The sequence below is a fragment of the Neopelma chrysocephalum genome, unplaced genomic scaffold (genome assembly GCF_003984885.1).
Source record: "Neopelma chrysocephalum unplaced genomic scaffold, ASM398488v2 Primary Assembly neopelma1_26, whole genome shotgun sequence".
In the NCBI taxonomy this organism is placed as follows: domain Eukaryota; kingdom Metazoa; phylum Chordata; class Aves; order Passeriformes; family Pipridae; genus Neopelma; species Neopelma chrysocephalum.
The window spans coordinates 17,738,162-17,795,529 of NW_020897695.1; the positions used below are offsets into that span (position 1 = coordinate 17,738,162).

Consider the following 57,368-nt stretch of genomic DNA (forward strand, 5'->3'; position numbering starts at 1 on the left):
TTGTACAAAAACAACATTGGAGCTTTCCTTTCAGCAACATTTCCCCCTAGTCAAGGGGATACTGTCCTGTATTTAATACAGAGCCATAGTTTGAATTAATTGTTTGCATTGCTCTTGCTTCCACCTGTGTTTGTCTTGCATCACCAACAAAATCTCCTTGAACACAGTATGACTGAACTGAGGTGGCTCAGCATACTGAAAACACCTCTACTCAGTATAAAATACATTACATACCTGTATCACAATACATGAGGCAAACATTCAGTGAAAGGTCAGGTAGCTTTCTGTTACTTGGGTGTGTGGGGGGTGTGTGTGTGTGTATGTGTGTGTGCGATGATGCACTTACAGAGCTAAGAACCAGCTGCATGTGTTACCATTCACAGCATCAGATGCAGGCAGCTCATAAACAGCACAGAAATATGTGCATTTTCCTGTAAGAGCACTTCATCAAATCTTGGTCAATGTAATTACTGTTACACCTTTTTTCCGTGCATGCAAGTCTATTTCTTTTTCATGGTGCTCTGGTGTTAGACAATATACCTCACTTGCCACTGTACATGTTTTGCCCCATGATTACTTACACCTCCTCTGGTCAGGTCAGTCCCCAGGTAGTGGGTCCTGTGACAAGTGCATCAAGTCAAATGGCAACCACACGCCTGCTTGCACAACAGGCACAGAGTCTACAGCAGGAGTAAGTTCTGCTGGCTGATCATCTGATTATTAAATTCAGTTCTACAGAGAAGCATATAGCAAATGGGGAAAAAAGAGGTCAGAAGAGATTTGTGAAACAGGTCAGAAGGCTGCATTTCTTTCAGAGAATTTGGCCCATAAGTATCATTAAGATATTAATGGGAGAAAACATTTTAAAACATAGTTGATCTTAAAATGGCTAGTTACAAAACAGTGTCATTAACTGTTTGTTAAAAGCTAAGGCAACCCCCCTGGTTTTTTACAATAACGTAACAAGAGGTCAACTCTTAAAAAAGTGTAGGGTTTGTGCTGATTTCTGTGTAATTGTTGCTGTGAATAACAGTTGAATGTTATTACAGATTTACTGTTTTAGGCTGTACTTACATTTCCACGTATGTAAACATTTTGTAAAATCTTATCAAACTCACATGAATCAAAATGCAGAATTTTAAGCACATAACAAGCCGAGATATCAGGAAAAGTACAGATTAGCATTAGGAATTGAATGAGCAATGTATGGAAGGCACTTTTAAAATAAATAAAATATATTGAAAGAAAAAAACCCACAAAGAAACAAAGACCATGCTCCTAAATGTTCTGCTGGATGAGATATTATTTGCAGTGTTACAGGCTTTGATTGTAGGGGTAGGGATAACCAAGATAAGGTGTGCATCCTCCTTCCCTCCCCACCACGGAACAACAGAACTCAAATACAAGCAGACTGAACCTCTTGAGGCTGTGTGACTAACACATGGAGTCCACCAGTCCGCGCCACGGAGGAGACCCACCCAAAAGCTGCACACAGCTTTGTTACACTGCGATTCTGAAGCACAAAGGAAAGCGACGCTGCGATCAGCAAGTCACCAGCTTATCTACAAGAATTCCAGATGCAGCTACCGGTATTCCTACTCCGGGCTACTGATGGTGGGGGCGGCCTAGCTGTGCTTCTCCTTAACAAAACCAGGTGGGACAAGGGGAAAACTGGTCAGCATCTGTGGTTATTTCAGGCTAAGGTAGTTCCCCGACTGGTCTTCCCCCAGCCGGATGGAAGAAATACCATACAATTCTGACCGTGAGGAAATCATTAAAATAATGCATAAAGAATAAACTGTGCTTTGGAAATACCACCTTATTTGAGATGTCAAAAATCTCTAGAAGAAATCACTCCGCTATTAATTTTGCTTTGTAGCAAAATTTTATTGGTACTTTTTTATTTTTTTCTGGATTCAAATGCTTTTCTTTTAAAAGGTGAAAACAGGCACACAAGTACACCCCCACAGAAACAATCATGGTTAGGAACATCCTGTGATGTTGTCAAACAATTATTTTTGTGTCTAATTGATGTTGGTGATCTAGCACTGAAAAATCCTTATTCTGCTATTTTAGTCATACATACAATATGAACATACATGCTACATTAATGTGCTGGGAACATGGAAAAAGCTCTTCCACAGTGTATTAACTACAACAAAAAAAGGCAAAAGCTTTCAACAGTTCCAGAAGGGTCTAAAACTGATACATTTTTCCTGACCCTCACTTTATTTCCTTGTCATATAACATGTACATATTTCTTCAACAGTAGCTACTTTTCTCAAAAGCACTGTTACATGCTGCCATCAGAATTCACTCCTTTCACAATGACTCCTCAAAATACCAGATTTGGTAATTCTTTCAAGAATTATTGCACTATTTTTGCCTAAAAAGCTGATCTGAATGTCTCTGCATAACACAGATCCTTCTTTAATCACAAAGTAGTAGTTCTTTAATCACAAAAATACAGCAGAAACAGAAAACCATTTGAGTGGCTTACTCTGTGAAAACAGAAAGTCTGTACAGAGCTTGTTGCAGCGTTAAACCCCTGTGTAGAGAATCAAACAACTGCTAAAATTCTCCTGCATGTTTGAGACAGCCTGAACTATGGATCAGAAAATCAGTGCCGAATGGAGTTCCTTGCCAAGAAGTTCATCAAACAGAGCCTTGGTGGAAAGGTTGTTTTGCTACAGTGCAAAGGAGAAAGAGTAACTCCATTCAAAATGTGTTCAGTTTTCCAGTAAGCATCAGTTTCAGGTGTAACCAATGAATAATTTTCTGTGCAAGAGAGAAAAACAACGTGATCTGTGCTGAGGTCTAGTTCACAGGGTAGGTTCTACAGCATAGGTATTTCCACCTTATGTCTGACTGTACATGTTACAGAAAGTTACCCAATGCTTATTCAACAATGGTTATTTTTACTTGCCGACTAAGACCAGATACCATGAAGTGCAACTTGAAGGATCAAAATAAATTAAAAAATCTAAGTCGTGAAGGGACTGGGTAGCCATTTTGGTGGTGGCAGCCATCTTGGGGCAGAATAGATTCAAAATAGCTGAATTTCCAGAAATTACTAATATTCTGCAAATGTGATATTTCTAAGATAATCTTTCCAACTGTCAGTCACTCCACTAGAATATGAGGAAGGGCATAGCTATCTACCACACTACAACATGTAACCATAACAGGAAACCATTTCTACTGCACATTTTTTGCTCATAACTCACAAATGTCCAGAGATTTAAAAAATAAAATAAGCTACTCGTAGAAACCCCTTTTCAAAGCCATGATGTAAATCAAGAACATACAGTGTAGGAATGCCCACTCTTGAGATCTCACTGCAAGTTTAATACCTGATGAAGTTTGGAAATTTTAAGTACTTACATACAGAGACACAGAGACTATAAAAGCACACAAGCACATCACCTTTGAGTAGAAGAACACTGAGCCTTATTTGACATGTAAGCCAACTGCTTGATTTGGGAATGAGGTTGTGTTTGTGATTTATTTCCCCCACGAGAGACTTTTACCACTCAGGACCTCATTACTGGCCACTGCTCATTTTTGGAGCTTTGACCCTGAAGACGTACTAAGGTATTCACAAGGAAGAGGGGAGCTGATACCTGGTAAGGAAGGATGACGGAAGTGGACTGAAGAAGCAAGGCTTTTAGTGCACCTCGGAAGCAGCACTCGATGTGGGACGCACAGGAAAGGAATCTGGTCACAAGGGAAGGGCAAAGTACCCATTAGAAAACTTATTTTGGCAATTTTACTTTCCACTGCTGAAGGTGAAGAAAGGCTGGAGTGACCAGAAAGCGGGATGACAGTAGAGCAAATGTGCACGAATCCTCAAGGTTTAAATACAACCTCGGAAACGAGACTGATGAGTACGGCTCACGGATTAGAAACGGGGGGAAACGATAGCAGCCTTAGAGGCTGGAGACAGCACGTAGCAAGCAACAGGATCCGAACCTGATGTGGAGCGGGCACATCGCTGCTGCTGCTGGTGCTGCGATTTATGACCACCACCCACGACAGGAGGAAACCGCGCTGGGCGCGGAGCGGCGAGGTAGAGGAAGCGGCGGGGACAGCCGCGATGCACCAGCGCGGGGCTGGTGCCGGTAAAGTTTGGGCAAGCAAAGGTCACAGGCACGACACGAGGCGGCACTGCTGGAAAGTGACTCAGCCGGCCGAGACATCCGCCGGGGCTTCCCGACGGGGCGGTGAGAGGGAGCGCGGGCTGTCTCCAGCTTCGGAGGCTGCCATCGTTTCCCCTAGTTTCTGATCCGTGAGCCGCGCTCACCGATTCGGCGCATCAGCCAACGGCATCCTGTGGGAATGCGGGTGCGTCTGTGATTTATTCCCACCAGTAGAGACTTTTACCACTGGGGACCTCATCACCGCGGAGCTTTGCCCCTGAAGATGTACTGAGGCATCCACAAGGAAGAGGGGAGCTGATACTCGGTAAGGAAGGATGCCGGGAATTGTGGAAGCAAGGATGCGGCGATTGCTCCAGTGCACCCCGGAAGCATCACTCTGTGTGGGACACGCAGGAAAGGGATCTGGTCACAAGGGAAGGGCGAAGCACCCATGAGGAAAACTTATACTGCCCATTTCATTTTTCACCGCTGAAGATGGAGAGAGGCTGGAGTGAGCTCCAGCGGCTGAGCTCCCGTGCCGGGGGAGCAACAGGCGGAGTTGCGGGGACGGACCGACGGCCGGCCCGGAGGCTCGGGGCGTTCCCGCCCCCCGGGACCGTTACGGCCGTTGCGCCTCTCCCGCTCTCGGGCCGATTCAAATTCGGCAGCGGCGCCGAGCGGGAGCGGTAGCGCGGCCCCTCCCGGTGCCCGCCAATCCTCTCGCCTCCCTCTCTCCCCTTCTCCACGTGAGGCGGCCGGAGAGTTTCAAGCCTCCCCGTCGCGGCGCGACCCCGAGCCCGGCCCCGCCGTGCGGAGCAGGAGGGAGGCCGGGGCATGAGGGGGCGCGAGGGACGGGGGCGGGAGCGCGGGGAGCGCAAGCCCCCTGTCCCCCCGCGCGGGCAGCGCGAGAACAAAGAGTTCTCCCCACCCCTCCCTGCCCCCCCCGCACGTGGGAGCCAGGCTCCGCCCCTCGCCCCGCCTTCTGCTGCGCCCGATTGGCCCGGCGGGACCCCGGCCGCGTCCACCCGTCCAATGGGGGCGGCGCTCGACGCTCGCCAATGAGCGCGATGGCGATTGGGCCGGCGCGTTTGGCGCTCGGTCCGGGAGGGTGAATCCGGCGGCCGGCGGGAGGGGAGGGAGCGGGTGAGCGGGAGCGCCGGGCGGAGCTGGCGGCGCCACCAGCACCGGCGGGAGCGGCACCGGCGGCGCGGAGCCGGGGCAGCGGGGGGGCGGGTGAGTGAGAGAGCGACACCTCGCGGGCTCGAGGCGGCGGCGGCGGCGCCGGGAGCGGCTATTTATACCCGGGTCCTTTGTCATGGGGGAGGGGAGCAGGGGAAGGGGCGGCAGCGAGGGAGAAGGGGAGGGAGGGATGGGGGCGACGGTGGCTCCTGAGAAGCAGCCGCCCCCCGTCCCCTTCCGTCGAGGCGCCGGCGGGAAGACACGCGCGCTCCTGGCCGGTGACAGCTGGAGGGGGGAGACATGGAGTCTGGAGTGCCCTTTGTCTAAGTTGGCTCCGTCCAGCCCGGCTGGCGGCTCCCATCCCCGCCCGGCGGGGCGCAGCCCCAAGCCGGGGGCGAGCTCGCCACCGCTCCTTCAAAGGGCAGGGGGCGGCTGTCGAGAGGCAGAGCGAGGAGAGGGGAGACCCGGCGCTTCGCTTCCCCTTCTCCCTGCTCCTGCCGGCGGCACGCGGCGGCTCCGGCGGCGGCTCGGCGCGGGCAGACGGGAGGCGTGTGTGTGAGCGGGGGAAACCCGTGTCCTGCGGCGGGGAGCGCGGCGCTGAGCTTGCCCCGCTCCTCCCGGGAGGCTGGGACGGGTCCGCCCGGGTCCCGGAAGCCGGGGCGGTCCGGGCGGGCAGGCTGGGAGCGCCCCGGGCCGCCCGCTCGCACCTCGGGACACCGGGGCTGGACGGGGGACTCCCGGCCCTGGCTTTGGAGGGCTCCGGGTTCAGGGAGCGAGTTCAAGAGGGGCGAGGGGGTAAGTCAGTCTGGCGGCGGCTCCGGCGAACTTCCCAGTCGTGAAGGGCACCGTGCGATCCCGATCTTCCAGAGCGCCGCAAAAAAGTTCATAAGGAACTGGAAATTCTGGTGTTTCGGATCTAATGTGATCCGGAGCACTCTCTAAAAGTAGGGTGTCTGGGGAGGTGAGAAGGAGGGCACTGACTGGGCAGAGCAGTCCCTGAGCAACAAATGTGAGGTTGAATAAAGAAATAGGTGTGTTGTGGCATCATGCACGTGTATTTGACATTATCAGGTATTCATGGTGATTCGTAAATTGTTACTAACAGACAAAAGAAAAGGAGTGCGTGCGTAGATGCGGCAGGAATGGGATAATAAGCTAGTACATTACTCAAGATACTTATTTCTAACTTACAAAAGCACTACGCTGATTTTATTGGAACAAGAGAAAAGTTTTTTTTGTTTTTTTTAAAGCTGGAAGTAAAGATTCTCAGTCTCGCTGATAAACATTTAACAATTTGAAGAATGTAATTTAATTATTGCAGGATAAGAGTGTCTTTGCTGAAATCTAGCAACTGTAGTTTCAGCTATTGTGAGTTTGGTTCTTACTAATACAAATTTCAGTGAAGAGTTTTTACCAGCAGATTTAGCGTAATCTTCACTTCTAAACTGGGATTTTTCTCATAGATATGTTAATCTTTTTTCAGGGGTTGGCACATTCAGATTCTTAATGTGACATAAAAATTTAAGGGTCGTTCTTTGTTTGTCCCCAGTGTCTATATCAAATTGAGAGTCGGGGGAATGTTTATTTGTGGTAACAATAAAGCATCTTCAGAAGGGTGAGTATTACTTGTACGTAGTGTGCTATAACTAGTCTCACTATAGACTATTAAAATGTGAATATTTAAGAGCTACAAAGTCTTTCAGAAAATGTGTTTTCAGTGTTTTAGGACTCAAAAGTTTTGTGTGACATAGTGAGTGTTTTTGAGAGGTAGTACTTTATCAAGTACTGTCTATTACATAAAAAAGTTACGTTTCATGTTGTGTAGTTTCCTTTACAAAACACACAAAAAAGAAAAGAGCAAAAATATTTTTTTCCTTCCTCTATCTCCATGAGAAATGAAAGTAACAACTAAAGTTAAACAACCTGTGGAGAAATCTGTGTCAGTAAAATGTTCCATGAGATGGCAACTGCTATTTTTGTTTGGAACTTTGGAAGGATTCAAGATATTAACTTAGGAGGAAAATTGGGAAAAGGTGTAATTTTTTTTCCAGGTTTTTTTTTTTTAATATGTAATTTCACCTTGAAAAGTGACAGACACTGAAAATCCGCACCGTCAAAAAGTCATAAAGTGTTTCTGCTCAGTTTAAAATGAGCTAAAGCAGTGGTGTGTAAACTTAGGCCAGAGACTTGAAATTCAAGCTCAATTCCCCCCCCCCCCGCTGTTTTTTTTTCCTTTCTTGCTAGAGTTGCCAACAAGCTGAAATATGGTGATTTCTTTGAAGATATACTTTTAAATTGTTTTTTGTTCCATAGCATTGCAACATTCATAGGTGAAATGTACATATTCCCACACTACTTCTTACCTACAAAGAAACTTCAGCTTAGAGAGAAGGGAGTTTTTGTAGTGCATTATTGAATGCATGAGCTGTATTATATATAGAGAGAGTGCAAGCTAATGGCCACTTTCTGTAAAGCAGCTTATGTCAGAATAAGCTACGTCTAGAATCTAGTGCAGTCCAACAGTGTTCCCAGGAAAGTTGGTGCACTCTAAAATTCCTCTCACAGTTTGTCAGAAAAAAGTGTTTTGTCACCATTCACAAGATGATTCGACTCCTTTAGGTGTATAGATCATGCATGCCTTTTAGTAAGTTCACAGCTGTAATGTTAAAACTGAAAACCAGTTTTAGATAACGGTACTGTATTCATGTGATTGAACAGTGAGAGTTATTTTTAAAAATGGCTGTAATACTGACAGAAGGCACACTTAATAAATGTCTGATTTACGTTGTGTTAGAGCAAAAGTGCTGTGGAAAACTTTAGTGTTGGCTGTAATCTGAAAGTTCTGTAATTCTACAGTTAGTGCTTTTAGATGCATCTTTGCTGACTTGTGGAGAAGTATCTGTGAAGCTTAAGGGGGAATAACATTTTTCCCAGTAAGGATGCTGAAAATCTTGTGAACAGAATCTGGCTTTTGCTAAGCAAGGAAGTTCACTGAGTCGAGTAGGTAATTTTTGCAGTATTACTTATTTACGCAAAATTCAACTTATCAGATTTTTTAAAAAGTGGAGGAAATGGACTGCATACTGTAAATACAACCCTTAATGATTTGATGTTTGAATAATACTTACATTAGGAAACAAGACCACTGATAACAGAAGCTGTAGGACAGTAACAGGAGATTTATTTTAATGTTAAAGCTGCTACCAACCTTCTGTTCATGCTGTCAGCGAGGTCCATGGAGAGCAATGCTGGGCTTGTTGAAATTATATCTGATTTAAGACAGCATCTGTAAATGTATCTATCTATAAGAGTATCTATACATTTAACATCTCAGTATATGATGTGTACGACTGCTCTAGAGTGGATAAGTCAATCTTTAAATGGACGAGTTGCTCAAGCACTGACATAATTTAAGTAATAATTTCAGATAAGGAGCTATGTCTGCGAGGAGGAAGGCTGAGGCAAACTCAAATCTTGTATAAACTGTATCCAAATCAGTAAAATCTTATATAAAATATGCGCAAAAGAGAGAGGGGGTGTTTCACAGGGGAATGATGAAAACATTGATTACAAGTTAGTAGAGTGCTTGGATTTTCTTTTTAGCTCTAAATAAATGTGCAAGAGTTTTGTTGAGCTAAAGATTAAAAGGAAAACAATATACAGAATTATTAAGTAGGTATTATATCTGTTCTCATGGAGATCACTTAAAGACTTTAGGATGATACTGTGTATGTCTAATTATGGCTGAGGTGAAACTAAGAATGAAATTTGTTGAAAGAGGGAGTAGGTTCTGTGGAGCTCCAAGCAAGAAACAATGAAGTTTTCTAAAACATGCTGCTTTCTGTAACTGATAATAGTAGACAGTTTAATTGTCAGTCTTTTTCTAGTTGTACACCTAGATTTCCACTAAGATGGGTCAGACTGTGGACTTGAGGTCTGGAAGCTCAGTGAAAGTGATAAAACTACATCCAGTGTAATTGTCAGAATATGTATTCTGAATTAAAAAGGTAAAGTAACACTTGTAAACTTGGGTAGAGGGAACTCTTAAGGAGAAGAGTGAAAAGTATAATTTGCATTTAATATTAACAAATTAATCTTCTTTTAAAAATAGTAAAAAAAGAAAGGAATTCTTAAATATTTAATGAATTATTTAGCCACAGGCTTGTAAATTGGTTGTAATTTAAAAAATACTGAGAGAGAAGAGGATGTCTGTTAATGTTTCTTCTGTGTCCAGAAAAAATTGTAAACAAACAAAACCCACTCCCAAATTAATGTGGGTCACACTCTTATTTTAGGAATCTTTTGGCTGAAGTCTGGATTATAGGATTTTTCATTTATTGTGCCTCTGTTCTGTTTGTGAAAACCTACTGTTGTCTTGAAATGATTTAAAATGCATACTGTGCTTCCTATCTAGTGGTAAAATCAGTAGTACTTTTAAGGTGAGAAGGCCATTTGGAAATTTAGATAGATACTGCGCGTGATCTGAATGCTGTGGATAAAAATAACAGTGTAATGATGTGAGTGGATCAGCAGTGTTGTCATTTGCTTGAAAATGTGATGTACTTCCAAAGCTTCTAATTGGGATATATATGATTTCATTAAAAAATGAGGTAAAACTGACGCCTTACTGTGTGCAAATAAAGAATTCCTTGATACACAATTACAGAATACTCCAGAATTTGCTATTAGTTTTCTTTTTTTTTGTATGTGCATATGGTGCCTGCTTAAATAATGTTGTGTATGTAATTATGCAAGCAAAGTAGTACAAATTGCAATTCCACATCCTAGGCTTTCTGAGCTAGGAAGTAAAAATAAATCTTTACAGGAAGGTATGATTTCTTTATACTTTTAAATTGTCTTTTAATCTAGAACCAGGCCTATTTCCCTTGTCAGTTTTTTATTGTATCTGGCTCTTTTCCATTCTGCCTTTTACATGGTTAGTTCAGTTTTTCCTGCCATGCGTTCTCTTTTCACAGCCTGCATATTCAGTTTAAATCCCAAAGCCATCAGATGTAATTTAAAGGAACAAAGTATTTGAAAGGAAGGAAACTCAAACCTTACTGCTCATATATAATTTTAATTTTTTTTAATGTGAGCTTGTTTCCTTTCCATGTTTCTTGGTGTGAGTGGATCTGGCAAGCTTCATATTTTTGGTGTGTAGTTGTCTGATTTCGTTTCTTACTAATAAGATAAAAAATTCTAGAATTGGAACTCATTTTGCTGCTTCAGTCAGAAATCGTAGGGATATATGTTATAGATCCTAAATTTACCTGTGAAACTGTACCGTGGCAAATGGATTAAAGTTGTTATTATCATCTCTTTTTCATTGATACAGTTTATAATCGGGACATCATAAATTTTGTCCTCTGTGATAACTTCTTCCTGTTGTATATTCATTATTTGTACCATGTTTCAAGTGAGTATTTATTGCTAATGTGATTAGTGCAAGTTAAATCCACTAACTATTGGGAGAAGAGATTGACATATGTTGTTTCATTCTTAAAGCAGTTTAACCATTACTGGTGTTCAGTACATGGTTGCTTTGAAACTGGGAGACATAATCAAGCCTAAGACCTAACTATTTGCAGTTCTCTTCCCCAGCCTAAGGGAGATGTTTTCTTTTTCACTGGAAGGTGGTAGTATTTTCAGTTTGTTTTTTTTTTGTTTTGGCTTTTTTGTTTGTTTGTTTTCTAAGATAAACTGTTTCTTGTTAGTTTTCTCCACTAAATCAAGCTTCTGGAAAAGTAGTATCTATTTTTTTTCCCTTTATAAGCAACATCTAATGTACTGGTGGATTAATCCACATATACCTTAGAAAATAGGGATGCCATTCATTAGACCTAGTTATTCTGTGGACTTTAAAATGAGAGTTTTGTAAATAACTCTTATGGTTGCTTTCATCATTTGAAGCTCATTTTGGAGGTTTTCAGGCAACTGGCAAATACCAGTTCAGCTTCAAAGTTTGCCAGACTGTTCTGCAGTAAATTCTGCATACGTGGAAGGGTAATGTCTGAATTTCAAAGTTTAGGCTATTTGTCTGTACAGGGAAAGAGTATGGAATAACTATTTAACTGCTGAATTGTTGTGTGTCAAGGTTTTTCCTGTATAGAGTGTGTGTTGCTTTTACATGCATGGTTTGAACTGAAGAACCTGTGGCTATTTTAGTTTTTAGAGTATAAAAGGAGTGTCCACAAAACAAGTTCAGGAGGAATAGTCAGTGCACTTCAAATTCACATCCTAAATTATTTTGCCTGTGGAGACATGTCTTAAGTGTTCCCAGCAAGTGTTACTTTTTCTGCCAGATTTATCCAGGATATCAAAAAGCTAAATTTTTAAGAGATGGAGGTGTTAGGCAACAGAGGTTGATTGGAATTTGCGTGGGAGTCATCTAGCTCCTCTGGGTGTCTGTGAATGGGTGTGAAGAGAGAAATTTGGAGGTACGCATTTGAATAATTCAAAGATGAAGTTGAAGTTTTATGCATAAAACTTTACTTTCTCTAGACAAATAACCAGGCTTGATCTGATGTGATAAATGTGGCATGGTGTTAATGGTGACTTATAAAAAGTACAGTAAAAATTGGGCTTGAAACTTCTTGTTGCTGTTCTGCTGTTTAGAGTTTTAAAATGTTTTATTTGGTTTTTGAGCCAAATAGTCTTACTCATGCATGCAAATATAGTTAAAAATATTTATACATGCAGATATCCAAGTGAAAAGTAAATAGTTGCATTACCTGCTGCACATCAATCTGCTGATATTGCCCAAACTGAAGTGAGATGACAGTCGCTTTCAGTTAGTGCCAGTTTTGATTTAGTCTTTATAACAAAATACTTGGTTATGGTCTCCCTGTTCTCTGTTCCCCCTGCCCCCACCCCAAGTGGACAAGTACTTGAACTTCTTATTTTTATTTCCAAACCAGTATTTTTCTAAAAGTATCAAATGTTGAAATGTGCTGGAAGAAAGTGGTAATATAGGGAATTTAGTAACTTTTTTTTGTGAAATGGGTCACTCTTACTCCTTACATGGTATTCAGTAATGATTTCATGTCTGTTTTTGTTTCTCTAAATCCTGAAGTAGGGATACAGAGAAAGATTTTTTTATTTTTATTTTTTTTTTTTTTAAGGGAAGAGTAGCTTTGCAAGTTGCAGGCTTGCATATGCAGACTAATGGAACACTCCAGTAAGGATTTATCTTTTTGTTTTAAAAACTGTCTGAAAACAAATGATACTATATTACTTTTTCTGTTCTACAGTTGTATTTGTTTAAGGAAATGTATTGGAAATCTAATTATTTGTATTGAAACCTTATTTTCTTATTAACAGACGTAACTCTTTAATTTTTCTCTACTGAAGAGAATGAAACTGAGAAGCACCCATACAACTATTTCTTGATATGTAAATGTTCTAAATGAAGGACTCCCACAAAATGAGATAATGTGAAAATAAATCCAAAGGCAGTGTACAATTAAGAGAAAAGAAGTCATCAAACTCATGACTTCCTTTTTTATGTCTCATAGAAAATCAGAAATAAGCTTGATTTCTGGAACAGTTCTGTTGTTGGATCTTGTTCAGGTACTTCATATTTAATCAAGTTATATTTTGTGCCAAAAACTTTAAAAATGATGGGGGGGTTTGTCAGGACCAATTTTTTTTATTATTTAAATTTCCTGAAGCAGGTTGATTAAAATTATTTTAGATAATAAGAAACGCATACAATTTTGACTGTGTTGTTTGAGGTACTTCTGGAAGATCAAGAGTTACCTATAAACTCTGAGTTGCAAAGATTTAACATGCTGGCAGATAGGGTAAGGGATATTGAATACTGGCAGTTGCTTTGCTTTTATAGTTTTCTAACCCAGAAAAATAAAATATTCTCATTTAAAACCAGCAAGAAGATAAATTAAGATTTCTCATCTTTTTCCCAGAGGGAAAAGGGAGTGAAGCACCATTTCTTTCTCTTTAGTATCCACGAGCTGCTTGACTCCTCATTCTTCCCTTTCTTTCCTGCTTGTCCTTGGGAGTTTTTAATATCTGCCTGGTCAGTATATAATAGTGGTAGAAACTCCTGAGAAGAATTTTAAAGCCACATAGTGTTAAACTACCTATGTGAATGAACTATTAGGGGAGAAAACAAGACATAAAATACCATGGGAGACAAACTAATATTTATATTTAAAAACATCAAACGGAGAACATGGTTGAAGAAAATGTGAATTCTGTGAGCCCGAAAGCTGACATGTTTGCTTCCTGTCTTGTGTATCAGTAACTGAACTGCTCTGACTTACTATGTGAGGTGAGCATTTCAAATAATAAGTGGTATGAACTGAGCACATCCAGAAATTGATCTGCAGACGTAGGCATTTAGTGCTGTCACAAGGAGCTGAAAATTGAAAGCCTAAGGCCATAGTTCACTGTGTCCTTAGGTGGGGCCAGAGTGGCTGGATGCTCACTTTTCTCCAGTCAAAAGCAGCAAGATACTTTCAGCCAGAGGACTTCCTTGCTTCTGTCAATGTCTGGCTGCAGAAATTCTCATGCTCTCGGGAGGGAAATGATAGCACAGGTGCAGGGACAAGTGGCAAGTAAAAGTGCTTCTTTTTGTAGCAATGCCAGCATAAAGTAGGGGTGAGGCTTGAAAGTCAGAGCCATCTGGTCCTCCATGCAGTTTTTGTCTGGTATATATGGGCAGTAATGAGAAACTGTGTTTGAAGAGATTAATTTATCTGTTAAAAACAGACTGGAAAAAATAATGGATGAAAGAAAGTGCATGTTGTGATCAATGCAAGCCAAAGTCAGGGTTAAATATGGGAAGGGGAAACGGGGACTCCTAACAAATCTGGACCAAGGGTTAGAATTCCTAATATCTAAGATAGGAGCATTTCCTAGCAACATTGAGGGATACAATGCAGGATTGTAGATGCTTTAAAGAACCGTATGTAATTATGTTACATACTGGAGCAGAGAACAGTGTCAATGAGTCTGCCAAATGTGGTTAGCTGCAATGGCATTGCTTGGGTAGGGACTGCTGTCTGTGTACACATCAGTGTCTGCAGCCCTAAATGGTGTTTCTCCCTGGTAATTTTTTTCTTTTTAATGACTTCCCTGATTTTTAATTATTTTTGTTTTTCATAAAATATGTGCTCATACTGAAGCTTTTCATAATGCCAGAGCACTTGTAGTCCTTCATGAAACTGTTGCAGAAAATACATGTAACTTAGTGACCTGTAAGCCATGTCACATTTGATTAATGTTTGCCATTTGCATCAGAAGTTACTGTAGGGGATGCAGAAGGATGCACGTTATCCTTCCTATGCTTGTTATCATAGGAAAGCTAAAAATCAACCATTGAGAGAGTTCTGTTACATTGCTTAGCTCAGATCCAAGGTATTGCCTGTGTTATAATAATTTAATAAGTACTCGAGTGGTAACTAGTTTTATTTTGGCGAATAATACTGCAAATAAAAATATAGTTATTACAGTTAATAAGTTAGTTTCATAGTAGTACTACTACAAATAAGTAGTTTCATTGGATTAAGTATGTCATGAACCAGTACTCTTAGTTCACTGTTAGCTACTCATACACAGTGTAAGAGAAAAGGGTGTGCGTAGACATTTTATGTTAGATCAAGGTAGCATGTGATGACCAGGTGTGAGCTTGCCACAAAATGGGGATTTATTTTTTCTCTTAAACCTGTTCTGAAATAAGCTGAAATTCTTACTCAGAAGATGCAGAAGAGCATCTCAGTAATCTTGAGTATTTTGAAGTATCAATTGGGAGCTATTAACTTAAGGAGCTGCTGGGCTAGTAACAATGTCCACAAAACATTGTTTGGGAAGAAATAATTGAGAAGGCACATCTTTCAAGTTTCAGGGACGAAAGTCATAGAGTAGGTGCATATTGTGAACATGTGTACCACTTGAGATGCTTAATGATTTCTTCTAGAATATGTTTAGAAATGCAAAAAAAATAGAAAGTGGAAAAAACCCCCAAACCCAAAAGACAACCAACCATTTAATGTTCCAGGGTAGAGATCAGGCTCCTAATCTCAAGTTTGCCAAGTACAAGGTAAGGCTGTAGTCAGTTAAATGACAGAAAGTGAAAGGTCTGAAAAGAGTGACACTTCAAAGGCATGAAGGTTGGGCTATAAGAGTAGCAGAACCCCATTAGGATAAGAAGACACCTAATTTGAAAAAAACAGCCCTTTAATTTAGGTTTTTAAATTTATTTTAAACATAATGTTAAGTTTAAGCACTCTAGTTAGACTACTTTCTTAATTAGTGAAGAGCTTTCCAACCTGTCTTTTTTAATTACAGTTTCTAAGACATAGAACTGAAGGTTCTAACTGTACTGTTAACCAGACAAGGTGTCTTTGAAATGAACAAACACATGGAAGAGTAGTGGGAAGGAGCGAGTGAACTACCTAGTTGATAGAGTTGTTAAAGGAGACTAATGTAAGGAATGTTTCTACTGGTTATAACAGTCAGTGATTGCACACCGAACTGAAGAGTTCAGTCTGATTAAACTCTTAATCATTTTAATTCACAAATTATTGTTCCTTTATTAGTAGTGTTGTTTTTCACAATGTGCCTGTAGCTGATTGAAATCCTGAGTGTTAGGATGCAGTGGTGATTGTTTTCATCTTTTGAAATATTAAACTGGAATTTAAAAGGCAAGCAAACTCCACAGCATGAACTTTAAAAATGCTGTGGTCCTTGGTTTTGGGATAGTGGCCCCAGCTGAGAGTTGTATTGACTTGTAAAATAATTTTGGTTGGCAGATTCATCTAGAAATCTTCTGATCCAGTCTCCCACTTGGGTAAGGCCAGCACTGAAATTGTATTTTCCAGACCACTTTCAAAACGTTTTCAAGAAGTGAGATTCTAACACCTCTCTGCTTAATACATGCCTATACTGGACCACACTCACTGTGAACAATTTTATTCCTATATGGAAATGAAATCCCTTACTGAGTCTTGTCTGTTGCCTCTTGTACGTTCCTTTTAGCATAGATTAGCATGTCTCAGTAGAAGGGCTAGAACAGTGCTCAAATTCTGTGATTGTCTGGGTTTAGCTCTTGATTTGTGGAGGAAAGCATGCTATTTAGGGAATTAATTCTTTTATGTAGTGGTAGAAATGCTTGGAGTGACTCGTCCAAATTTGATAAGGCCCAGAAACAGATATGTTCTTAACTGTGTGTTCAGGAGTTTGGAAGCCTACCTGTGGTATTCTAAAAGAATATTGATAAGAATAAATAGAACGTGCCTGAAGCCTTAAATTTTGCTAATACTCGTTGAAGATTGCTTTGAATATACCCAGTTGTTGTGAATGGCTGTAGTGGGATATGTGGGGCAGAACTGAATTAAACGAACCTACAGTACCTTAGCATTTCATTTGTCTTGGCTGGCAACTACAGTAGACAAGTTACAAATGGTTGCTGGTATTGTTTGCCACTCACTACATCTTTTCAGAGCAATCTTTAGTTGATCAAGAGATAGCAGGAAACAGCTTTTTGAAAGCTACTCTGCAGAAGTAGTTAACACATTAACTGCTTTGATTGTGCAAAGTCTTGTAAAGAACAAAAAAACGACATGGTGTGAACACTGTGTTTTATATGGTATGGAAGATAAGTGTTCTAGTGTAAGGCAAGTGGATGATACACTGTGATGGTTTGCTAACATCGAAGGGGAGAGGTTTTGTTGCTTTCCCATTACTCTGGTTTCATTGTTCCTCTTCTTCCTTGCCATTTTAGGTGTTTACACCTAAAGCATGAACAATTTTGGTCCAGTTGGTAAACTCTGCTTCATTTGAGTGCAGAAAAGATGTGATTTGATGTAACTGATCAACTCAATTAAATTTATCATATTAGCCGTGCAAAATCTGTCTGAGATGCTAGTGTAGACAGACAATGAAGAAAGGAAATAAATACCATTTTAAGATCCCACTTCCTTTCCCAGTCCTAGTTGAGGAGTACACTAGGATGTATTTATCAGCTTCCAAGAGCAAATAGATAAATGAATGTGCTGCTTAGCTTTGGTTAAGTTGAAATGTTCTTCAAAGCTAAATTCTGTTAGGTAACTGCTAACACACTAATAACCATTGATTACATCAGGGATGAGAAAGCACACTGGCCTTGGATTTGACAGCTGTTCCAGTGGAGGCAAAATCTTTGGGTTGTTGGTACATAAGCAACCTCCAATATTGTAGTGACTAGGCTGCTTTTAAAAGGGATGGTACTAACTGAAATGTATTTTAGTGTTGCAAATAGTAATTGTAAGTAACTAGCTGTCACAATAATAGGAGCTTAATTGTGATAAGACTGCTCATAGCATGCCTATTTATAGCTGCAGACCTTCTGCCTTTGGTGCTGCCATATTACCTGGAAAGCCTACTATAGCTACTATCAGTCTGTTTGCTGTTAGGGCTGACAGGAAAATATCTTTGCTATATGTGGTTGTTACTGCAAAACAGGCTTTTAATTCTACTTGCAAGCCAGGGGTTTTCGGCTTACTTGAAGAGGAGGAAGAGGAAATCATCTGAAATTTGGACATTTGATTTCACACAGTTATTGTTCCTCAGTTTGGGGTTGGCATTGGTACGTCTGAGGCTGTTGGTGGTTCTCATCCTTAGATTAAATTTGTTAATAGTTTTGTCTTTGACAATAGCTTGTATAACAGTTTCCATCTCTTGACTAATCAAGAACATTCTTGCAGAACATGTAATCTTGTTAGAGTTGATCATGAGTGTTTTGTTAACCTACATCATCCGCAACCACTGAAGCCTGTCAGAGTGAGGAAGCACAGGTGAGCTGTTTGGAGTTACCTGCTTAGGTCAGTTCATGAACCCATCCTTTTCTTTTAGATACTGCCAAACAGAGCCCAGTAGAGGTTAAACCCCTGTCCCTTGTGTGGATTCAAGAATTCATGGCTTGAACAAATTTGTGGCTGCTGAACAAACCAGCATGTGGAGCTGATTTTGTTGAAAAATTGTGTTTAAAAACCAAGTATATTCATTTTCTGGGCTGTTCAGACAGATTTTTTTTCCTGACCTAGTTTGATTACAGAATCGTAAGCACTTAAGCTCTCACAGTAGAGAAAGATGTGTAGAAGTGGAGATGAGTGACTGCTTACGCAGTGGACAGAAGATGTCTTTTCCAGGTAAAACTGACACCAAATAGCATTTGAGGAAGATAGTTGAACTGATGGCAGCATTTGATGTTAATTCTCTCTTGAAATTTAAACTGCCTTTAATGATACAGTACTTCAGCTTATGGAATATCAATAGGAGGTAAATTTTTAAACATATATAAGTATTTTTATGTATTTCTTGTTTTAAAATAGGTTGAACTGCACTAAGTTAAAATACCATATTTTTATAATATAAAACAGTAAAAAACACATTCCAGTTTACTTCCATCTATTTTTCTGTGACTATCTCTGTAAAAGATTTAATGTACTATAGTTGTTTTTGTAGTGAAATATTATTGATAAGCTATGTTAATATTTCCTATGTTGTATTTCAGAGATAGAGATTTTTGTTAGTTGGTCTGGTTTGGTATCTGAAATACCCAAGCTGACACTGGCCTTGGGAGTATTTTTCTTCCCATGGAAATGAGAATGTGGTATTTTACATAGATAAGTTTAAAAGAAAACCATGTTTTGTTTTGCTTTAGAAAATCCTGAAAGCAGAGTAGCAACTACAAAACTTCTAGGCATATTTTTGTGTGTCTCTGCTAATAGCACAGGTAAAAAGCCCTTTGAGCTTCTGTGAGTGTCATTCTTACCTCACATCTACATAACTTAATGTGGAAAAAGTTAGCAGCTCTGAAGTCACAACAGTGAACAATTTTTCTTACTTAGCCATAGAGAATAATATTGTTTCTTGTCCATATTTTTTCCCCAGGAATCTCTCTGTACTGTTAACACAAGTTTGATATAAATGAAGGAGACAGATCTGGCAGATTACAGCACTAAGTTATAATTAACTTTCAAGTTACTTTTTTTGAAGTCTAGCAATATGTATGTGTTTTATTGATAGTTTATTTTCAGATGCTTGGTAGTTGTAATAAGACTCTCCTGGAAACTGCTTACTCTGGAAAGGTTTAGGATAGGTTCATAGAGAGTATTGTCTTGTTTTGCATTTAGGGTGCATGAAGTAAAATCATAAAAGGAAATTTCCAGGGGTGTATGCAGTAAAGTTTAGTTTAACATGCATGAAGAATAATTAGCTGCAGTTGAACAATCATTTCATTGTATTGTGCTGTGTAAAATCCTGTAACAAAAAAATATTTTTTGAGGTAGTTAGCGAAAGTTAACAACTTTATATCTGAACTTGATGCATTGGGTTTTGATACTTAAAATACCTTCTTTTTTTTTTGTTTTGCTTTGTTTGTTTGTTTTGTGATGTTTTCTAGCAAGTATTGAATTTTTTTGCAGGCTTATGAAAACTTGTTAATTCCTTTTGTTGCTAAAATTCTGGTTTTTGAGTTGAACATGAAAGTTGTCCTAAATTCTGCTGCCCAAGCAAAAATTTTTTTAATTTGTGAAAAAACATAGAAGGGTGTCGTGGGGTGTGATTGGTTTTCTTTAGTTTTGATTTTTGATTGTTTGTTTGTTTGCTTTGGCTTGGTTTTTTTTCTGTGAGTTTTGTAGATGCTTGAAGAAGTTCCGTGTTGACTTCAGATAGGGTTTATTATATAATGATTTGTCCATTAGTAAGATTGCCTAAGCTCAGGCTGAAAGACCTGTATGCTGTCTGGATCTGATAACAGCTTACAGCTCAAGAGCATGTCTGCCACTCCAGAGCAAACTGATGTATAAAACCAGTGCCTGTTTGTGGTCTCATTGCCTGCAGTAGTTTTTCGCTAGGGTTGGCCTGTTTTTCTATCAAATTCTTTCTGTTTTATAACTCTGCACAAGAAGCCACAACTGTGGATGGGGCCATGAAACTCATCTGTGTTTCAGAAAAAGTGACAAAAAGTGAGTTTTTATTTATCCTTGGTCAGTTTAATCCAGTTTTTGGACAGTACTGGAGTGAGAATAAAGAGTTGGGAAGGGTGGGATGATTGTAAGGTGCCATTGCTGCAAAGGAAGTTACTTTGGTGAGCACCTTCATTATGTAGCATTGAATCTAATTAATTAAGTTTATAGTATTTGAAATGAGAGTTCACGAAGCCAGTTCAGATGCATGTTTTGGGCTTCCCAGTTAGTGAAAGTCAGTCACTGTTGACAGGGCTGTGGGCATGCTAAGGGTGAGGTAGAAGAGATCAAGGAGCAGTGTGATACAGTTCATTGAGCAGTGTTGCAATAAATACATTCTTTTTGAGCTCAAGGTTCTGAGAAGCAAATGTGAAAGCATTTTGCTTTATGGAAGGTAGAAGCAGTACTTCCCACTACCTGCTCATACCTTATGTGGATGCTTGTATTCCTTCCTCACTGTAGGCAGCAAAAAGCATGATTACTTATTTTATTGTTCCGTTTGCATCAGATTGCATATGCAGTTTCTCTTGGGTTTTATATTCCCCTCCATCCCCCGCATTGAAAGAGTGCTCTGAAGAGCAGTGTTGTAACAGTTTATGCATATATTTTAAATATGTGAATGACCTTATGAGTGTAGATTAATTCACAAAAAAAGAACTGATAAATTATACTGTACAAAATATGTTTTAATTCATAAATATTTCCAAACAGGAATCCTGAGTAATAGTAGTAGATAATGTAGTATTTTTACAGCTTACAATATTGTGTAATATTAAGCACAATTACAAACTAATAGCGTTCTTTCAAAAGGGCAGACCCCCTCATTTGTTCTCTCATGCTTTTCAGTTGAAAATTTTCATTAATTGATTTTTTCCTGAAATATGGCACAGTAGCCAGAGGAGCTTAAATATAGTTTTTGACAGCCGTATGACTGTTTGAATAGACTGCCTAATTTAGAGAATTATCTGTGTACTTGTCTGTCACTGATGGATATTGCCAAAACGATCAAAGAAAAATAGGACGTTGTCTTTAAATAAGACTATTTCTATGTTCCATAGGCAAAACAGGAGCAATTTGAGCTGAAATTGTTCTACACTTCTTTGTCTTTTGTTGTGAATCCTAGATGTGTTGAGCAGAGTTTGTCTGCTGAAAGTAAATGTTGGCTGATTTAAGGTTATAGACATGAATTTTCATAAAAACTTACTGTAAGGAATGTGGATCTTGTGCAGAATTATGAAATGCTTAGCTGGGTTTATTTAAAACACAAATATATATGCTTTAGGGGACTGCCATTTTTTGTTTTTCATTTCCAGATATACAAATATGAGTAGAAACTGAAAAGAATATCTATGTCTTTGTTTCTATTTTCTTGTAGATTTTTTTTTCCTCTTAAAGCAATGTCTAGGTGGCTTCAGTATGTCTCATTCCTAATAGCATAGTTCAGTCCCCTTACTGTTGAAAAAGAGGGGTTAGTTTTGTTATTTTTCTTGTATTTGATGGTGGTCTGTTTGAAATTACATTGGTTTTGTCCTTAATATAATTATGTTATAATGTTCAGTGCTACCCATGCACTTAGGTACATCGTGCAAGGGTATATTCTATAGCTCAGGGAATTAGGTAGATGTAATGGAAAAGTGTGGATGTCATGAGAGCTGAGCAGCAGAGTGCAGCAATGCTGAGCTGTATGTGTGGGATAGGCAGCGTGGAGTCCCTTCAGCTCTGCAGTGCTGTGGTCTGGGAGGGCTGGCTCTGTTCAGTGCAGCTTTGGACCCAAGGTGTTAAGGTTTTGCGTTTAAGTGTGGTTCATGCATCTCCTTGTTTGCTGTGGAATCAGGATGATTGCCTAGTGTGGAATGAGACAGTCTGTCAGTCTTTGAGTGTTGATGCTCAAATCACTTGGGATGTCTCACCACATTTCCCAGTGTTCCCTCTTCTGCAAAGAAGGTGCAGGGAGTTATGGCAAGGTTTCCTTTTTTAGTGTAATGTCAGGTGAGATCTGTTGAAATTAGTTCAGGTTCTGTATGGAAGTCATTCTGCACTTTTGGAGATGAGCTTTTTCTAGAAACAGTATAACTGCTTTAGCGTTGTGCTTGCTTTCTTTGTATCTGAGTTGGAGATTCCGTAGTCTGCCTATAAATAACAGAGTTGACTGCTACATAGTTTCTTTCTTTTGGATAAAGCTTTTCAGGACTGGGATCTTTGGCAGTTAGGTGGTTTCTGTGGACCCTTTTTATCAAAAGGATGGAAAATGGGAAAGAATAAGATTTAAAAACAATAGAAAGAACTAGCAGGATTCAGAAGGGGAAATGGGGACAGAGAAGAAGGACAAGGCCTGGGGGCTCTCAGAATCAGACCAATGCACTGAGACAATCCAGTATCATGTTTTATTTATTAAATGGAAACTGTTTAACACTGTGCAGTCTTAAAACAGGCTTAACTATTCTTAGACAGATGGGATTTAGCTTGTGCCACTTTGGCTATTGTAGGGGATATTCTAAAACTTTATATGAAAAGTTGGCTAGTTCTGACAAATTGATCTTAACATTCACTAACTTCTCTGCTCTGCAATCCTAGCTGATTCCCATACAACATAATTTAAGGAAAATGTACAGGGTTCTTTTCTTGTCTAACAAAATGAAAACTGTGTAGTTTTTTACAGCTCAAAGTGCTTTCATAATTTCTACTGTTCACATTTGTAAGAAAGTGCTTTGGGAAGGGTTTTTCTAACACACAGGTACTAATGCAAGTAGACCAACAGTAGGCTTGAGACAGCATCTACAATCCTGAATTTGCCTCAGAGATTGAGTTTATGTTGATGTTTCCCTCAAGTCTTTTAATTCTCCGAATTCGCCAATTTGCTTGCAGGGATGGAGGTAATGTCCAACACCCCTCTAAGACTTCATAGTTCTGTCTTGTTTTTTGCCCCCCCAACATCCCCTGTCCTTGCCTGTGAGAGTTCTTATCCCAGTTTCTCAGGTTTAGCTTCTTAAATGTTTAGTTTTGGGGACAACCTTTGAGTTGACATTGGAAATTGCCAGTGGCATTTGTCTGTAGTCCTAATGTGAAGATGATGGATCAATTGCACTGTGAGAATTAACTTTGTCCACTATGAATATGCTTTTCTTGCCCTACCCCCACCTTGTTTTTTTTTTTTTTTTTTTTTTTTTTGTTTGTTCTGTACTTTCTTCTGAGATTTGGGACAGAATTTGGGACTCCTACCATAGTACCTATGTTAGAAACATTGTAATTTTACTTTGGTGGTGTTTAACTGCCCAGAAACATAAAAGCACGGTTCACTTGGTTTGAAAAACTGCTGCTGAGAGTTCATTATTTTATCAGTTTTGAAAATCACTGAAAATTTTTTACAAACATGCATCCAGGACAGGTTTTTTTTTTTCTCTCAGCTATATTTTTTCTATAACCTATCTATACATATGTTTCCTTTCCACTCAGTGCTTTTTCTCATAATATGGATTTGACATTTAAGAGGCAGTTTTTAATTTGTTTATACTTATTTGACTTAATGTATGATGTATATCCCACTGACTGTTGCACATAAATGTTATTGCTTTAACTAAAAGAACTTTTTCTTGCTATAACTTAACATAAGCAACAGTACAATTTTTTTTTTCTATGATTTGTTTTTTGGTGCCTTGAACATTAAGTCATTTTCTTATTGTGCCCCAGATAGCAGCTTCAAACTAGTGGAAGAGGAGTGTTCTTATAAGTCACGTTTGTTTTCAGATGAATGACCTGAGTGTTCATAAGTTATGCTGTTTTAAAAGGAAGTATGAATCTTCTTGTGAGGGATTATTTTTTACCATTTTAATATAACAGGTAACAACAATGTTCATTGCTGGAAAATTGAATAGATTGGGTTTTTTATTTGGTGGAGGTACATATCTCTCACATCTTAAAGCCTTGTTTGTGGGGTCTTCCTGGGGCTGTATTTAAGTTGTATGAAAGAAAGATGGAAATTCTGTTGGGAAATTCAATTGTTTTGTTGTTATTTTTAATCCAATTATATATGATTTCCGTATAGATCTGCTTTTGATGAGCAGGGCTTATCTGGCAAATGAATTTCAGTTGAGAAAGCTTTTTTTAAGCCTGAGTCATTTGTTATTCTCCAGGAAAGTAGAATAAGAAGGGCTGTGGTTGATGCAGTATTAGAATAAGTAAATGTAATCTGTGTTTTTGTTTTATGAGCTCTGTTACCTCAGTATTGTCAGATGAGCTTTCGTTTATCTTTAGAGTTCATTGGTACTATTTCCATTTCTTTTGGCTGAATCGTAACTGAAGCAATTTTGACGTAATGTATTGAGATTCTGTTATTTAATGGCACTTATTGTATGTCTAATTTATTTCCAGTTAATAGGATGTTTTTCCATGTTTTTGCTTTGCTTAGTTTAACATATAGTAGAATGTATTTTCTGTACTTTATGGGGTTTTTATGCTGTTCTCTAATCAATATCATAGTGCACTTTGAATCACTGATTGTCTTGACTGTGTTCTAACATGCATGGTCCAGAATTATTTTTTTAAATTATTATTTTATTTTTTTATCTCTTGTAACCGATGGTGTTGTGGCAAATAAGATACAGGTGGATTCTACTTGCTGCATTGTGCATGGAAGCAGACTAACCATGTTTAATGCTTTACTCTATGTTTACCTCCCCGTGCTGGTCCTCCATCCTCCCCCTCTGTCTAGTCAGGTGCATTATGTGGTACTTATTTGTATTCTGTGTCTTTTTTAATCAAAGGATATTTCCCATGATTTGGGCTGGCAATTCTGCCATATGTTTGTAGATTAATTTGCATTCTAAATCTAAAAACCCAACGATTTTTCTTACAAAATATGACTATTAAGTCTTGCATGAAGATGTGTATCAGGCTCTTATAGACTTGTTACCTTTCGTTTGGTGTAAATGAAGGTGTAACCTTGAGAATAAAAAGGCTCTGTATTAGTTTCCCCCCTCCCATCATAAAGTCTGATAGAACTCACATCTGACCTGTAGAGAGCTACTGAAAATAGAGCAGCAAGCTTTCAATAACTTGGATAAAGCTGTACATATGACTGCCAGGGGAGCTGTGGTGTGGGGCAGTGAAAGTAGCGCTGGGCCTTTGACTCGAGCCTGAATATGACACCTCTGTTCATGTTGACCTGCCTTGATAATTAGAAGGGCTGTAATTGTTACTGCTCAAATTGATGATGCTTGTTTGAGAATATATTAACCTTAGACAACTGGACATTTCAGCCTTTCATCCATGATGGCTATTGTGAATGATATTTTGAGCTATTTAGTGAAATACTGTAGGTTGTTACAATGCAATTTTTGTGAGGAAGCCAGTCTTTGATGTAGTGGTTTAGTTTCAGGATGCTGTCAAAATAGTCTTTGCCAGCATAGTTGCAGCATACGGTCCTTGATTTTGAAAAATACTGAGCAGATTGGCATATTCCAGCAATGTACTTGGATTGTAATGTAAAAATACAACTTCATTGCCAACAGTCCTGTAACGTAAAAGTGAAGCAGTTGGCACTAGGAGGGTGATCAGCAAAACTGGAATCAGTGGACAGTTTGGGTTTTTATAGAACACTTGAGAAAAGAGCAAAGTCTCTTATTCAGTCTCTTTCTAGAATTTCTTCATGCTTAAGAGGCTGGGTAGGAGGACTGTACTTGGGAGTACCTCTTTGCACTTGAGATCAACTCCAGAAGCCTATTGTAGGAGTTGGTGTTTTAGTGGAGGACTACTCCTGCAAGGAGGAAAAAGTTTGTCTGCCGTGAACATAGATCTCCAGAAGTTAATTTACAAGGCTGCTTGTAAGGATTCCAGTGTGTATCTTTGAAGTGGGAATCTTGATTTATTCCTCTTCACCCCTTTAAATCCATCAGGTACCTTTTTGTAGAGAGGCATTAGAAGTGGTTAAAGCAAGTGTGAAGGGTTCCACTGATCTATAATTAAAATCATTGTTTTCCACTGTCTCTCACTTAAATACATTTTCTTTTTTTTTCTCTGTTGGATTGGGATGTATCACAAGTGTCTGATTGAAAGGAATTAAAGATAGATATGAAAGGTGTTAAGGGAATGTCTCTGTCCTACCTAACTTCACTCCCACTTCTTCTATAAGCAGTGGCATCAGATTTGGTAATATTAACATGACATTGTCTCTTGTAGGATAATCATGGGTCAAACCGGAAAAAAATCTGAGAAGGGACCAATTTGTTGGAGAAAACGCGTAAAATCAGAATATATGAGACTGAGACAGCTTAAGAGGTTCCGACGTGCGGATGAAGTAAAGGTGCTTTATCTTTTGGTTCTATTGCTTATGAAATTATACAAATATTGATTTCCGTCTGAAGTGTGAGGTGTCTTGCAGTTAACATCTGCTATAACAATTTCACTGAATACTTCATTAACCTACTGAAAACTTGTCTTAAGTCTATGCTCTTATAAACAGGTGTGTGATACATTTGTATGTAATTGGATTGAGAATGTTAAGTATCAAAAGATACTGTGGAAAGCAAGTATGGCAACTTCTTTAGCTGCATACTCTTTAGAATGTAGTTCCATGCTAAACCTTTGAGTATCTAAATGTGCAAATGTGGTTTGAATTGAGGAAAGGAATAATGAGCTGTATTGCATCTCACTGACATTTAAACAAAATCTGTATGGTTGAGTTTTGAGCACTTTTTTTTTTTTTTAACCTGTCTGGTTTTGTTTATTTTTTTAGTAAATGTTATAATGCCTTAGGATGCTAGCAAATTAATTTAGAATCTTTGATTTATCTGTCATGTCGTGATTAATTTTTAGAGTATGTTTAATTCTAATCGTCAGAAGATACTGGAAAGAACTGAAATCTTAAATCAAGAATGGAAACAACGTAGGATACAGCCTGTTCACATCATGACTTCTGTGAGCTCATTGCGCGGGACCAGGGAGGTTGGTTAACATGTGTTGTGGTAATTCCACTTACAAGGTTGTTAGCACGTTTTCGTTTTATTACTGGAAAATTGGCTGTTCTTTTTCTTTCCCCCCTCCCCCCCAGCATGATATGACTTGGTAGCTTAATATGTTTTGTATGAATCTCTTAAAGAATTTATTTATGATTTACTTTGATCATATGACTTCTGGAAAATAATAAATATGTAGCAGGCTACCTAGCTTTAAATGAAACATGAAAGTGAAGCTTCTTTATTTCTGGTAATACTTGGGTCATACCTCAGCATCCTTTAATCAAACTGTTTTGTCTCTGTGGTATTGGGAGTTTACTCTTGCACCTATTGGAGTTTTCCCCAAGTTGTGAAAATGAGTAGTTACTTTGGTTCTTACTGAGTTAAAGCACATGAAATCTGTGAACACACCCACTTGACAAAGTCTTCTTTATATTAATTAAAGTCATTTAGCCACAGAGATCCTAAAAGGAGTTAGTTAGTTTGATGAACCCTTGTGTTGCACAAGCAGACTGGAAGCTAAATTTGTGAAAAAGATTTCCCTAATTGGTGGTGCAACTTGAGCACCTAAACTGGCTTTCACGGGATCACCAAATGGGTAAGGTTAGAAGGGACTGCCTTTCTGTTGAAGCAGGGTCATCCTAGAGCATGTTACTCAGGATTGTGTCTTGTGTCATGTTGGTAGCTTGAACAATGGTTTAAGCCCCCTCCAACTTTCTGTATTCAGCCCAGGTTAATTTATCTTCTTTCACAGTTGCTCTTTAGGGGCTTCTTCAAACTAAGGTAGTTTGAAGGCATTTTATCTGTAATCTGAAAAACTAGGATGAGAATGAAAAGACCTTACTGTGAATAGGTAAAAAAAACTGAAGCACTTTATGTGCAGATTTTCCTTTTCCTCAAATTTTAGTGGAGAATTGGGAGACAGGGGTGTGTCACAGAGGTGCATTTGTGTGCATGTGTGTTCAAATGCAAGCAGGTCAGGACTTTGAGTGTTCTCTTTTAAACTTTCTTGAATATGCAATTACATGTACAGCTCTCCCTATTAAATGGCACTGTGGAATCAGAACTTCTGATAATAATTGACACAAGTACACATCCAATTTCACCTTTTTTTGTTAGTAAAAGATCATTCCTCACAATTCTTCTTTCTTTTTTCTTTTTTTTTTAAGCTTGGTGTTCACTGTTCTTTATGTTAATTTCCTGCCTGTATTGTTAGAATACACTAATTACTGCATTCAAATCCAGTCTCTGTCTCATGAGTCAGAACTCTAATGCTTGATTTAAGATTGCCATAATTTATAGTGAGAGAAGTGAGACAAAGAAATGGTGGAGACTTTAAAAGATTACTTTAAAATCTCTTTCTCTTAATATGCTGAATTTCTTCAGAGTTGCATAAGACACTGGCTAGAAATTTAGTGACTTGATGGAAAGGTTCTGTGAGTGCCTTCAACCAGTGACAATAACATGTCCTGTGCTGGCCTACTAAACATCAAGCTGGGTTCCATACCAAAACAACAGGGCAACATAATGAGACTTAGTACCAAACATTTTGAGTCATTTTGTCAGCCTATTTGTCAGCCTGAGACTTCTAGTTCCAAAGATAAAAGTAATTAGTTTTTTTACTTTTGCATTTTTCTTTAAAAATACATGAAAAATATGCTAGATGGCTGCTAGCTAGAAAATTAAACATTAACCTGAAATGGAAATAAAGCAGTAGCATAGCATAGATAGTGTCTTGAATATTCATATACAGAGCAGAAATCTGCTCAGCAGAAATTTGCTGCAGATTCAAAAGAAAAGAAATAAATCTGACTTGTGTCATTCTACCGGGGTGCTGTCTCTGTATACTGTTTGTTACATTACTTTGTGTATTTCTTTAGAAATGTGAAGCTCTGTTCATCTTTCCCTTCTGGAAAGGAGAAAGATCTTTTGTCTCCACTTTTTTCCTTTCACGTAGCTGTGATAGCTGTTCTAAGCTTTGTTTTACCAATCTCCAAATCCTCTTTGTTGTACTTCTCCTAGGTTTGTATGTTTCTGTCTGCTTTTGTTTCTAACTTTTTTTTCAGGGTTCTTTATACTGCTGCCGAAGTATTTGAGAGAAGTTGACCTGTGTCTGTTAACTGTTGATTAGATGAAAAATTAACTTAATGTTGTCTATATTTCTATGGAGTGTTTATCCTTTGGAGGCTACATATATCTTTGAATCTCTAGAACAGTAGTCCTGTAGCTGAAAAACTCATTGACTTAATACACAGAGTTGTGTATTAAGAATTAATTTACATTTTTCCTTTGTAAGCAGTGAGCATAATCAAAGGCTTGAGGATAGGATGAAGATAAACAGAGAATGACAGGAAAACAGGGCAGGACTTAAAAAGACTTGGAGGTTTTATTTATATAAGGTGTCTTGCCAGCATTAAAGTAAAATTTTATTTATTTTTATAACATAAATAATACATGATATCTGCAGCATATTGATCCAAAGCCAGGGGAATTTAGTTGGCTCTCAAATGGCTTGAATAAATACACCAACAGCAGTGTAGCAGCAACAGGTACTAAATCTGTTTTGAGATACCAAACTTAATTTGTATCGTAGGTTGAATAGTCCAAATAAAATACTATCACAGCCACTTAATAGTAAGTGGAAAAAATCCATCATGATCTGTTAGCAGAGGTATCGACATAGAAATAATTCTTGAGGTTTTTTCCTGCTAAAACTATTTGTACTATTAGGCACTAAAAAAATGATGTGTTTTTCAAAGGTTGATGTGGCTAATTTTGAGAAACTCTTTGAATTTTGTACATTGTGGACTGCTTTGTGTTTTATTTTTGTTTGTTTTTTTCCTGAACTTACTATGTAAGTGTAACTTCAACCTCTTATTTCAGTGCTCTGTTACCAGCGACATAGATTTTCCAAAACAAGTCATCCCTCTGAAGACTCTCAATGCTGTTGCTTCTGTGCCTATAATGTATTCTTGGTCTCCCCTTCAACAGAATTTTATGGTAAGTTTAAGCAAGTGCTGGGAGGAGAAATGTATGGAGAAAAGGGAAGTGTTAATTTTAGAAGTAAACCAGCAAAAATCCATTGCCAACTACCCTCTCTGTCTTTGGTATTGGTAATAAGGCAGTAATAATCAGAAATAAGCCCCCCCTCCAATAAAATAAGCCCCTCCTCCCCCAATAAAATAAAGAAAAAGATAACTTTGATTTCAAACTAAATCACTATCCTCAATGAACCTAAGTATCTTTAAAATCTTGCAGTAAAGTTTATTTAATTCAGGTGACCTATTGTCTTGTGTGACCTTTACCAAATGTTGTTTTATTTGAAAGTATATAATTAGTGTAATGAGAAATGTTTTCTGAGGAGTATGAATACTTTTATATAAGACAATCAACCAGCATACTTGTAGCAGAATAGTAATTCTTATGGCATAAAGGGAACTTAATCCTCAAATAGTCTCCCCATGTAATGGTCATTTTCATTTAGCACCTAAGTATGGCCTTTTTTTCTGATTAGCTTCACTGTATGCAGAAGCCATAACTCTAGGTTTCTGATGTAGGTATTTGAGTTATTTGGAAAGCTTAGCTTATTGCAAATCTTTGTCACATCATTTTGTGTATGATCACCTTTGTTGACTGGTTATTATGATAATAGTAACATAGTGATTTAAATAAACATTTTTATCAGTATATGTACAGAGTTCTTCCACACATTTTTCTGCTTGCTTTCAATTCATCAGTGTTTGGATATTTTGGACTGCAGAATCATGATCAGTAGGAAAGTTTACATTTATTTTCTTAACAATAGGAAGTTCTTTTGTAGTATTGGAAGATGCAGCTGAGTATCAGGATCTATAAATTCTACTGATAAAACATGGTGTTATTAATGCATTTAGTCTATATGCAGACAAAAAAAGACAGTGGAGTTCAGATTAAATTGTCAGGCATGTTTCTGCTTGCTGTTTAGACAACTTGAATTTAAAGTCTTTGTGGCATATTTTCTTATCTCTGGCAAAACAATGAAGGGGTGGTTTCCATTGTGGTTTCCAACATTACTGTAGAAGAGATCCACGGGGGGGCGAATGAACTTATCAAATGCAAGCTTCCCAAAGCTAGGTAACTTAATGGGTTTCCATAGTAGAAGTTTTGTGGAAACACTGCTAACCTTGAGATTAGGAGCTAGTGTTAGTATTTTGAGCCAGTCACCATGAGTGCAAAAATTTGTTGAACATCAATGATGGTTTTGTTTCATTTCTTTAATTAATGGTAAAAAAGCAGTGAAGCCAGTTAGTTAATTGTGATAGCTAGACTCCTGTATCTTATGGAAAATAGCAATGCAGAAATGGTCACTTGAAAATGCAATTTAAAATTGTTTGATTATAACTGTTGTTCCTAGGTAGAGGATGAAACTGTTTTACATAACATTCCATATATGGGAGATGAAGTGCTTGACCAGGATGGTACCTTTATTGAAGAACTCATCAAGAACTATGATGGGAAAGTGCATGGAGACAGAGGTGAGCCCAAACACTCAGGTATACAAATCACTTCTTCCTACATAAATAATTGTTGTAGTATTGCTTGTTAAGGCTTGAGGCTTGATTGTTACAGTAGTGTCACTAGAATCTCTACATTTTGTAAACATTGGGTATAACTGACTTCCTTATTTAAATAATATTGCTTTGCATTTTCATAAGGCTAAGTGTTTTAAAGTAGTAGTATGGAGAAATTAAGCACGTTATGTTTTTCCCTATACCATACAGTGATTCTTGGTATTCAATTTTGTGCCCAGAACTTTGGAATAAAATATTGTAATGTCCCTGCGTGTCCTGCCTAGCAGAAAGTGGCAGCAATAATGACATTTGCAATTGCAATTCAGTAGAATAACCTCTTGTAGGTTTGTGGGTTTTTGTATATATTTATTCTTATGTGTAGTTTACCTCTTCTCCCATGTGGAAGCTGGACTACCTGCAATGTAATCTATCTCTTAGTTTGCTAAAGTCTCAGTGAAGTAGTGACCTTTCACTTGCTCTGTGTGCTCACTCAGAACTGGTTTATACAAGTTTTGTAGACTGAGTATACAAGTTTATATACTGAGCTTTACAGCTGTAAAGGTTTCTCTTGACTACTCTGGTTCCTTCTTCACAGAAACATTACCTACTCAGTCTACCCCTGTTTGGAATAGTTTCTTAAAATTTATTATATTCCTGTTAATGCTGAAGTGATTGAGGAAGAGAATGACAGTTTTTGAGTTCATTATGTGCTTCTCATGAAAGTTAAGCCTGTGATTCGATAATAAATGCTACTTAGTCTTACGTTTGACTTGTTAATGTCCTCAGGATAGCTGGTGCCTTTGTATTTCATAAGGAACATAAAATGTTTCATGGGGTTTGGCCTTTGGATATTTTTACAGATTTACTGACTGCTGATATCCCTGTCAGAGAACTGGTTATGTCAAAATGATGACATTAGTAGTAAATGTCTTCTATGATTTAATTTGTTATTAAATGAGTCTAGCTTTAAAATTAATCCTGTTCAAGCATCTTGAGACCCAAGTTTATGATGGCGATTATTGTTGTTACGGGATCTTCAAACCTATATATTGAAAGTAGAAAGACTTTTTTTAGTTTCCCAATAACTAGTACTCTTGAGTGACTGTATTTAAATGCTGTGGGAATCTGTAATCCAGAGGCATTCCTGTGTAGGAGTCAGAATTCTAAACTAGCTTTATAATTGCATGTTTGGGAGATTAATTTGTACTAACCTGTGTGTGTACATTAAGAGTTCTGTTTAAAACATCCCAATGGTATTTTCAGTGTCTACACAGTAATAAAACTATTAGTTTCTGTCAAGTTATTTTGACATCCAACACCAGTCCAGGGTCAAAAGAGGACGGTGATAAGCACTGAAGTTCCTGCATAGTTTGTGATTAGTTTTTGAAAAATAGCAGTTTCTGTCAACACTAACTATGATTTTTCCTCTGTGCAGAAATGCCTTATTGTTAAATCTTTTCTGCCCTCTGAATGTCACAACAGAATATAAACCAATAAGTAGATCTATGCAGCATGGTATCCTTCAGTTTTCTCTTGAATTTTTTGTATATAGCTGCATTCTTTTTTTATCACCCTGCTAATGGGGTCTATAGGGAAGTGGATGCTAAGGGACTACCAACAAAAATCTCTCATGAGATTCCCCAGCTGATTAAGAATTACTTTATAGACTAGTAACATGCATTTCCAGACTGGCTTAACTTACCATGTGGGAGCTGGGATTCTGGCATAAAATCTCTTAAATAGTCTAGCTAGTAATATTTTTTTTATCTTCCAAGGAGAAGAGATTTATATATGTGTACTGATGTGAAGCACAGGAAGTTGGGAAAAGAAAAATGCCCACAAGTTTCCTTCTTGCTTTCCCAGTTGTCAGTCTAAGAAATGAATAATGAGTATTTTTAACTCATCTCTTGTTCATACACTGAAACTAAGAGGGGGAAAAACACAAAATTGTTTTTTTATAAACAACAGCATTTGCCATAATTTAATTGAAGTGTAAGGAGGATTAAAAATACTTCATATACACCTTGTGCTTTTGTGTTCACTCACAATTTTGCTGAATTTCAGAATGTGGATTTATCAATGACGAAATATTTGTTGAGCTGGTCAATGCCCTTGGTCAATATAGTGATGATGAAGATGATGATGATGGAGATGACAATCCTGAGGAAAGAGATGACAAGCAAAAAGATCGGGAAGGTAACAGGATGGGTATGTCTGTCTGCAGGCACTAAAAATTAAAACCAAAACTTTTTATTTAACCACTAAATAAACTTGTTCAAACCCTTCTTTATACAAAACAGTTTTCAGGTCTAAAGTAGCATGATTGATGCCAAGAAGGCCAATGGCATCCTGGCCTGCATCAGGAACAGTGTGGCCAGCAGGAGCAGGGAAGTGATCCTTCCCCTGTACTCTGCATTGGTGAGGCCACACCTTGAGTATTGTGTTCAGCTCTGGGCCCCTCAGTTCAGGAAGGACATTGAGGTGCTGGAGCGGGTCCAGAAAAGAGCAACGAGGCTGGTGAAGGGACTTGAGCACAAGTCCTATGAGGAGAGGCTGAGGGAGCTGGGGTTGTTTAGTCTGGAGAAGAGAAGGCTTAGAGGCGACCTCATCACTCTCTTCAACTACCTGAAGGGAGGTTATAGCCAGGCGGGGGTTGGTCTCTTCTCCCGGGCAACCAACAATAGGACAAGGGGACATGGGCTCAAGCTCTGCCAGGGGAGGTTTAGGTTGGATGTTAGGAAGAAATTCTTTACAGAGAGGGTTATCAGACATTGGAACGGCCTACCCAGAGAGGTGGTGGATTCACCATCCCTGGAGGTTTTTAAAAAGAGATTGGACGTGGCCCTTAGTGCCATGATATAGTAATTGGAGTTGGATCAGGGGTTGGACTTGATGATCTTGGAGGTCTCTTCCAACCCTACCTATTCTATGATTCTATGATTCTATGATTTTCATAATTGCCTTTGTCACTTAGTTCAGGAGAGTTTATCTTGTACAGAGAATACTACAAAGATACTTGTGCCACTTTTGGTTTATCTGCATACTGAGGCAGTCAAATGTAACAAATATGAGTCAGGTATCTGTTTAATAAATGTTTCAATACACCTCAAAAAATTAAATATTATTCTAAAGTAGGCAGAGTTCTGAATTGGCATCTCCATCTGCTGGTGAAATAATTGTTTCTCCATTTTTACTAATAGAGTACCCCTTTCTCTGAGCACCTTATTGAAGTAGCAAAGGAACACGAATATAATTTTCTTGTTTTCCAAATGTTTTGCTTCCTTGACAGAGAAAGAAAGCCACCCACCTCGGAGATTTCCTTCTGACAAGATATTTGAAGCCATTTCCTCCATGTTTCCGGACAAGGGTACAGCAGAAGAACTGAAAGAGAAGTAAGAAAGTATTTCTTAGGGTATATTGCTGTGTTGCTCTGTGAAACAAAGATTCCTCGACTTCATTAAATATTTGTTGATTAGAAATGGTCCCCCTTGCAGCTAGTTCTGTGCAGTTGTGTAACTGCTGCAAGTGAAACTTGAAGGGAATTGGCCATTCCCACAGAGTCAAACAATACAGAAGTGTTTATTAGCCTTCCTTTTAAACTATTGAGAAGTGTATACTTTTGTGTCTTTAATAATCTATGTCGTTTTTTGAGGTGTTAAAGCAAAACCTTTTGTTAAAAAAGAAATAAATCTCCTTTTTGGAGTTAGTGAGTAATATATATAAAGAGATGATGGTGTGGAAAACAAATGCATTCTTTCCTAGTCAATTTTATATTTGTATTAATGAGTATGAAATTAAGAACTTGTCATGTCACTAAGAGATTGACCTTTTTAGGTGGCTTATATTTCTTAGGGTTTCTTTTTTTTAATTTCTCATTGAAAATATAGAGTGATACTGGAATAAAGAATACATAAAATATATACCTAGTAAATAACATCCTTTACTTTCTTTTAAAGATATAAAGAACTCACTGAGCAACAGCTTCCTGGAGCTCTTCCTCCTGAATGCACACCGAACATAGATGGACCAAATGCTAAATCCGTTCAGAGGGAGCAAAGCCTGCACTCTTTCCATACACTCTTCTGTAGACGCTGTTTTAAATATGATTGCTTCTTACATCGTAAGTATGATTATAGTGCGCTTGTATATATTTTGCTTTTGCAAGTCAGGATACAATGCAGTAGGAAGGAAAGAGAAGAAAAAATAAAAGCATCAGTATTTCTGAAGTTTATGAAAACAGCTTGTCCATGTTGACATTATTTTGCAGTGAAAACTATACTTCAAAAAACCAAATGCACCTCTGTGGGGTAGTTTGTTATCCTTTTTGCATTTAGGGCTTTGTATAGAATTCCTGACTTGGACCAACCTGTAACATCACTTCTCTTTATATAGTCTGTAAGAAAACTACATTATTTTCTACTATGGGTTCTATGTTACACTTTCTCAGTTTATGCATGGAGAATGGAATGCATTTTTCCATAAAAATTCTTGGTTATTCATCAAACTTGTTTCATTTTGCAACAGGGAGAATAAATGCTCATGAACAGTTTTATTCTCTCAAGTTAATAACTTGGTTATTTGAAGAATTATTTCAGAGACTTGAGTTTAAAAATTGTGATATCCTTTCCACTGAATTGCTTTCATGTTGCCCCATTCTTTTGGGAGAAGGATTTGACAAGAGCTTAGCAATGATGTTACTTTTCACTTGCAAAGTGTGAAGAGTAAGGGAGGTTCTTAAGTGCTACTAGAGACAGTTCTTGCTCAAAGAACAGAGTCAAATGTAAAGGGGAAACTAACAGTCAATTATGAAGTGGTTTTGACTTGTAGTGGAGTACTATGATGCCCTCAAATTAATTTTCTCTTTTGACTTAACTGTTCATTTGCATGTTCCACTGTGAGTGCGCATGCATGTTCATTTGGAAATCTTTGTGCTTTGTCAGCAGCTCCTCATCCAGCACACATGCAATCTGCCTGTGTTTGTACTTCACACTGAAGGCTTTGCACAGTGCTGCTTCTTTTTAGTATCCTTTAGTTGCCTTTCAGTTTGAGGAGGAATTGGAGTTGTTCTCAGGTGGTGGGGAGGAGGGAAGCTTTTCATGTTCCTAGTTCCAACAGTATTTGTGCCTTTTGGAGCTAGGTCTGTTAGTTTCACTTTCTCCTTATATTCTATTGAGAGCCCTTGCTTGAAAATACGAAGAAAAAAATAAAAGGAAACTCTTACTTCTGAATAATGTTAAAGAACAATAAGTTTCTGGAGGTATAGCTTCTATCTTGTCCAGTTTCAACATGTGTTCTGTGAAGCTGTAGGTTTTGTGGTATCTTAGTTGCCTGGATGACTCATTCCAAGAAGTGCTGTGTGCAGCCTTAGTCTGTAGGCCAGGGAAGTGAAGCTATATGCTGCCTTGGCAATCCATTTGTCTAGCAGGGGTTATATGAGTTCTTGACACTCTCAATAGTTTAGCAGAGAGACTAAATGCCGTTTTAAAAGGATTTTGACTTTTTAAGTCAACAAAAAAGCATTGTCTGGACATTGTGAGAACAATCTCTTTCTAGTGGCACCTTTGAAGACTGTAGGTATTTCTGCAGCAGTTGTCTTAAGTCATTTTTCTCACTGATTTTATAAACTTGTAGGAGTTTTCCAGTGAAGATGTGAGTTCCTCTGAAATACGCGTATATTTCATTAGTCTGTGTAGATTTGCCTTTCACAGTCATTTTGCGGATTGACAGAAGTAGAACTGAAAGGTTCCACTGACCATGTGTTGGTACCTGCTACTCTGGGGAGCCTGGTATTACTGGTTCAAAGTTCTGAGGCATGAGCTCTGTGAGACTTCTATTCTCTGAGTGCTGTGAAGGGTGGGTTCATACTGTTGTACATTTTGACATGTTTTTGAGTGCCTGGTTCAGCCAATGGGAAAGTCCAGAGTCTTTGATTGAAACACTGACTGGCTGCAGGACCTCACTTCTCACACTAGCAGCATCCTTTAAGCCAAAAGTGCTGTGCCTCCTTTCTCTGTGTTCATAACCTTGAGGTGGAAGACAAAGTGTTTTTGCTTAAAGATTGCCTAAGTTCTTGTTGCTGGTGAATTTTGATACATCCCTTAAACAAGTCAGTGTTCTTTCCTACCTGGTGTATGTCCAAGGCTTCATTTAAATTGTGCCTCGTACTTAAAAATGCCCAAACTTTAAATCATCCCTTCAGGATTTCAGGGCCATAGCAGAAAGAGGGATGAATAGCACTTTCACTGTGAAAGCACTCAAGAGGTACCTTTGTGTCAGGATGGAGTGTGAAATTACTGGTTATGATAATGCTCCTCATGACAGCTTATGCAGCACATGCATTGTCACTGGTAATGATGTATTTGATACTTGATCATTGCAAAGAGATCTCTTGAAGCTTGATTTACACATTCACTATGTAGCCGCTGCACTGGACACTGAATGTAGTAAACTGATGCTTCAGGCATGCTTTCAGTCATGCTTTCAGTCCCTGAAAACATACCCAAATTCCACCTCAACAATGACTGCTCACTGCTTTGGATGCATTGCTTCCTTTTGCTTTTGTCCATAGCAACACCAAAGAAAGAGGATTGTTTTCTGTCTGTGTCTGTCTGTCTGCGTGTCTGTCTAGAGCTAGGAATTTATCCCTTAAAAACTGAGAGAGTCAGTTATATGACCTCTTTGCATCCTGTGAAATTTTAAGACTGTTTGTCAAAACTCACCAGGCTCATTGCTGGGAATAAGTAACTCATCAAAAAAAAAAGACCGCTCTGGTTATTGGAAGGCTGCACTAGCAATTTTCAGTGTCTCTGCAACAATTTAACAATTTAACTTTTTTAAAAAGTTGATAACCTTTCTACAGTTGCCTCTGTTCTGCTTCATGCACTTCCCAAGTGCTGCTGGGTGATTTCCTGGCTTCTGCAGATGACATTTTTGATGAATTACTTTGGTAATGTGGTGGGCCACAGTGATCAGATTTGTACTCTGAAAGGTGCAAATCTCTGGAGAAGGCATAGAGAATTAAAAAAAAATAAATAGAGGAATTCTATTGGATCTGGTTTTGCTTTTTGTAATTCCCCCTCTTAGATTCCATTTTTGTTAAGATTAGCCTTATTTTATGGAGTTTCCAATCTTTGTTCTAGAACATTTGAGTTAAATATAGGAAAAGTTATCATTAGATTTTTAACATGTCAAGTCCCCTTGACGACCTGGCAATCCCTTTATGTGCAGGTGATGACATTACTGAAAAAACTTGTGTACCGACTTCATTTGCTGACAGCAAGGAATTATGCCTAAATGTCTGGACTAACAAAGAATTTAGAAGAAGGAAAAGTATCAGGTAGGGGGAATTTCCCAAATAGCTTGACTGTGAAGCAAATGTACATTTCAGGCTAAACTGTTGCCTGTGTACTTTCACATTATGAAAAATATGAGAGTTGAGCCCCTTGGGGATGAGACAGATAATAAATCTCAGAGACAAAACATATGCTCAGTGAAGCAGTTTTAGAATTATTTTCTTGAGGAAATTATTAAAGAAATATGGACTCTAGTTATTTAGGAAACCCTACAAAGTCTTTTGTGATTTTTTTTTTTTGAGAAACATTATTACTGATATTTGAAAAATTAATAATACAGCTATACAAATAGTTTTATACTTGTCCTGGGTCCTTTCTTTGTAACAAGCCTTCTCCCCCGAAAAAATCCCTTGCAACAGTGGTGGTAGATTTTGACTATAGTTGTCTTCACGATTCTATGTTGGGTGTTTTTTAAATAATTGAATACAAGATATAATTCTAATATTAAGTATCAGAGCCTACTTTTGAAGTCTCTGGTTTAAAAATATCAAAGATTGATTTATTTCACTGCATTGCAAACGAAACAGGTCTTCATTGTCCTAAGGAAAACAATTTTTGAAAAAATTTTCATTCCATGACCTTGCACAATGGACTTGCGAGAGAAGTGTTTGCATCTGCAAGTAACATGTATAAAGAATAGTTTTGATTTCTGCACACTGCAGCACTCTGATATGGATCATGGCTTGCAAATGTTTTATTATTCTTTTGTATTGATGTAAGATTATTTTTCTTGTGCTATGAAGAGAAAATAAAACAGTTATGTGGAAAAAAACCCCTGAATGAAATAGTATACTGTGGAAATTTGAAGATGCAGTGTTACAAAATGGGGGGGTTCCCCTCTCTTTTGGGTGGGGGACTCCCATCATTTCATTGTTCCTTAAAAGCTGGAAAAAGGTGGAATAACTTGGCATTAAATTGCTAGATTTCTTTGTTATTTAGCATATTTTACCTAGAGAATGTATGAACACTTCAAGGTTACTTGAAACATGAGAAGTGACATACTACGTAAAAGCTTTTAACTGAAACCTGGGGGAAGAAAGTGCTAATAGCAACAATATGCATAAATTAAATTCCTATACTTGCTTGTAAGTAATTTTTACAGAGCTACATGCCCATATGTAGAAAATAAAAGCTTTTTTGTGTTTTCAGATTTATAAAATATGATTTTTTTTTTAAATAAAGGGATGCAATATTTAATTAGTGATACTTTTATATTGTTTATACCATTTTAAGAGAGCCTTGTAAGAATACGTTGCTTCCCTGGGGTTCCCATGTGCTGTTGTCATTAATACAGGCACAACACTATAGAATTTATGATTTGATTTTCAACCTGCCCTCCTTTATGGGAGGGGAACATGAAAGGGTCATTGCAAGACAGAGTGGTTTCATCAGAGAAGCTTTCTTAAGAAGTGCTCACCACCACTGGTCACCCTCCTCACTGATGCTTGCAGAGCTACGCTGCACCAGACCACTGAAATGAAATTTGCTTTTAAAAACTTTGTCTGTGAAGACATATTTGGGGTCTGCCCACATTCTTTAAAAGGGAAGGAGCTGCATTTAAAAAGCTTAGTCTTGAAAGCATAGTGGATATATAAAGAGAAGCCTTGTGCATGATCTAGAAATAAGATGAGTAGGAAAGCCTGTGGTGGTTAATGAGGGAGAAGGATGTCTGTCGTGTTGGTATGGAACTGCCCTTTTAGATTAATATGGGTAAGAGGGGAGGGATTTCACCTTTCGGTTTGAACATTAGCACTTATCATTAACTGAATGTTTAAAAACTTCACTGTAAGTTACAGTTGCCTAACTGCAGCATAAGTGCTTTTACAGAGCCTGGAAATGCCACATTTTCAGATGAGTGTCTTTTCTAGGCCTTCATGGAGCATTAACAAACAGACAGCTAGCACTGAGTACTCTTTTTTCTCTTTTCTTTTTTTTTTTTTACTTTTGAACTTCAGTGCATTCCCCATTTTTGTTCCTTGCAGTTATGTATGCCACTGTTAACACATTTAGAGGGACAAAGTATTTATTGATATGCACCTATTTGTTTATCTGTATATATATAAAGAAAACCAGAATAATTTTTCCTTGCACACGGATGAATTTTTTTTTTTAAAGAATATTGCAGAAAACTGAGGATAGTATGTCAAAAAGCTCCTAATATAATTTGGGAGCATGAGTATATGAGTTTTGGTGAGAGTCTAGTGGCAGGTTTTCCAGGCTTCAGTTAAATAAGTGTTACGGAGAAGTTCCCAAGACTTCCAGCAAAACCATGTAAGTCAGTCTCTCTGAAAACATCCTGCTGGCAGGGATTGCATGGTAGGACAACAGGCTCTGGCAAAGGGAAATGGGTAGGAGATTCTGCTATCCTGTTGTAAAGATGCTCATGTTGCATTTGTAACATACCCAGTTCTGCTCTTTTCCGAGTTACTGCTCTGCAGCTTATATAGAGCTATACAGAGTCCATCAGATACAGGAGCAGAACTTGTCTGCAAGTTGCAGACTTAACTGTGGTTGTTCTGATCCATACTGACTGTACAATGCTAACTTATTTTTACCCTGGGAAAGAGTTCAGTTCCTGGGATACAGGAACAGGAACTGAACTCTTACATCCTATCAGCTTAGTTGGAGTGCTGATAAACTAATAGAGAAAAAATGCTTATGTGTCTCCTTCTCCTTGATGAAAAGGTAAAGTTGGATCCATTACCTTTCCAAAGTGTGTATGGGCTTGGATTTTTTGACAAGATAGGAATTGAACAACTGAATCTAACAGATTGAAGGAATGATCATGCATTAATAGGAGAAGCCCTGAATAATTCTTGTTGAACATGACAGCAAATTAAAGTCTGTTCTTTTGTTAGGAAGGGAGATATAGCAAATCTTCCTTCATACATGAAATAAATGTGATGATTGCTGATGTAAATGGGCATAATGGCTTTAAACTGAAAGAATAGATTTACATTTGGTATAAAGAAGACGTACTTGACTGTGAGGATGGTGAGACACTGGAACAGATTGCCCAGAAAAGCTGTGGGTGCCCCATCCCTGAAAGTATTCAAGGCCAGGTTGGATGGGGTTTTGAGCAACCTGGTCCTCTAGTGGAAGGTGTCCCTGTCTATGGCAGTAGGTTTGGAACTAGATGATCTTTAAAGTCCCTTCCAAACCATTCCATGATATGTAAAACTTAACCTATATGTCGTCTCTGTGTATTTAAGTGGTAAGTCAGATGTCACTACATGGAGTTTATTTTTTGGGGCTTTTTTCCATTTCTTAATATTTTTATTCTGTTTTTAGTAAACTCTTGGTAAACCTTGTGTTTTGGATAGTGTTTAAGGTTAGATATTTAATATATTTTTATATGAAAACTTAAAAATGTGATGTTTTGATTCAACAGCATTCCATGCAACTCCTAATACTTATAAACGAAAGAATACAGAAACAGCATTAGATAATAAGCCTTGTGGACCGCACTGTTATCAACATTTGGTAAGATAATTTTATAAGTTACAATTCACTGAGTGCTAGTGCTAGCTGTAGTATAGCAGGATACACTTAATATAAGGACACAGTGGATCTAGGATAGTGCATATACTTGTGGGCCACTTGCAGTCAAGTAGGTTATCTTCAGTGGGTGTGAAAGAAAAGCTTTAACTTCCAATCATCTTAAATAGGAATACATTTTAGATCTGTTAGATGTAGCCTGAGATATTGTAGGGAAGAAATATTATTACCTCTTAATGATGGTGTTGCTGCTATTGTGTCCAGTCTAGTCAAGGAACTGCAGAGTAAGCTCTCTTGTAAATTATATCCCAACTAAAAATTATAAAGGTTTTTTAGTTTGCCAAAGGCAGATTCCATCCAGGACTTAAGGTCTTAAGAAGCAAAAGAATGGAAATTAATAAGGTGAGATGTAATATAATTTCAAATCTCTCTCATAATTCCCCTAAATTTTTTAGTATGAAAAACTATGCGATTTTCCAATCTAAAAACTTGCTACACGTTGTCATACCCCTTTCCACTAGAAAACAAATCACCAGTGCTTGCATTTTAAAAAATGCAGAACACATATTGTTGAAGTGCCATATGCAAGAAGAGTTCCTGTGTTTTGACAGGTATTCTCTGTAGGAAATTCTCATTTTTTCTGTCATCTGGGAAAATAGAAATTTACTACTGAATTATTTTTCACTTGGCAGCCAAAATAAAAGGAGAACTGGAATACTAACATGAGTACTTTGTAAATGTAGGTTTTTTCATGATAGCATCAAAGGTATTTTATGTTCATTATTAGAGTACATTGAACTGGAATTTCTGTGTACATGATTATTTTGTAGAATAATGCAGAGTTATGCAGTATACAAGTAGAATGTGCCCTTCCCCAAGCCCTGATCACAGGTGAAAACACTTTTTAATTATTTTACTAAAAACTGTGATGTTTTGTGTTTAGGAAGGTGCAAAGGAGTTTGCAGCTGCCTTGACTGCTGAGCGTATAAAGACACCACCAAAGCGCCCGGGTGGCCGCCGGAGGGGGAGACTTCCAAACAACACCAGCAGACCCAGCACACCAACAATAAATGTCTTGGAGTCAAAAGACACGGATAGCGACCGAGAAGCTGGAACGGAAACTGGAGGAGAAAACAATGATAAAGAAGAAGAAGAAAAGAAAGATGAAACATCGAGTTCCTCTGGTGAGGCTGGTCAATGCTTCTTTATTCAGTTAGCTGCAGTGCTTGAGAAGATAGAACAGAACCAAACCAAACCAAAAAAACCTAACGACAACAACAAATCCCACCAAAACGAGTTGAGCCACACAATCCTAGAAGACATGTATTTGGAATATGTGGGACTGAATGAAAAGACAGAGTAATAATATGAGTTTAATCAAACAAAACCCTGGAAGGAAATGCCCAAATTGTCTCAATTTATGTGTAGATCATGTAATTGAATAGCTACTGTTAGCTTCTGCAAGAGATATGTGAAAATCATTGTGGTTTTGTGGCACTTAGGAAACAACAACAACAAAAACCTTGGATATTTTTAACTGCAATTAATAATTTGACATTTTTAAGGGCTGTGTAAAATTTTTGAAATTACTTTACTCTCAATTATTTATTACAGAAGCAAATTCTAGATGTCAAACACCAATAAAGATGAAGCCAAATATTGAGCCTCCGGAGAATGTGGAATGGAGTGGTGCAGAAGCCTCAATGTTTAGAGTTCTTATTGGCACCTACTATGACAACTTCTGTGCAATTGCCAGACTGATTGGGACCAAAACGTGCAGACAGGTAAGAAAGAAAGCTACTTGCTAGGGGTGATAGCTTTTTACTTTTAAAACTGAAGTATAGAAATACCAGTATTGATTACTAAAGGAGAAAATTAATTAATTTTCTTGGTTTTCCCAAGAATACTATGATCCTGAATTCATACCACAAATACATAAAAGTTAGTTTTAAAAATGTTTTTAAATAAAATTTAGAGGAGGTTTAAATTAGCCTATCAGTTATTAAATGGCAAAAATAATCAGCTTTAAATGTATTGAAAAAAAACTATGACTGGATAATCTGTAAGTTGTTGGTTGAAGGAAATCATACTAACTTGGAAAATGAGCAACTTTCTACTAGTGAGAGATTTATCGTGGATGTATTATGGTATCTCTTGTTAGGTGTATGAGTTTAGAGTAAAGGAATCTAGTATTATTGCACCAGTCCCTGCTGAAGATGTTGATACTCCTCCCAGAAAGAAGAAAAGGAAACACAGGTAAATCTGTTACTAAATAACCTTAGCATAACAATAAATTGGAAGCACAGGGGATCAGAACAGAAAGTATTTTGGAGGAAAAGTTGTGCAAGCAATTGCAAAGCAATTTCTTTTGCTTCCAAAACCAAAATTGGCAGCAGTAAAACAAAATGGTGTTTTGGTTTCAGACAAAAGTCTTACCACCTTGGCAAATATAACCTTCCACTTCTCTTTCTCTTTCCCTGCTTTTTAAGCTCTTTAACAACCAGAGTCTTGTTAGCAGATTCTTGTAGGTGTATTGCTGCAAGTAGTCAAAACTCAGATTAGAAATACCCTACACAGCTTGTTGCAACATTCAAGATAGCGTGGTATAATTTTTTTTCCAGCAACAAACATTAAAATTTAGAAGCATTACAATGGGATTCAGTAATGGTTATATATTTAATTTTGTAAATTAAAACTCATATTTTTTATGGTAAAGTGTATTTCATTAAGATTCAGATGGTTGGTAAGCAAAAATATTGTAGCAAACTAGTAGGATTACCTTTTTTTCTTTAGGAGACACTATTCCTTTGTAGCATCCTAGTTTCACTAGCAACTAGCAAGAACCAGGCTAACAAGCTATTATCCGGAGTGAAGCTTCAATGAAGAACAAAATCAAGCATTTTGCTTGGGCCACGAGTACCATCTGAAACCATTTCTGTTTAAATTTTAAACTTGGTGGCTACTGTCTGTCAGTAAAATGCATTTTTCTTTGAGAATACTGAGGTTCAGAATATGCAACTCTGCATGAATGTTCTTTTTTTTTATTGCCAGGGATAAGAACACAGGAGATAAAAAGCTGACTGAAAATTAGCAAGAGCATTTCTTTCAGCAAGCAATAAGTGCACTTTTTTCCATATAGTTTCCTATGTCTCCCTTTAACGTTCCCTATATTCCCCGAAGTTTGTTATTCCAGTTCTTCTCCCATCAATTTTTCTTGCTTCTGTCTTAGCTTGTGTAAGTACATTTATTATTTCCAGGCTTGGTGAAATTCCTGATACTGGCTCAGAGATACTGTTGACGTGGAATAGAACGTTTCTGCTTTGTAGCATAGAGGCTGGTGATGTGAGCTAGGAAAAGATTCAGTGAGCATCTGGAAGAGATTCTGCTCTCAGCAAAAGCTATTGATTTTAATGCTCTTGGCACAGTTTTCAAGTGTTTGGGCATTTGGTGGGCTTGGCAGTTTAAATTTAGGTTATTAGCCATGGTGCAAGCTTTGAATATGCAGCTGGGAATTAGCTTGCTGTCAGATTCATACAAGTTGCTATAAAAATGGTGCCACTACCTCTATTTAAAAAGAGCAACTAAAAGGCTCAAATGTGTTTTGAAGCTGAAATGGATTTTATGGTTACCAGGATGACATTGTTTTGGAGCAGTTTTGAGACTTTTTTTAGTTTAGTTTTTTTTTCCCAAGTAAATAAATGCACACACCATTGCATGGGGTTTTGTGATGTTATTTTGGTTTTATTAGTTGGCAATATAAAAACTTCTATGGTAGCAATTTAGTTTTGGGATGCCATTTAATTCTTCTAACTCTCCTTGAAGGAAGGAGATACATTTTTTTATTTCCCAGAATATGTGGCAATCAAGCTGTCTCCATTCTCCTATGTGCAGTAGTCTTTCAAAAAAGGAAAATAGTTTAGCCCACCTACATACTGCTGTAATCTGAGCACTCTAAAGATGTTGCACAACCAGCAATTGGGACAAACATCTGAAAGTCTTTCTCTGTTTTTCACCTTTCTTTTAGTTGAGTTTACTCACTCTTAGAGTAAATCCAGTCTTAGAGCTGGGAAGGCCCTTCTTTTACTTTTGCACTTTTCCACTGAAAGGGTCTTACTGATCTGCAGGTTTTCCACGTGTGCACATGGCAGACAGCCTTTGAGCAAAAGCAGTATTGACCAAAGAGAACAGCAGCAGCAGAAGGCTGCTTTTAGTGGCCTCTTGCAACTGATTGATAGCAGATTTTCTTACAAGACTTGCCTACTTCCCATGTCATCACGGTGCCTGTATAGACATGCTGAGCAACTAGCTGGCAAGACTACAGCTCTCTTGGAAAGTGAAATATATTCTCTCCTACTCGCCTGTGTAATTTTTGTTACATGGTCATAATAAGGCTGATTAATGAGAGAAGGTGGCTTTTAATATAGTTGCTTTTTGGAGAACCAGGAAGTGTCAGAGCCTCTCCTATGTATCAGAAATTAACCTGGCAGTTTAGGAAAACTCTGCCTTCCTGAGGAGTAAGTACTTTGCATAGAAGCCAATAAAAAAATCTGAACCGAGAAAGAATTCCAAAAAGCATGTATGTGTGCTGGAGGGAGAGTATTTCAGTACTGTTCGTTCTTCTATGTGTATGTTTTTCTTCCATTGCTGGGAGCTGAATTGTATTTGCTTTAACTAATCAACACTGCTTCCTCTATTTTGGTAAAGATTTGTTACTGATTGTAAGGCCATGTTCAGCTGTTTTTTGATTATTTTAGTTTTCCTCTTCCCCCTCATCCTGTATTCAGATGCCACTTAGTAAATTTTATTTGAAAATATTTTCTTTTTTTCCCTGCTTTCTCATTTTCCTCCTCCTGTCCCTGCCTTCTGCTGGACTGCTGTTCACTGCATGTGTTTGAATAGCTGATGTAGTTCTGCCAAGACTTCAGGATGCCTTTTTGTATGGATTTAAAGTCTCACTGTTATCAGGTAGAAGGTGCAGCTGAGGCATTGGCACAGATTCTTATGTGTCACCTCGTTGGAAGGTTGAATCTTGGAGGGGTGGGGAGACTGTGGATAAGATGATTTAGGAGACTGAAGTCTGAGTGATGCCAGAAAATCAAACACTGTGAAGACTCAACTACATATTTGACATAATTGGCATGTATTTTGAATTTTCAGTGCTCTTTCTGATAGCAGAGTATCCCTGTGCAGAGCAAGAAATGCTAGTGTAGCTTCTTCCAAAGAACGCATTTTTACTGCCTGATTAGCTGATACTGCTGCCTCCTAAAACCACTGGCAAAGTCTAGTAGGTTGTTAGGAGAGAAGAACAGTATTTTTGACAGCTTCTGTCATGATGCTTCTGGAAGCACTTGTTTTCTAAGCTGGGTATCCTGCAGATGTCAGCAACCAGATGTACAAATCCACCGGCTTGCTTGGGAACCTACCACTTGAGTTTCCAGTTTGCTTTTTTTAAATGAAGCTTCAAGTTGTGAGTGCTTTCTCAACTTTACCCTTTCCTTACCTTTGCTTCCTGGTGCATGGGACCAGATCTTGCCTTTTGTTTCTGTTTTAGATGGCAGATTATAGGCAGATAGAAAAGTTACTCCACATTTAGTATGGTACCAGGCTCCAGCTCTGTGCACTAACCAGGGGAACTTGCAATGCTTCCTGGCAGTTTTGGAAAGTTACAAGCCAATGAATGTACTATTTGCTTGTGCTAAGCAAAGCTCCTGTCGAGCTGGTCAGTGTTGGCAGCTTACTTCATGTTGTCTTCTGTCATTCCCTACAATTCATGCTGACACTGTGTGTCTCCAGCTCCTTTCTGACTGGGCTCTCCTCCTCCCATGACACTAGTCTCCTGCACAAGAGTGGCTCAGCGGGTGCTTTTCGCATCGTGACTGCCATCTGCAGTTTTCTTTCTGGTTTGAGTTGTTAGCATCAGTGCTTTGGCATTTTACATTTAAAATATTAGGATAAATAATAGGAAAATATTAGGATTTTACCTTAGGAAAAAAAATACCCCTACCAATTGCTCATGAAATGGTATTTTAAGAAGTCTAGCCACCCATCTAGAACAGCTTGGTGTGCTAGTAGGTCCTTATTATCTTGGGGTGACGGACAAGTTTCTCTGAAAGACTTTTTCAAAAATACGGTATGTTATGTTTTCCAAATACCAGGCAGACAAAAGAGAAAGTAGTTTGATGTGCATTAGAGTAATTTAAGTTAAAATTGCACTCTTTCTTTCAATTATGTGGGAGCTGTCTTCTTACAAAGATTCAATGTCTTGTAATATATGTTGGTAGCCTTTTTCTCTAGGGTGAATCACTCTTGATAGGAATATCATCTATTTATTACAGTGCTCTGTAATGCTGATAGTCCTGGGGTTTTTTCCTTCCCCTCAACCTCAGTTACCTGAGCAAATCTGCCTCTGTGTATTTCTAACATGTATGGGCTCTTTCAAATGCCTGTAAGAAAGTTTGTTGTCGAGTTAAATCTAACAGTAAAGCTTTGAGAGGGCAATTTTGTAGAGGATCTTATTTATCTGAAGCTGGGGGGGTGCAGCACACCATTTGGTTGAAGTAGAAACTGATATGCTTTTATGAAAGAAAGAACAACTAAAAAAGTCCTATTTAAGTAGTTACAGCAGGAGATATTTCTTTCAGAGTGCAAACTTTTGAGTGTTGCATTCACTGAAAGGCAGAATAGCTTTCTAGGTGTTCTGTGCTGGGGATTTTTGAGTACCTGTGTTCGTGAGTGTCCTGGGCTGCTCATTAAATCTGCAGAGAAAGTAAGGTAGCTTGATGCAGCTGGCAGTGCATCATTTGGCCAGGGAATGAAGCTTCTCCCATATTGTCTTGATGTTGCTATATGACATAGTAAGAAACTCCAAGATGTATAAACTTTGAAAATCCTTAATCTAATTTTTTTATTATGTGTGTTCACTGAAATACAAGTGCTAACTAAAATGCATAGAAGTGAAGAAAAAATAAAACTATTGATTTCTCCTTCAATTTTAAGGCTATTGAAATCAAGTCTGGTTTTCCTTTTAGGTACTTAAGGTCCAGACAGGTGTTTATGCTTGATTGTGTCTGACATGCTGTTTATGGAATAGTTGACATTCCCTACCAAAGAGCTTGCAATCTGAAATGAATATAAAATAAAGGGGTAATTGTAACTTGCAAGAATGTTAAAGTGTAGTGATTCATGTTATGATAACCAAAAGTATGTTATTCTTAAAAAAAACCCCAACCCTAACCCAACAAAACAACAAATCCAAACAATAAAACCCATTACACAACAAAAGCACCACTTCTGGCAAAGGTGTGCTTAGCTAAGCTGACTGGGAAAGGGGACACTGAAGGAAAACTGTAAGGACATAACAGAAAGGTGTATAGAGTTTGGAGTAGAAGGGGAAAAGCTTAGTGCAGTACTACCAGTCAGAACAACTGGAGAAAAGTCTGTCCGGCCAGAAATAAAATATTGAGGCCACATCACTCTGGCTGTGCCAGACAGACATCATCATCTCTTGTCCGCATCCTTGGAGCTCATCAGGTGAAGGATAGGACTTGGCTGTGATCTGTAGACAACAACCAGTGCTGTGCTGGGGCCGAGTCCTTTAAATCAAACAGCTGTCAGACTTTCACGCCCCTATTTAGACATGACCCTCCAGATCTGCAATTCCAAGTCCTTCCTTCTACTGCTGCTTCTGCCTGCTAGAAGCAGCTCCAGCAGCCTGCTCTTGGCAGGTTTTCCTTCAAGACCATCTGAATTTAAGCATTTCTCTAGCCTGGGCTGGGTGGGGACTACTCTCGTCTGTACAATTCTGGGACTAGAGGAATGGTGTGGGGAGGGGGGGAGCAGCCTGGAGAGCTTTGGTCTTGTCAACCCCAAGAGACTGGGACAGGGTGTTTCTGCTGCAGCCACCTCTGACTTGTGTGCAGTTGGCAGATGTTCATGTTACCAGAAACTTACCCATCTTAAGTTAAGTGTGGGTCCAAGATGCAGCTCCCTTTTCCAGCCCACTGCAGGAGGAGTTCCTGTCAACCTTCTTGTTTGTTTTGTGTTTTTGCAGGTTGTGGGCTGCTCATTGCAGAAAGATACAGCTGAAAAAGGGTTAGCATCTTTCCATTCAATTTATGTCCTGAACTTTTAAGATTCTACTATTGCTTTTTTGGTTTTGTTCTTTGGGGGGTTTGTGTTTGTGGCTTTTTTTTCTATTTTTAATGTTAGGCCATTATATACATTCCATGGGGAGCTAGAGATTATAGGGGAATAAAAAGAAAAAAAAAGTAAGCTCTCATTACAGATATTGTAGGACAAAAGGTACTCTTTGGTTTACATAACTGGAAGAGCTCTGTATAATTCAATTAAAAGGGAAGGAGACTGAGTTTACAATCTTTTCAGTATGGCCTCATCGAAGTACAGGTAAAAATAGTATTAACAATTGGAGCTGCGGTAAAAAGTGCTTTTGTGGGTTTTTGTAAAAAAAACCAACTTATTTTAGAAATGGTTCTCTGAAAATTTGTTGAGAATAGTTGGGACTTCTAGCAACATAAATAATTGATCAGTTTGTCTCTCTCCTTTTTTGTTGATGATTGCTAACTTGAGCACTTCTACAAATTCATGCAAACCCAACACCAGCTCAGGAGTATTAACAGCAAATATAATTTATATAGCACCAAATTTTCCTAGCTACTCTGTAGGTAAAGCTCTAGACTTGTCCCTTATATTTCCTTTCTCGTCTAGAAGACTTCAGCATTGTCTGTACTGGAAAATTGACTTGGGAAAGCACAGTGGTATAATAACCAGGTATTATGTTGCCAGTGTTAACCTGCTTGAAAGCTGACTGTTGTTCCACATTAAAAATTACTTTTGAGTATTTGATCAAATTTATTTTGCTGAATAATATCGGTGCTGTTATAGAACATATTCACACAGGAAATTATACCATTGTAGTTTCGTTTTTCAGTTTTCCACAGTAAAGAGCTTTCAGCTTTGAATACTCAAAGCAGCTGAGTAATGGGTAGAATAAAGTGCACTAGAAAGCAGCAACTAATGGTGTAGAACATCTCACTAATGTTACAGTTCTGGTTAGATGTCTCAGGTTTTTAACCCCACTCATTTGTAGGTTTGGGTTTTTTATTCATGTTTGGGACTTTCTTAGCTAAATTACTAAAAGGGAATTTCTACCTTGAAGAGCGAGGGAAATTGTGTATTGTTTGTTTGCAACTTACAGCTTTACAAAATGTTGCTATTTTTATTCAGATGGGTCATCGAATCATGTTTACAACTATCAGCCATGTGATCACCCACGTCAGCCTTGTGATAGCTCATGCCCATGTGTAATTGCTCAAAACTTCTGTGAGAAGTTTTGTCAGTGCAGCTCAGAATGTAAGTAAAACATTTAAAAGTAATCTATAAACTTCTTTCCCTGTCCCACCCTCTAGCTCGGTACTGCAGTCAGTCCATACTGCAGACAGTGTTGCAGTAGCAGCAAACTGTATCAAACAGTGTGAGCACGTGTTCAGTTTAATTTGGCCCTCATAATTAGCCACTGCGTGAAGTCGGAAAGTCTTCAGACTTAAAATTGAGGAAGACTAAAATCAGGAAAGGAAAGAATTTACAGTACTTCTAAATGTTCTATACAGATATCAGTAGCTGTGTTATTAATATATTAATATTCTGATATGCTATAATCTGCATGGTCTTAATTTTACACTGTACTTTTTTCATACCTGCTCTTTTCCATCTATTCCTTTGTAGGCCAAAACCGGTTTCCTGGATGTCGTTGTAAAGCACAATGCAACACCAAGCAGTGTCCGTGTTACCTGGCTGTGCGTGAGTGTGATCCTGACCTCTGTCTCACATGTGGAGCAGCTGACCACTGGGACAGCAAAAATGTTTCTTGCAAGAACTGCAGCATTCAGAGAGGATCCAAAAAAGTATGACCATAGTTACACAACTACATGCCTATTACCTGGGTTCTGAGGTGGTTTTATATTTTCAAGCCAGAGAATGGAATTTCCTTGCCTTTGTGCTGTCAAACATGAAAACAAAACAAAACCCCCAAACCAAACAAAATGACAAGGGTGGTAGCTGTCACTTGTTAGCTTGCTTATATGCTACTGGTAAGCTCTGTCTACATTCTGTCATGTACCAATTAGTGTTTTCTGTGTAGCACTGCAGTGGATTATCTCCTTTCTCCCATTCAGGCTTCACTTGTAATTTGCAAATAGGCTGCTGTTTTAAAGTGATACCTCAGCAGTCCTTCCCTAGATCAGCATAAGGAAGTTTTGCCTCAGACACAGAATGGCTGTTTCTCTATCCAGTTGTTGATTCTAATGCACAAACTTGTATCTGGTCTACTGAAGATACCTTGAAAGCCCATTCAGCTCTGGTAAATCAATTAATCAATCAACCAAAGTTTATTTCTACTCTGGAACATCACCTCTGGAACTTCACCTCACAAACTAGTTCAGTTGAGTACTGAGCTAATGAGTGAGTAGTAGGCAGACCTTGTCTGCAGACCTTTCTAGGTTGAAGTCTTTAGTAAATGTGTTTTTATGTAACACCCTCATTTCCAGGTTAAACTAAAATTTTTAATGCTTTTCAAATACTTGAGGTTGTTTTTCTTTTACATACATCTTCTGATCCACAAGCTGTAATTTTAGTGTGCATTTGATAACTAGAAGAATCTATGTTTGTCTACTCTCCTGGAGTCCCAACATATACATTTCATAAAGTGATACAAAACAAAATGGAAAAAAACCCCTGAATTCAAACTAAGCCAGGCATGTCTAAATTTTTTGGTTTTTTCTGCCCCACAGCACTTACTATTGGCACCTTCAGATGTGGCAGGCTGGGGAATTTTTATCAAAGATCCTGTACAGAAGAATGAATTCATCTCTGAATACTGTGGTGAGGTAAGGATGGAGAATGCTCGTTCTGTATGAGCTTAGTTGGTGAAGTTTTCTGTTGACAGGCACCAGCAGATTGTCTGTAGCCTGGTATCATGTTTAGACAGAGCGATGTGATTGACTAAGTGCACAGACACTGGTGTCAGAGACTCAAAACCCAGGAGCTACACGGTTGAAATGTCACAAAAAATCTGAAATAGGTTCTTGTGAGAATGAGAGGCTGGAATGTCATTTTTATCTTAGATGTAATTTCAGTTCAGACGTGTTTGGAATTTTGTGCCAAATCATTTAGTACAGTACTAAAAGTCAGTAGGTGCTTTCACTAAGTTATATTCTGTAGCAATAGAACCCTGAATCAAGTATGCAGTCTTGATTTTGAGATGAGAAGCAATTCTTGCTTTTCTTCTGCTCTGAAAGGATTTATTTATGCTAAGAGCAAACCGTGGATGTTTTGTAAGTGCAGAATGCTTGCTAAAACCAGTACTTTATGTTTGGGAATACTTTCAATCCCAGAGAATAAAAAACCCTCCACCTGTCCACCTGTCTTTCAGAATATCTGGGGTTTTTGACCTTAAGCTGCTAATATTATAAAAGGGAAGAGTTCATCTCTTTTATTAAAGTAGTATTTCTTTCAGATTATTTCTCAGGATGAGGCAGACAGAAGAGGAAAAGTGTACGACAAATACATGTGCAGCTTTCTGTTTAACTTGAATAATGGTATGTATGCATTAGTTTGCAACCCTTGCAGCATAAATAAAATATGTATGCTCACCATTTTGTTCAGCCCTGTTCTTTTGCAGACAGCAGGTAACACTGAGATTTTTTTTCTGCACATCTTTCCCTATCAATTTTGATAGCTAGTGTTTTATTTTTTTCCCTAAATGCTAGTCAACTAGATGTAGTGATGGAGCCTATTACACAAGTAACTATACAAGATGAGTAGAAGTTGAATTTCATGGAGTAAAATTAGATGCAGGCATTAAATAGACTAAATAATTTAAAAGGCTTGCCGGTATTGCTTGAAATAATTTCACTATGACTTAAATCAACCAGTAAGTGATGATGGTAATTGTGTTGGGGGGGAAGGAAAGCCACACAGAGATACGTGCTATGTGGCTACTTCCACTAGCAGATAAAACTACAGACTGCAGTGTCAAGCATAAAATACCAGAAAAGAGTAGAAAGGAGGAAGAATCCTCTGCTTTATGTCAATGTTTGCTTAGCATATTTATGGCGCTATTCCTTGTGGAATAAAGGTATAGAAGCTTCAAATGAGAAGCTAAGGTAGTGCCACTGTGGCAAGAGGTAAAGGGAAAGCACAGTGTGGAGCAGCAGGAATATTTTGTCTTGCAGAACGGTACATTTATTGTAGGATGATGGGCCAGTTCTTCCATGTAGGAAGCTGTGCATTTATCTTCTCCAGCTGTTAAAATCCAAGCACACTAGGCATTAAACACAAAAAGCTTGTTTGTAGGTGACTCTCCATCATTTGTGGGTTTTGTTGTTTTTTCCACCCCCCTAGATTTTGTGGTTGATGCAACACGCAAGGGCAACAAAATTAGATTTGCAAACCATTCAGTAAATCCCAACTGCTATGCAAAAGGTAAGTTTTAAATTTTCTTGCTTTTCAGCAATGTATGAAATGTTGTGAGATACTGATAAAGTGTGCATGCTAAAAAAGTATTTGTACTAACATAAGCTTAAATTTCTTTCAAACAGTTATGATGGTTAATGGCGATCACAGAATAGGAATATTTGCTAAAAGAGCCATTCAGACTGGTGAAGAACTGTTCTTTGACTACAGGTGGGTAGATGGATTTTGTAATTTCTTTGTGTCATAGACTGGATTAGCTTTCAGTATCTCTGCTCAGCTCATAGTTAATTACTCCACCTGCCTGGTCCTTGCAACCTCAGGTCTCAGCAGCTGAGAAGCAGAATCCCCACTCTGCTTTTTTTTTTTTAAGCCAGATACCAGAGTAAGACTGAATTGAGCAAACTTGGAACAGCAGCTTGTATAGAGCAAAGTTTAGTGACAAATGGGGACAGACCTGCATAACAGACTTTAACTGGTAGGGCTCCCTAGTACTAGTACGGGCTGACTCTCCCATCACTCAGAAATGGGCAAGGAGTATTGTGTTATTATAGAGAAGTGCTTGCTAAGAATGTGTTCATACTTTCCTCTAAAATCATCCCACTTGAAGAAAACTAAGCTGTCCAGTGCCAATACTATGCAAGTCAACCTTCAGAAATGCAGTTGCTTTCCACTAGCTAAAATGACCTTCAGCTTTGTGAGATTCAAGGTGAAAAAAAGTGTGGAATTTTAGTGGAATTTTGTTTCCTCTTAATCAAACTCCTCTAAAAGTAGTTCCTTGAGTGGTCAGCATTGTTCTGCACCTGCAAATTCACACGAGGAGGAAAGGCCCCAGCTGGTGAGGAAACTATGGGAAATCAATCTATTCCAGTCTGTGGTGCCTTCTGTCATGTCAGAACAATGAAGCTGAAATGTTCTGTGATACTGTTTTTTATTTGCCTTTTTTTTTTTTAATTTCAGATATAGCCAAGCTGATGCCCTTAAGTATGTGGGCATTGAAAGAGAAATGGAAATCCCTTGACACCAGCTACCTCTTCTTTTAAACAAACAGCTGCCTTATCTTCAGGAATTTCTAGTACTGTGGGCAATTTTAGAAGAATAAAAACGATGCAATTTGAAATTATGTATTTGCAAAGTACTGTAACAGTAATTTATAGTAACAAATTTAAAAAAAAACAAACAACTTTTTATTGCCTTCTCACCAGCTGCAAAGTGTTTAGTACCTATGAACTTTTGCAATAATGTGGTGTGGTACATTTTTCAACCTTGAATAAAGGATACTTGAACTTCTTCATTTTTACTGGAACTGAGTTGGAATTTTGTGTCAGCCCGTTGAGGAAGCAATGTGAATTTAACTTGTAACTTCTGAGAAAAGGCAGCTCCACCCTTGTCCCCTCTTGATACTGTTACTTTAGGTCGCATTTAAGATTCATGTGAAGATTCAAACCGTGTAGGAGACATCAGTCAGGTAAGGGTGGTGCTGCAGCACCTCAGTCAGTCTTGGTCTTGCAGTTTTTGTGCTCCCTTGGCATGGCAGCTACATCCATGTTCTCTATAGAGTAATGGCTGCAGCTGAGAAACTCCTACAATTAACCTTTACATCCCAACACCCTACATCCTCAGCTCCTACATCTAACCTTTTGTCACAGAAACAGTTGCACTGCATTTTTTTAGTCTTTCTCCACTTTTGCTGAGTTGCATCAGACAAGGGGTCTCTCCATTAGCAGCAGAAGCATTTAATGCAAGGGAAAAAGGGTCATCCCCCCCCAAACAAAAACCAGAATAGCTGTGAGTTCTGTGACAAATGCTACTTTCAAGACAAAGCTGTGGTACAAGATGCCCTCAGCAGTGGCGTCTCTGAAGCACCAACTGAATAATGAATGCAGCAGTAATTACGTATACATTTCTCTTCTGCATCTCTTCATTTTTCTATATGTATTTTCACCCAAAATTATTTAGATTGCAGTTAGTCTGTTTGGGTCTCATACAGGGCTGCCACACATTTATTTCTTATTTGCCCGTGGAGTGTGAACTCTGCAGCCTATTGCTGGATGGAACACAGTGCTCTAGTAAAAACAGCTGGAGTGGGAGAGCAGGCACAGGGACACATTGCAAAACTGATTTCAAGAAATCCTGTCCACGATGACTGTGTACCTTCTTGGACCTAGGGGTCATGTTCAGCACATACTGCCACACTCTCACGTACAGCAGGCTCTCCTGCTCTGCGCTGGCCTAGGAACTGAGA

The 57,368-nt window shown here is 38.4% G+C and overlaps 1 protein-coding gene across 7 annotated transcripts; it reads left to right on the top strand.

Annotated features, from left to right (window-relative positions):
- The first annotated feature begins 3,906 nt into the window (after positions 1–3,906).
- EZH2 (enhancer of zeste 2 polycomb repressive complex 2 subunit) lies at positions 3,907–56,429 on the top strand. Of its 7 annotated transcripts, XM_027675781.1 has the most exons (21): positions 3,907–4,464; positions 6,868–6,933; positions 26,462–26,585; positions 27,098–27,226; positions 30,121–30,237; positions 31,631–31,751; positions 33,852–33,995; positions 35,077–35,179; positions 35,744–35,907; positions 42,531–42,622; positions 43,581–43,821; positions 44,252–44,421; positions 44,799–44,893; positions 50,688–50,728; positions 51,881–52,006; positions 52,379–52,557; positions 53,443–53,538; positions 54,168–54,249; positions 55,055–55,135; positions 55,252–55,336; positions 56,084–56,429. In XM_027675781.1, exons 2-21 carry the CDS (start codon positions 6,896–6,898, stop codon positions 56,142–56,144), a joined length of 2,289 nt encoding a protein of 762 aa, XP_027531582.1. In that variant the 5' UTR covers positions 3,907–4,464; positions 6,868–6,895; the 3' UTR covers positions 56,145–56,429. The 7 variants fall into 7 exon arrangements, with proteins under 7 accessions (XP_027531582.1, XP_027531586.1, XP_027531584.1 ...); XM_027675785.1 differs by lacking the exon at positions 6,868–6,933; XM_027675783.1 differs by lacking the exon at positions 3,907–4,464 and having other exon boundaries at positions 6,206–6,933; positions 27,098–27,199.
- The last annotated feature ends 939 nt before the right edge of the window (positions 56,430–57,368 follow it).

Bases quoted from the DNA above. Each gene is read 5' to 3' on its own strand.
- EZH2 (XM_027675781.1), top strand. From the start codon at position 6,896: ATGTTTATTTGTGGTAACAATAAAGCATCTTCAGAAGG. The intron at 30,238-31,630 runs GTAAGTTTAAGC...TGTTGTTCCTAG, and splicing joins CCCTTCAACAGAATTTTATG to GTAGAGGATGAAACTGTTTT. The intron at 52,007-52,378 runs GTAAGTAAAACA...ATTCCTTTGTAG, and splicing joins TTGTCAGTGCAGCTCAGAAT to GCCAAAACCGGTTTCCTGGA.